The sequence below is a fragment of the Sarcophilus harrisii genome, chromosome 4, assembly GCF_902635505.1.
Source record: "Sarcophilus harrisii chromosome 4, mSarHar1.11, whole genome shotgun sequence".
Lineage (NCBI taxonomy): Eukaryota > Metazoa > Chordata > Mammalia > Dasyuromorphia > Dasyuridae > Sarcophilus > Sarcophilus harrisii.
In genome coordinates this window covers 230,233,919-230,306,007 of record NC_045429.1, presented here as the reverse complement: position 1 = coordinate 230,306,007, position 72,089 = coordinate 230,233,919, and positions in this window count along the sequence as shown.

The window sequence follows — 72,089 nt, the reverse complement described above, 5'->3', positions numbered from 1 at the left end:
GGAAAGTAGGAATGTTAGTCAGCAATTTCTGATTTTCTCTCAATCACTATTCAAGAGGGCAATGGATAATATCAAGGTTCTAGTTTATCCCTCCCATTTTTTGCATCTTTTTTTTTCTTTAAATACCTGGAAAATCAGTTTTTTGGTGCCCTCAACTTATGATTTTTTTTATTTAATAGCCTTTTATTTACAGGTTATAAGCATGGGTAACTTTACAGCATTAACAATTGCCAAATCTCTTGTTCCAATTTTTCACCTCTTACCCCCCACCCCCTCCCCCAGATGGCAGGATGACCAGTAGATGTTTAAATATATTAAAATATAAATTAGATACACAATAAGTATACATTACCAAACCGTTTTTTTGCTTTACAAAAAGAATCAGACTCTGAAATATTGTACAATTAGCTTGTGAAGGAAATCAAAAATGCAGGTGGGCATAAATATAGGGATTGGGAATTCAATGTAATGGTTTTTAGTCATCACCCAGAGTTCTTTCTCTGGGCGTAGCTGGTTCAGTTCATTACTGCTCCATTGGAAATGATTTGGTTGATCTCATTGCTGAGGATGGCCAGGTCCATCAGAACTGGTCATCATATAGTATTGTTATTGAAGTATATAATGATCTCCTGGTCCTGCTTGTTTCGCTCAGCATCAATTCGTATAAGTCTCTCCAGGTCTTTCTGAAATCATCCTCCTGGTCATTTCTTATAGACCAATAATATTCCATAAAATTCATATACCATAAATTATTCTGCCGTTCTCCAAGTGAAGGGCATTCACTCAGTTTCCAGTTTCTGGACATTACAAAGAGGGCTGCCACAAACATTCGTGCACATACAGGTCCCTTTCCCTTCTTTATAATCTCTTTGGGATATAAGCCCAGTAGTAACACTGCTGGATCAAAGGGTATGCACAGTTTGATAACTTTTTGAGCATAGTTCCAAACTACTCTCCAGAATGGATGGATTCATTCACAACTCCACCAAGAATGCATCAATGTCCCATCAACTTATGATTTCTAATGCATGAAGCTCCTCTATGTGTATTGATCATGTCTAGCTGATTATCAAGTCTTTCATCTGCTGATTGTGCACTTTTTAGTTCTATTATTTTCTTTAAAGTATTTTTCCCCTTTTGACTTTCTCTCAGTTTTATGTGGCAATACTGCATATAACAATCCACTATCTTTCTCTGTAAAATTTTACAAGGAAGTTTATATACTGAATTGGTGTTGGCTTTCGTATACTTATCTTATTGCTTAGCAGATAAAGTAAACTTTGCTGACTTTTTAGGTTCTTTTGGTCTTTTCATTATGAAAGTGGATTTACATTAATTAAGCTTCAGTATGAACACCCTTCTTACAAATGGATGGGTTGGTAGGGCCCAATAATTCATTACCATTTGGAAAGTTATGATAAGCTTCTCTTATTCTAAATAATTAAAATTAAAATAATACACATAAATGCATATTTCATATGGTCCTTTTAAACATATAAATCATCAATGCTTTATAATACAGTATTTTAGTTTGCTATTAAGCATTTACACATGTGTATATATAGCCATGTATCTAAAATATATTATATTGTTTTGTTCTTCAATTGTTTCAGTCATGCCTAAATTTTCATGATCTCATTTAGGGTTTTGTTAGCAAAAATGCTAGAATGCTTTCCAATTTCCTTTCTAGATCATTTTACATATGAGAAAACTGAGAGAAATGGAGTTAAGTGTCTTGACCAGAGTCATACAAGTAATAAATGTCTGAAACTAGATTTTTCCTCAGGAAGATGAGTCATCCCAACTATAGATCTAGAACTCTATCCTCTAGGCCACCCAACTGCATAAACACATACACACATATGTATATATGTGTGTGCATATGTACATATTTATAATCATATTTTTTTAGAACCAGGTAGTATCTTAAAATCTTCCTGAAATTTACAATATTAAAGTAAAATGAATAAGTTTGTTCTTTTAACCTGAGTACAAATCCTAATTAAGATTTTGTAATTCTGTTACACCAGTAATCATCTTTAAAAAATCTAGATATCGATTTCATCTTGATAATGAATCCCTACATTGGAACTTTTGTTTGAAAAATACTGCTAGTCTAAGGTAAAATGCCTTCTACATTTCTGAAATGTATTTTTCAACAATAACAACAACAACAAAAGAAATTGGTACATTGAAAAATAATTTTGATTTATTATTTCGTCCTTAGAAAGCAATCTTTCTAATAACACATGGCACTTTGAACATGATTATTACTCTTATTACTACAACAACTTGACTTTAGAGATTGTTTTTCATAATGAGTGAGCTACAAACTAAATCAAAAGCATATTCTTGTTCAAGCTAATGACAAGAAATTAACTTCTTTTATGGTCTAATGACTTCTTCAGTGACCACCTGCTTTCAGTTCATAAATACTAAAATCTACTTTTATTCAGGGATTATAAGTCTAATTAATTTTCCAGAGAATAATAGAATTTTGTAATCTTTTGAAAAAAGAAATTTACTCAGTTTGGAAAATGAGCCCTAACTTAATCTTTTTGGTTTTGCAAAAGAGTAGCAAGATTAGCTTTAAATTCAATTGTAGCCAAGTACATTACAATAATAATATGATATCTGTGAGAGGTGACTATTTGATGAATTAATATACTAATTATTATTCATAACATGATTTTTATATTCAGCTTCTATTAAAAACGTCTTTATGCACACTGAGAAAAATATAAAAAAGAGGATTAATTTTTAAGATTCATTATTTCCATGAAGAGCAGTACTTGAGCAAACCAAACTAATGATTGGCTAAAATTAATCCACTAGACATTTATCTAGCTAATAAATGGAATTTACCAGTTTCTTGTGTCAAATATTTCCCAAATGATTTGCCTTAGATGTTGTAGTTCATGCATAATCAACCTCTATGACTCTAGATCGAAAACTTGTTAACAGGTTCTGTACATTAAAAAAGAAAAACAAATGGGTGCAAGAGTTTATAGGGACTCTCCTTCCTTTTTGATGTTGACATGAATTGTCACTTGAATTTATTTCAACCACTATCTAATAGATATAATGATAATGATGATAAAGACTTCTCTGGTTAAAAATAGTTACATGATTTTTGAAGATTCTTTATATTCCTGTCATAATCTGCTTTCCTACTATCCTTTCATAAGATTTGTGAAATTGCTTTTGTCTTCTTACTTTGAAATTTTCACATTGGACCCATTCCAGCAAGTTATCATTGGGATTCATGTTAGCTTTCACAAAAAGCCCAGATTATTATGTCATAAATTTATGTTAATAGTTTTTTTTCTTTATATAATTAAAGTCATAATACCTGACTGACCTACCTCACATAATGGTTATGAAGAAAACGTTTTGTTCCTTAAAGTGCTATATTAAGGAAGCTATAGAAAGCTAGCATAGCATAATGGATAAATTACTAGGCCTGGCATGAGCAAGGCTAGGATTCTAATCTTGCCTTTTTGATTATAATTAGCTGTATGACCAAAGGATAAATCATTGATTCTGAGCCTCAGTTTCCTAGTCTGTAAAGTGAGATGAAATGTTGATCATGGGAAGAGAACCTGATCTGGAGTTTGAGACCTTGGTTTGAATGTAATCTTTTTTTTTGGGTAAGCCTGAGCAAAACATATTAACTCTCTAAAACCTAGAGTCTTCATTTCTACAATAAATTTGTACTAGTATAATTTAAACATGCTTTCTGTCTGTAAATCTATAATACTACAATGATGTATATTTTTAGCTGTAGTGCATTTCTCACCAGCTTGATGTTAACTTGATATAATTCTCTTCTATTATTATACTCTGTTCATTCAGGGGCCTGAAAGTTACCCTGAGATCCTCTGCTTTTCTGAATTTTCTGAAGTTCATATAAATAGGGCACATTCTATAATTTAGATTTCCCTGCTGCTTTGTAAACTGAAAGTTAAATCTAAAAGAGCAATTGCCAACAAACTTCAAAGAAGGCAAACAGCTACTCACTGGGGTCTTTGACCCAATAATCTTCTCTACTTTTAATAGCCAAAAAGCATTAACAATGCCCTAAGTCACTAGGTATTCTCTAAGACTTTCAGTTATTATTTTACCTAACTTTAGTGAATAGATAAGCAATATCTGCTGAATTTTAGATTTTTTTAAAATAATTTCTATCCCTTTTATCAGGGAAACACTATTTGTATATTCATTTTTTTATGAAAACACCATTAAAAACAGCATATACAATGTCATGAACAATTGGTAGAAATTTCACATTCTATAAATCTACTTGTAATATGTCTTAGAAACAGTATTCTGAGCTTATCATGCTCTGTTGAGTCACATTATTATGGATATGTGGCAGAAAAAAGGTTTAGAATTGATGATGTTGAAGGTAGCTTTTTTAAGCCAAACACACATGGTTAAAATAACTTTTTTCATTTTAGTTGCTTCTGTATTTTTACATTCTACACATGACTTTGTATTAGGGTCTCTGCTAAAACAAGCTTTCCAAACCAATCTCAGAAATTCAGTTGTACTTGTCATTACCTCATAGCCCAGATAACATAACTTGAAGAACCTGTTCTCTCTGGGAAAAGAATTTTTTGTTTGTTTGTTTGTTTTCTGCAGTTAAAGTCCCAAGCCTTACATTATTTATAAGGTGAGTTAAAATAAAGTTCACTGTAAAAACTTGGTATATATTGAATGTGTCAAAGCCTGGAAAGTATGTTCTCTTTGCACTGAATAATTTGTGAAAGTCACCAAACAGGACAAGATAGGGAATGAATGAGCAAGGAAAAGTAGGCTGACAACTAGAGCACGCATGCAAATTATATGAAAAAAAAAAAAAAAAAAAAAAAAGATGATGGCTTAAGAAAAAAATCCTGATCCAAGTTTTGTAAGATCTGGAAGGAAATCAATACTCCTAGCTGCCATAGTGAAAGGGAGAATTCAAATCTATAGAATTGAACATAAACTAAGGAAAATAAAAATAGAAGGGGATGATTCATATACATTGAATAATCATTTATTAATCTTTTTCTGTGTGCAGAGCAGTCCGTTGGACCCTGGAGGAAATATAAATTCAGATATACACATAAATTTTATAGTCTGATAGGAAGTTATTACATATACACAGTACAAGATAATTATAATACTAATTAATACATTTTAAGCAAATTAGATTTAAAACAAAGTCCTTTGTGAGATCTGAGACAAGATTCAAAGGTTTTTTAGGGTTTTTTTCCCCAGTTATTCCAAATTATCATGAAAAATTTTCACAAGAATGAATTGCTAGGATTTGGAAATGTTTATTACATTATTACATCCTGTGTAGGATGGGTAATTTTGCCCCTGAGGGGAAGCAAGCTTTACTTTCTAAGGAGTCTTTCTGACTGTCTTAATTCATAAGACTACTTAATGACTCTCACTTTCTACTGAAATTGCTTCCAGTCAAAAAACCACAGAAGCGGAATTCTAGTGACCATCTAGTTTAAACTGTCTGAATCAGAAGTCCAGCTTTATATATCTGACTAGACATCATCTAATTTTTATTTATACTTCCGTTTATTTTGTTTTTGGAAATATATTTTACATATGTGTTTGTCTTTCTCTCCTCCCTCCTTCATTAGAATTCAATTTCCTTGACAATAAGAATTGTTTTACTCTTTGTAATCACTGTGTTAAGGTAATCCTTTTATATATCTCCCTAATTGGCTCACTACCTCACCTACCACATTAGATTTTCTAACACTTTTCATGCATTCAAAAACTCCTATGACATCCTGATCCACAACCAATAACTGGAAAAAGACTCTTTCCATTTTCACACTTAAGTAGATCTATCCCCTACATGCCTTATGTCACTGTCTTCATGAGTTGCTGTAACAAAAGTGAATTCTTCACTTGGTCCCTAACCTACTGGAAATGAATCCATAAAAAAACTGGTCAGTCTGGTCTTCTAATTAAAGATAAACTATTAGGTGTGGGTCAATGCATAGTTTCTGCCATACTATTTTCCAATTTTCCTAGCAATTTTTGTCAAAAAGTGAGTTCTTATCTCAGAATTTGGGGTTTTTGACCTCAAATTTTTCACTGAAGAATTTGGTGAGATTCTCTTCTAAAAGAGAAAAGTTGCTATGGATAGTTTGAGGGAAAAAAGAGGTTTTGGAATAAATGTTAGAGAAATGGAAAAGGCCCAATTTAGATAAAAGAAGAAATGTAATTGACCTGGTAGTAAAATTGTTTAACTTCTTTATCTCTGTTCAGGATCATAGATAGAGTATTAGAAAATGCATATAGTGGCTGTAATCTATATTTAAACATTTGAAAGAGATCATAGCCTGTCAAACAAAAAAACATAGAAAACAAAGGCTTAGGATAGGGTAAATTTGAACTATTTAATTATCTGGTTAAGATTTTGAAGGGAAAAAAGTGAGACCAGAGTAGGAATGATGAAAAAGTCTTGGAAGGAAAGAAAGTGGAAAGACTGGAGGTTCTAATTATGATCAATTAATAGAGTTAAGAGGCATAACATACAGAGAAAGAAAGAAATACAGGAAATCAGCCTGAGACTGAAGAATATCAGAATTATACATAATAGAAATAGATGGTTTATAGGTGTTAAATTCTATAGATTGTAGTTTTTAAAGCATTGTACTGGCATTCAGGAGATATGAATTCCATTTTGCCTTCTACTTACTAGCTATATGATCTTGGTTAAGTCATGTCTCTATTTGAAATCTAATCATTTTAATCTCTAAAACGTAGAAAATATTTGAACTACTGGCTTCATAAGCATATCGTGTGATTTGAAAAATAGAATGTATGTGGAAATACTTGGTGAAATACAAAATAATGCATAGATTTAACTGATTATAATGATTACAAAGATGATGGTTACAAATAGGAAGCATCAGGTTTTCTACTATCATTAATTTTCTAGGTTTTTTGGTAGATATCTCAATCAAAGAAGTAAAATCTACTGGTAAAAATCTAGTATGTATCTGTCATAATTATCACTATTATCATCATTTATATGACACTTTATGATTTGTAAACGCTTTAACAGATATAATACTAAATTGATTTAGTATTGACTTTTTTTCCCCTGGGGCAATTGGGGTTAAGTGAGTTGCTCAGGATCACACAGCCAGGAAGTATTAAGTGTCAAAGACCAGATTTAAACTCAGGTCCTCCTGACTTCAGGGCTGGTGATCTAACCATTGCACAACCTAGATGCTATTTAGTTTTGTTTTTTAACATTTTTTTTCTCTTTGTGTGGACCAATGTCTATTACAAAGTTTGGCAAACAGTGAACACTTTAAAATGCTTATTGAATTGAATTGAACTTAATCTCAAAACAATCTTTAGAAATAGGTACAGTAAGTATAATTTTAAATATTTTACAGATAAGAAAATAGAGAGGTGTGAAGTGATATATACATGGTCAATCGGCCTAGTAAGTGTCAGAGGCAGTATTCAAATCTAGATTTTTTTGAAAAAAATACTGTTCTTTCCATTATATGAACTTAGTTATTAATAAATACAAATGACAAAATTTTTCAAATATTTAAATGTTGTATTAATACATATATCCCTATGTAATAAGCACAAAAGGGAATTAGATCAGAAAATCAATGGATTTTACAGACAACAAGGAAACATAAGAAAGGAGACAATCAGAAGACAGCTGTGATATAAAATGTTTCCCCTTTGATTGTGTATTACTGCTAGGCTATGTTTGCTAACAGTGCAGACAAATAAGATATACTTTTTTTTTGTTCTTACAAGCCAGATGGTAAATTAATGTGGAGTAATGGAAATGCCAGCAATATTCCATAAAACTAAAATAATGAGAGGAACAATGTTTCCATGTTTGAAAGTTACCATTGTCACACATTTTGTAATACTAATGAGATATTTTCAAATTCACTATTCATATTCAGAATACAGCATGGTACTACTGGGGAAAAAAACAAAAACAAAAGCAATGGATTTGGTGTTAAAGAATCTAAATTTAAGTCTTGGCTTATTTACTTACTGCTTGGCTTCCAGTTAAAATCCTGTCTGTTCTGATCCTTCTTAATTCTAATAATTTTCCTCATTTGGTTATTTCAAACTTATCATATTTGTACATATTTGAAAATATGCTATTTCCCCATTAGACTCTGAGTTTCTTAAGAGTAAGGATTGGTTTTATCTTTCTTTGATTCTTCAGTGTTTAGTACTATCTCTGGCACATAGTAAGTGCTTAACAGAATGAATATTAACTGCATGACCTTGGGAAAATCACATTATTACAGTAAAGTTCTTTTATCAAAAATATAGAAAGTTAAATGGCACAATACAAAAACATTGGAATTTGAGTCAAGAATTCCTAAGTCCATATTCCATCTCAGACACAAAATTACTTACTTAATCTCCCTCAGCCCCCAGTTTTCTCATCTATTAAATGAGTATAATTCCAATCCAAACTCCAAACTGACAAAATGATATTGCAGACAGATCAGTTTTTCTAAGATCTAAATTAACTCCCCAACCTCACTTCCCACAACACACACTGGAAACTTCTTAGCAATTTATTATTTAAAGTATGGTATTTAGGATTCTTCACAAAATGGATTCTGCATACCTTTGCAGATTTTCTGCTTTCACATTACTCTTACTCACATACTGTGCATTTTAGTTAAACTGTCCTTGTCATTTCTCAAAAAAGACATTCCACTTTTCATCTCAGTTACTGGGCACAGGGTATCCCAAACATTTAGAATGTAAATTCTTTTTTTTTTTTATTTAATAACTTTTTATTGGCAGAACCCATGCCAGGGTAATTTTTTACAAAATTATCCCTTGCACTCACTTCTGTTTCGATTTTTCCCCTCCCTCCCTCCACCCCCTCCCCCAGATGGCAAGCAGTCCAATACATGTTAAATAGGTTACAGTATATCCTAGATACAATATATGTATGCAGAACTGAACAGTTCTCTTGTTGCACAGGGAGAATTGGGTTCAGAAGGTATAAATAATCTGGGAAGAAAAACAAAAATGCAAGCAGTTTACATTCATTTCCCAGTGTTCTTTCTTTGGGTGTAGCTGCTTCTGTACATCCTTGATCAATTGAAACTGAGTTAGATCTTCTTTTTGTCGAAGAAATCCACTTCCATCAGAATACATCCTCATACAGTATCATTGTTGAGATATATAATGATCTCCTGGCCCTGCTTATTTCACTCAGCATCAGTTCGTGTAAGTCTCTCCAGACCTTTCTGAAATCATCCTGTTGGTCATTTCTTACAGAACAATAATATTCCATAATATTCATATACCACAATTTATTCAGCCATTCTCCACTTGATGGGCATCCACTCAGTTTCCAGTTTCTGGCCACTACAAAGAGGGCTGCCACAAACATTCTTGCACATACAGGTCCCTTTCCCTTCTTTAGTATCTCTTTAGGATATAAGCCCAGTAGTAGCACTGTTGGATCAAAAGGTATGCAGAGTTTGATAACTTTTTGAGCATAGTTCCAAATTGCTCTCCAGAATGGCTGGATGTGTTCACAATTCCACCAACAATGTATCAGTGTCCCTTTTTTCCCACATCCCCTCCAACATTCCACATTATCTTTCCCTGTCATTCTAGCCAATCTGATAGGTGTGTAGTGGTATCTCAGAGCTGTCTTAATTTGCATTTCTCTGATCAATAATGACTTGGAGCGTCTTTTCATGTGGCTAGATATAGTTTTAATTTCTTTGTCTGAGAATTGTCTGTTCATATCCTTTGACCATTTATCAACTGGAGAATGGCTTGATTTCTTATAAATTAGAGTCAGTTCTCTATATATTTTAGAAATGAGGCCTTTATCAGAACCTTTGACTGTAAAAATGTTTTCCCAGTTTATTGTTTCCCTTCTAATCTTGCCTGCATTAGTTTTGTTTGTAAAAAAAAAACTTTTCAATTTGATATAATCAAAATTTTCTATTTTGTAATCAATAGTGATCTCTAGTTCTTCTTTGGTCATAAACTCCTTCCTTTTCCACAGGTCTGAGAGGTAAACTATCCTATGATCTTCCAATTTATTTATAATCTCATTCTTTATACCTAGGTCATGAACCCATTTTGACCTTATCTTGGTGTATGGTGTTAAGTGTGGGTCAATGCCTAGTTTCTACCATACTAATTTCCAATTTTCCCAGAAATTTTTGTCAAGTAATACCTTCTTATCCCAAAAACTAGGGTCTTTGGGTTTGTCAAACACTAGATTATTAAAGTTGGGCTGTTTTGTCCTTTGAATCTAGCCTATTCCATTGATCAACTAGTCTATTTCTTAGCCAATACCAGATGGTTTTAGTAACTACTGCTTTATAATATAATTTTAGATCTGGTACAGCTAGGCCACCTTCATTTGATTTTTTTTTTTCATTAATTCCCTTGAAATTCTTGACCTTTTGTTTTTCCATATGAACTTTGTTGTTATTTTTTCTAGGTCATCAAAATAGTTTTTTTGGGAATCTGATTGGTATAGCGCTAAATAAATAGATTAGTTTAGGTAGTATTATCATCTTTATTATATTTTCTCGCCCAACCCAAGAGCATTTAATATTTTTCCATTTGGTTAGATCAGACTTAATTTGTGTGGAAAATGTTTTGTAGTTTTGCTCATAAAGTTAGAATGTAAATTCTTTATTGTTATGGGCCAGAACTTTGAACTTGAAAGAAGGATTCTTACAAGGTTAACACCTTAACACCTTCCACTTCCAGTCAGTGGAATTGATGAGACAATGGTTGTCTAGTTTAGCATGGTTCTTAATATTTCTCTAGTTCAGTCTGATTGATTTAATCTTACAACAAATAATGGTTTCCTAATGATAGGATCAGTTTATGCTCAGTGTAGAGCATATAAACTGAGACAAACCCAGCCAAGAGAGAGAAAGACAGAGTCATTCCATCATCCACCTTTGTAGTGGCTGGAGGCTGAAGCACAAACCTTTGGATTCAGACTCACTTCATCTCACACCGCCCATGGTGGCCTATCCTCTTGCACTTTCTCCATTGAAACCAAGTCCCCATCTGAAGGTCACGTGAAAGTTAGCTGAGCACTAGGCAAAGGAAACCATAAAGACTTTTGGACTTTAACACCTGGCTATTCTTGTGGTGATTACTCTACTGAAAAGAAGGCTTCCCCAAAGTCCAGAAAACCAAACAGGGACCATTACCCTTTACCTTCATTTCTACTTTAGATATTAGCTTAAAAGCCACTTTACTCTGCAACTTTCTGATAATCTTCATTTTCCCACAGTCACCCTACTTCTGCTTCCCCAACGTGTTATCAAGATAGCAGTACAAGATATCAAGTACAAGTACTTATTTTGTTTATTTTTTCTAGCAACTTATATATGTGCCTAAAACACATATATAACAACACATAGGATTATTCTTTTATTACAAGTTTAGGAGCATATTTAGATCACCCTTTTTGCTCTACTTCATTTTACGCATTTTTCTAGGGATGGTTAGTCCTATTTTACCATTGGATTTAGAGTGAACTGTTTATTTTCACATAGACAAAATGAAAATGAACTTTTAGGAAAGACACAGTACAAGTTCAGTTAATAGAAAGATGTATTTTTTGAAGTAAATTCTAAGCTAAGGGAAAAGGATATAATATAAAAGGATAAACATGTGATATAAAGGATTTAGGTCAAGGGCTGACAGAATACCATGAGGAAAATATTCCAGTAAAATAATATTAAACTTGCTTCTCTTTCCCAAAGACTGGTTTATTCTGTATAGGTTTCAGGGGCCTTTTCTCCCTACCCCGTTATGATTTCTGACATGGAAGATAAGAGAGAGGAAACAAGAATAGTCCTGAGGCTAAATAGGAGGACTGAATATATGATTATTTAAGTATAGTACAGTGTTCTGGAAGTTTCATGTTTCTTTTTGTTTGTAATTTTTCCTTTGCACTTATTTTTTTCAAATGACTTTTTCCCCTACAGATTAATCAATGAAAAAATAAATGTTAAAATTTCTAGAATGAAAACTTTGCCCTTCCAAGAACAAAAATAAATTATCTTTCTTATATGCAAAGTCTCTTATATCATCAGAAATGATTTAAGAAATGTCAGTTATAAGGATAATTAATACTTTTTTGAACCACTGTTCTCCAGGAGTGATATGGATTTTTAAAAAATGGCTTGATAAAGAAGAATATAAATCTGCTCAAACTTAAATAAAGGAATAAAAACTGAGAAAAATGGGAAATAAGGCACTTTTAGAGGTAAAGAAGGAAAGGAAATTAGAGATCATCTAATCCATCATCTATATTCTTCATATAATTTTTTTTAAAAAACAGAATTTCATTTTTCCTCAATTACATGTTAAAACAATTTGCAATTTTCTTAAAAAAAATTTGAACTCCAAGTTCTATTCCTCCTTTCATTTGTCCTCCCTCCCCTCCCTGAGGTAATAAAAACTTTCCAGGATAACAAGTGGTAATCAGAATTTTAATACTTGTCCTCTTATTCAAATCCAGTAACTTTTGAAAGGTCCAAATTGGCAAAATATATATTTTTAAATTGTATATAATACAATTAGACTTAGTATCCACTTTTACAGCTCCTGAACCTATATAATCTAGAATTGAATGAAACAGTTATGTGTTAAAAATGTCATCACTAAGGCCTATAATTCCATCTGAGAAACTCAATAATTTTCAACCTTCAATGAAACCTGATTTATGGAGAGAAGAAAGGTGAAAGAGGGCAATAATAAATACCATTACAATATCCCAAACTTAGAAGTCAAAATTTACAGCTTCTCTCCAATAGTGTCTGGAAAGAGGAAGAATTAAGGGCATATGTTTTGTCCTACATTTCATGATTCCTAAACTTCTTGAGTTTTGATATGTCAGTCGTTCCATGAATTGCCAAAGTGACTCAGTGCTATTATGAAACATAGACTAATGCTTTCCTTCGAAAGGTAAAACAATCTAAAAATTGAACCTGAAGTGTATTTTGATGTCCTTTAGAAAAAGGCTCAATTTAATCAGTCAACTCTGTTTAAATTTACAATGGATAAGACTATCAGTCAATCAATCAATCAAAAAACATTTATTAATAGCCAACAGGCAGTCAAAGCAAAAAGTATTTATTAAAGCTGAAATGGAGATTTCATTTTTAGTTGTTCAGTGATTTAAGGTTAGTTTAAATCGATTTTGATTAAATGATTTCAAGATACTCAGACAAGACCTTTTTTTGTTCCCTTTAGTGAAAAGATTTTCCTATATGCAAACTTAATCTACTATTGCAAATCAGTAACTTGGCTACAATTTATGACTTTGGAAAGTCATTCTGGGTCCTGAAAAGCTAAGCAATTAGTCAGTGGTAAAATGCATATCAGAGGTAAGACAAGTCCAAGTTCATATGATTACAATGCTGGCTCTATACCTTTTATTTCATGGTGTTTAAAATAACTTGCACAAATTGATGTCACTGAAATACTAGTAAACAACATTGAAATAATGTTTCAGTGCATTCACTACCCACTCACAATCCATATAGACAATCCATACTTCTCCAGGGCAGCAGTTGAAGCATCCAGAAAAAGCATCATCCTTGATTAAATAGGAAGAAGGAAAATAAAAAGGAAATAAAAACTGTCATGTCTAGACAAAATTCTAAGAACAGAGTAGCTATAATTCTCATTTATCTTCCTAGTGCCAATTTAGTAAATAGGAAAATAGCAAGCAAATGTAGTTCATCAAAATGTGAAATTTCTTATTTGGCAATATTTAGAATGATTCACTAATAAGCTTTGCTTAGCAATAAAGTATATGGTTTATAGAAAATGACATTCCCCATTTCTATATATAAATAATTTCCTTAATTAATTAAATGAGATATCAAATACACTGACAATTCATCTATGTTCAACATAAAGTTAAAGCTAATGAATTGTCAATGACGTTCAGGAAAACTAAACTTACAAGAACAAAGAAAAATCACTAAATAAAAAAATTTGAATTTATTTTAGTGAAACTACCTAAAGTCATTAGAGAAAGATACATTTTACTAAATAAATGGAGATAAAATAGAGCCCATTGATTATTAGAATTCTGTCACTATGAGAAAAAATGTGAATTATTAAAGGAAATAACATGCAGGTATGTCATATTCTACTTGAAACTGTTAGCAGTGATTCTGTCAGAAATGTACCCATTAAACATCTTTGATGTTTTTCCAGATTTTTAAAAAAAATCTTTAGAGAAAATGTACTCTGATTCTCTCCATCTGCAAAATATTATCACTGTGAATGCAAGAACCTCAGCAACTGATCACAGTCACTACATCATCTCTTACTATGTCAATGTCAAGTTTGATGTTAAGACAAGATTAATAGTGACCTGAAAAGAGAAGTTGTAAGAAGAAAGGATTCCTGATTCAAGAATTACTTTTTGGAGTTATCATAATATGACAACTAACAGGTAGCTTTGACAAGCTTTTTTAAATAACTACAAATTTGACTACAAATGACAATATTAAAAACAAGTGTTTATTGTTATTATTATTGATTTTCAATATATTTCTGAGGAAAAGTACTTTCTGTCCCTAAATATAAAACTTTATTTCCTTTAAATCTGTTATTGAAAGTATCATTGAAGGGAAGTCAATTATATTTATTTATTTTTCTTGGTACATTGATGATCTTTGTGATCCTTGGGGAATTGCTTAACTTTTTTTGCCTCAGTTTCCTTATCTGTAAAATGAGCTGGAGAAAGAACTGACAAAATACTTCATTATCTTTGCTAAGAAAAACCCAAAAAAGGAGCATGAAGGGTCATATACAACTGAAAAGAGTGACTAAACAACAAAATATTATAAATCAATTATTTAAGAAGATACTTCAATTATGTGTTGAGAAATTTAGGGAAATCACTTGTGAGTTGTTAAATTATAGCTTAAAGATGCTAAAATAACTGCATTGGGTCTTAGGTCTAGCGAAGCACTGGACCTTTAATAATAAAAGAGAAATATGGTATCCCTTATCATCTTCACTTATCAATCACCACTCCTCTAGATGCTCAAATATCCTTCTCATAAATAACTCATCTCCACTTTTTAGGTAGGAACTCTAAGAAAAATTGGTCCCATAGAATGACAGCAAGGACTTTTATAATATTATATTGATTTATACTTGGGTATAGATTTGGGTAAGCAAAAGCAACTAAGTATTTAATTTAATTAGCAGAAGGATGATTTAAAAAAAAAAACTTTCTTCTATTCTCCAATTGATAAATGGTCAAAGGATATGAACAGACAATTCTCAGATGAAGAAATTGAAACTATTTCTAGCCATATGAAAAGATGCTCCAAGTCATTATTAATCAGAGAAATGCAAATTAAGACAACTCTGAGATACCACTACATATCTGTCAGATTGGCTAGAATGACAGGGAAAGATAATGCTGAATGTTGGAGGGGATGTGGGAAAACAGGGACACTGATAGATTGTTGGTGGAATTATGAACACATCCAGCCATTCTGGAGAGCAATTTGGAACTATGCTCAAATAGTTATCAAACTGTGCATACCTTTTGATCCAGCAGTGCTACTACTGGGCTTATATCCCAAAGAGATACTAAAGAAGGGAGAAGGACTTGTGTGTGCCAAAATGTTTGTGGCAGCCCTGTTTGTAGTGGCTAGAAGCTGGAAAATGAATGGATGCCCATCAATTGGAGATCGCTGAGTAAATTGTGGTATATGAATATTACGGAATATTATTGTTCTGTAGGAAATGACCAACAAGATGATTTCAGAAAGGCCTGGAAAGACTTACACGAACTGATGCTGAGTGAAACGAGCAGGCCCAAGAGATCATTATATACTTCAACAACAATACTATATGATGACCAATTCTGATGGACCCGGCCATCCTTAGCAATGAGATCAACCAAATCATTTCCAATGGATCAGTAATGAACTGAACCAGCTATGCCCAGTGAAAGAACTCTGGGAGATGACTAAAAACCATTACATTGAATTCCCAATCCCTATATTTTTGCCCACCTGCATTTTGGATTTCCTTCACAGGCTAATTTTACAATATTTCAGAGTCCAATTCTTTTTGTACAGCAAAATAATGGTTTGGTCATGTAAAAAAAATAAAATAAATTTTAAAAACTTTCTTTTATTTTCACTTTTTAAGGGAATGGCTTTCTATGAAAATCAGCAAGGGTCACTCACACAGATATAAACACATAGTCAATAAGGAGTTGATAATATAAACATTTTAAAAAAGTTATGTCACATAAACCAAGAATGTTGGGAGATATATTCCTCACTACTCTCTTGATTAAAAGTAATAAAATATTTTAATTTTTTTTCTATTCCCCACATCACCTTTTCTTTTGAGGTAATATCATAAGAGCCTGGAGATTATCAAGAATTTTAACTTCATAAATGGGTTGCTGGTAAATGATAAATGCTGATAAATGGTTAAATTACAAAAGAAGTTAGAATCATACACGGTAAATAAAAAAGCATAAAGCTAAAGGGAAAATGAGCTCAGGTTCTTGGCATCATGGTCATTTTTTATTCCTTCCTGTTTAATATTTCTAATGAACACTTTTTGTTCTTATTAACAGTTCTTTTTTCTCTCTTCCTTTTTTCCTGGTTTCTTAAAGTTTCAAAAATTTTATCTCGATACCATCTCAGGTATGAAACCTTAGACAATTCATTTTTATGATCAAAGGCACTTGAGCCATTCAAATAGTCATATTTGTAATGGGCTGAGGTTTGAGTTGATGCACTGAGGTCCCAAGTACGTGAGGCTAAATAGTAATTGGGCTATACTCTATTAATATACATGATTGGATAAAGAATGGTCCCTCACTCTCTGTGCAAGTCCTGATGTGTTGTATAGGAAATGACGATTTGGGTGGGTGGAGGCAGAGAGAGGCAGGAAGAGAAGCTGGGAGAGACTGGGCCTGGGTTCAGTACTCCTAGCTGCTGGTCGTGTGGCTGCTGGTCTAGCTAGCTTCTTGACTCAGCTGTACACATTTCTATCACCGATTCCCTTCCACCTCTGATCTTTCTTCACTAAGAATAAAGACTGACAATTTTCCCCTAACCTGAATTCCTGACTCTGGCTGATTTTAAAATATGCGATCTTCACAATATTGGTAAGGCTAAATGTAACTAATTGGTCAGCACCAAGGGTGCAGGACATTCAGTCATTTCATTGAATAAATATTTATTAAGTAACTATTAAGAGACAGTCACTGTGATTAGTACCATCTATATATACATACATTCAGAAAAAAGAAAGAAAAAAAGAAAGAAGTGACAGACCCTTAAAGAGTTCATAATCTAAGGGGGAAGCAATGAGCAAATAACTATGTGCTGATAAACTATATACAATATAAATAGAAAACAGAGGAAAAATACTACAATTAAGAGGAATTGTGAAACATTTTTTGTAGAAGATGGAATTTTAGTTGAGATATGATGGAAGTCATGAGACTTAAAAAAAATTCAGGGAAACCAGGCAACAAAGATGAGAAGGAATAGTATTCAAAATATGTGGGACAGCTAATGGAAATGCCCAGCATGAAAAGATGAAATGTCTTATTAAAAAAACAATAAGGAGGCCAGTGTCACTAGATGAAATGGTGGGGTAAAATATAAGAAGATTGGATAAGGGAAGGAGTAGGAGGTTATGAATGTCAATGAGATGATTTTTATTAGATCCGCAAGGTAATAGGAGACCAGTGGAGTTTATTGATTGAAGGGTGGCATAGCTGAATATGCAATTTATAAAGATCTATTTGGCAGCAGAATGAAGAATTGACTGGGGAGGGATTTGATGCAGATAGACCAAATAGAAGGCTACTGCAATAGTCTGAGCAAGAGATCAGGGTCTGTATCAAAGTAGTTGGTGTCAATGGGAAAGGAGAAAAAAGAGAAATATTTGAGAAATTTTACAAAAGATGGGACTTGACAACTAGATACTCAAGGTAAGGATCAAAATGACATAACTATGTTGGAGTCAAGATACAGCGTTTCTGATTGTGGCTGATTGAATTAATGTGATCTCAACGTAGGTTGGACACAAAAATATATGTTAATATTTGAAGTGGAAATGTTTCTAAATGTGTTCATTTCACATTTCCTTTGTAGTACTAAAATTCTTTGGAATCCCTCTCCTCCACTCTTCATTTACTTTCACCCAAATCTCTTCTGATACTTTCTCCTTCTTCAATCCTGTTTTATATGATAAAGTGGACATATTTATTTATTTATTTATTTATTACCAAGAATAACTTCTCCACTTATTCAAGCAATCCCATTACATCCTGTCTCCCCCAATAAACTGATCCCTCTGGTATCTACACCTTTTTATTTATTTTCTCATTTATTTATTTTAACATTCTTTTCTTATTGAATTTTTAGTTCCATATTCTCTCCCTCCAATTTCTTTCCCATCCACTGAGAAGGCAAACAATATGATATCAATTATACAAGCAAAATCATGTAAAACATATTTCTATAACAGCAATATCAGAAAAAAGAAATCAAGAAAATGATACTTTAATTTCCATTCAGAGTTCAATAATTTCTTCTCTGGAAGTAGATAGCATATTTTTTCATCATAAATCCTTTGAAATGTCTTAAAACAAGCAAGTCTTTCAGAGTGTATCAACATTATTACATCAGTGTTACTATATACAATTAACTCTGACTTTTTCTCACTTTGCATCAGTTCATACAGATCTAGCATTTTTTCTGAAACCATATTTCTCATCAGTTCTTATAGAATAATAGGACCGTAATATCATAATAATGTGACACAACCTGTTTAGTCATTCCTCGATCAATGAGCATCTCCTCAATTTTCCATTCTTTGCCACCAAAAAGAGCTGCTATAAATATTTTGTACAATAAGATCTCTTTCCCTTTTATGTGACATCCTTATGGTACAGACTTAATTGTATTATTAATGGATCAAAGGGTATGCACATTTTTAGTCTTTTGGCCATAGTTCCAGATTATTCACTATTTCACCAATAATTTATTAATGTATTGATTTCCTCTTAGCCTCTTCAGCATTTGTTATTTCTGATACATGTGAGGTGGTACCTAAGAGATATGCTAATTTATCCAATGATTTAGAGAATTTTTTCATGACTATAGATAGCATTGTTTTTTTTTTTTCTGAACAATGCCTGCTCATATTTCTTGACCATTTATCAATTGAAGAATGGCTCTTTATGTTTTATAAATTTGATTGAGTTTCCTATATATTTGAAAGATGAGGCTTTTTACCAGAGAAACTTGCTATTATTTTTATATTACTTCAGTTTCTATGGTACCATTTAGCAAAATTTATTTTCCTGATTATCTCTTTCAGCTAAGTCTAATTTTGTTTTCACTTTTTCTGTAATCATGAGTGCCAACCTGTCCTCTTTCTTTCAGCTGAAATATAGAAACTGCCCCAGCATTTCATTTCAAATCTCTATGGGTTTTCCTGTCCCAAGTATGTCTCATATGTATAATATATTTTGGAATTTTGTTTCTAATCCATTCTATCAGTTAGGTAATCTAATTCACATTCACAATTATGATCATTAACTGCATTTCCCCTCTAGCCACTTTTCTGTTTTATTCTTCTCCCTCTTTTTTATCCTGTTCCTCCGCAAATGTTTGTTTTGCTTCTGACACTACCTTCCTAATCTGTCATATTTATTATTTATGCTATTAGAGTCTTCTGTTTGAACATCAATTTTTTGAGGCCATTCTGTTTCTTAAGGTGTATTTTTTCACTTTAATTGTACTTTGACCAAGCTGTTAATTCTCTTTTTTTCCCATTCAACTTCCATTATCCTCCTTTTAAATCTCTTCTAGGAATTTTTGCTGGCCTTATGTTAAATTTATCTTTTTCTTTGTGACTTTGCTTGTAGGTGCTTCCATGTTGTTTAAGTTTAGCAATTGATCTTTGTCACTACTGTAGTATCTTTTTATTGTAAAGTTCTTCTTTATTTTGTTATTTTCTCATTTTCCCAGCCTATGTCTTTACTTTCAACTTTATATTGAAGTTTGGCTCTATTTACCTCAAGCATGGCAAATGTGTGCTACTGTTTTCAGAGTTAGTTCCAGTATTCTGCATCTTTTCTGTTCTAAGATAGTGTTATTCTGTGACAAGTACGGTCACTGCTTTCCTGGTCTTCATTGTGTATCAAGGAAGAGACCATGTTCCTCTGAAATTGCTAGTACTCCTCTTGGCCTTGGAATTGAAAACAGGATCCATGATCCCTTTGGGACTTATCAAAGAAGCTCTTAGAGTTGTGTAGAATTGCCTGTCAATGTCAGCTGGCATGTAGTACCAGCAAGGGTTCCTTGGCATCTCTCTCTAATCATTTCTTCGTTCCTTTAACATTGTGGGCTGAGAGCTACCAAACTTGCTGATCTGTTGCTGTCATGAACTCTTCCAAGTACTTCTGCTGATCCTCCTGCCATATCCTGGGACTGTGCCTTCTCTTACATTACAGATTTCTTTGGACCTCCTAAATTGTATATTGGAAAAAATGTCTCCCTGTAGTTTTATTTCTTTTTTTTACATATATCTATTATGCAAATTTATATATATATATATATATATATATATATATATATATATATATATTATGTGTATGTGTATGTGTCACACTGCTTACTATCTTAAGGAGGAGAAAAGAGAGGAAGGAAGATAAAATATTTTTAACTCAAAATTTTATAAAAATGAATGTTATAAATAAAGGTCTTTATGTCTTCTGGCCAAAAAAAGTGGGCTATCATACTGATTTACAAATGGAAACTTTTTTAAATTGAAAAAGTAAAAGTGAATTCTTCTGAACCTTTAGGAAGACTTGGATATGCTAAATCAGCTTTAGTTGAGTTCATAAAACTCTTATTTGTATGAGATTTTCCAAAAAGTGGCAGTCAGGAAAAAAGGTCACTTCCCAAACAAAGATAATGTTACTACCATTCTTTACTATGTCTCTAGCTGGGTTCTATTGGATCTTCTTGTGAAAAGAAATCAAATTACATACCTCACTAATTAGATATAAACAATCAGAATATGTGTTCATGAAATACTGGAGTCATGGAGGTATCTAGATTCCCTCTAATATCTAGCAAACAGCAGTGAATCCAAAGAAAGATCAAGAAGATCAATAAACAATGAGTCTGAATAGGAGTTATGGCAAGATATTATATGGACAAACTATAGTGTGATTTTAGGCTCACAGTAGTATAGACACAGATGAATGAGGAAGGGGACAGGCTAACAAAATAAAAAGAGACCTTCTTGTGTAGTAATCTTAAACAAAACAAAATCATTTATTTATTAAGTTGTTACTATATACTAGGCACAGTACTAAGAAATGAGTCTCCACAAAAGAAAAATAAAGATGCCCCATACCTTCAAGAAGTTTATACTCCAATAACAGAAGACAATAGACAAAAGACTAGAGAGTAGGGACAGCTAGGTGGTGCAGTGGATAGAGCACCAGCCCTGAAGTTAGGAAGACCTGAGCAGAAATCTGTCCTCAGACACTTAACACTTCCTAGTTGTGTGACCCTGGGCAAGTCACTTAACCCCAGTTGCCTCAACCAAAAAAAAAAAAAAAAAAAGACTAGAGAGGAAAGGATACCTGATATAGTGACAGGATCATGTTGGAGTTAAAACCAAGCAGTGAACTTCATGGAAAATGAAGATATAGCTGGGAATTTTAATCCCTCTATAAAGAAAGACTTTAGGAGGAGTATTTTACTGCACTTTCCACTTCTCTTATGTTTAGCTGTCATCATAGAGAAATTATCTTTCTTTTTCCCTTCAATTTTCTTCTGTAACTTTATTTCATGGAGAACTATCTCCATGAGTGTAAATCACAAAGGGACAAATTTGGCTGGAAACAAATTTTTTATTAAACTTTTCATTTTCAAAGCTTATGCATAGTTAATTTTCAACATTCATCCTTGAAAAACTTTTATGTTCCAAACATTTTCCTTGTGTTTACCTTGCTCCCCACCTAGACAGCAAGTAATCCATATATGATAAACATGTTCAATTCTCCTATGCATATTTCCATAATTATCTTGCTGCACACAAAAAAAAATCAGATCAAAAAGAAAAAAAATTAAAAAGAAAACACAAGGCAAGCAAATAACAAAAAGTGAAAACAGTATGTTGTGATCTACACTCAGGCTCCACAGTCCAATCTCTGGGTGCAAAAGGATTTCTTCATTACAAGACCATTGGAAATGGCCTGAATTATCTCATTGTTAAAGATAACCACATCCATCAGAATTGATCATCTTATCATCATGCTCTTGCTGTGTACAATGATCTACTTCTGCTCACTTCACTTAGGATCAGTTCATATTAATCTTTCTAGGCCCCTCTGAAATCATCTTTCTGATTGTTTTTTGGTAGAACAATAATATTACATAATATTCTTAATACCAAAATTTATTCATCCATTCTCCAACTGATGGGCAGCCTCTCAGTTTCCAGTTTCTTTCACTACATAAAGGACTGCCACAAACATTTTTGCATATGTTTTCCTCCTTTAATGTCTCTTTGGGATATAAGCCCAGTAGAAACATGGCTGAATCAAATGATATGCACATTTAATAACCATTTGGGCATAGTTCCAAATTTCTCTCCAGTACGGTTGGGTCAGTTCACAACTCCAACAACAATGTATTAGTGTATGAGTTTTCCCACATCTCCTCCAACATTTATCATTATCTTTTTCCTGTCATCTTAGCTAATCTCAGAAGTGTGAGGTAATACCTCAGAGTTGTTTTAATTTTCATTTCTCTAATCAATAGTGATTTACAGCATTTTTTCATATAACTAGATTTTAATTTCATCATCTGAAGATTATTCATATCCTTTGACCATTTATCAATTGTGGAATGACTTGTATTCTTATAAATTTAAAACAATTCTTCATATATGTTAGAATTGAAACCTTTATCAGAAATATTGGCTTTAAAGATTTTTTCCAAGTCTTATAATTCTCTTTTAATTTTGTTTCTGTTGGTTTTCTTTGTGCATTTTTTAAGTTTAATGTAAACACAGTTCATTTAACTTTTCATAAAGTTCTCTAATTCTCTTTGCTCATAAATTCCTTCCTTCTCCAAAATCTGACAAGCAAATTATCTCTTTTTATCCAATTTTTGTCTATGGTATTATCTTTTATGTCCAAATCATGTATCTATTTTAACCTTATTTTGGTATGAAGTGTGAGATGTAGGTCTATACCGAGTTTCTGATATATTATTTTACTGTTTTTTCAGCATTTTTTTTTCAAATAGTGAATTCTTATTCCAGAAGTTGGAGTTTGGTTGTTTATCAAATACTAGATTACTATAGGCCTTAATTATTGTATCATGTATATCTAATTTATTACCCTCATCCATTGCTCTATTTTTTTGTAAGTACCAAATGGTTTTGATGATTGCTGCTTTATAATATAGTTTTAGGTTTGGTATAGCAAAGCCACCATCCTTTACAATTTTTTTCATTAATTCTCTTGATATTTTTGATCTTTTATTCTTCCAGATGAATTTTATTATTATTTTTCTAGTTCTATAAAATGACTTGGTAGATTGTTATGATACCAAAAGATCAATTTAGGCTGAATTGTCATTTTTATTATATTACTAAACCCAGCTGTGAGAGAGAGAGAGACTCAAGAGTTTTGGGATTATAGTCTTTACCCCTTGTGTTTATAGCTTCTTTGCTGATCTTGGCTTGCTGCCAAGACAGAGTATTGGACACTGATAAAGTTTTCCCTGCAGGTTTTCTGCCAGCAGAGACCACCTCCCACTCCCCTCTGGTCTGCTCAGTATTAACTGTTCTCTGTGCTCTCACTGCCTGTCTGAGGTCTGTGCCTGGTCTAACTTGGTTTGTCCCCAAACACAAGCATAACAGATCTTTTCTAGAGAATATCAAGATTATCTTTGGTTGGACATAATGTGTTGTACTCCCGATATCTGTGGGTTCTGACAGTCAACCACTAATTCAGAGGCTAAATTTCGCTAAAATAGAGGGGAAAAGAGAGTTTAGGAAGTTGTGCGTGTCCTCTCCGCCATCTTGGTTCCGCCCCCCTCAATATTGAATTATTTTAAAGAGGAAAGGAACAAGCACTGCTATAGTACTATTTTTGTCAAGTGCTTCAAAATAATAATTTATTTGATTCCTATAACAATCTTATAAGGTTCTTTCCCACATTTTACAGTTGAGAAAGCTGAAGCAAAACAGTTTTTAAGCATTATGTCCAGGGTTACACAACTAGCAAATAAATATCTGAGATTAAATTTAAACTTGGGTCTTTCTGACTCCAGGCCTAGTGTTTTATTCATGTTGCTAGTGGCTGTCTCTAGGTCCTTTAAAGTTTAAAATCAATCAAATTTTTACAATCAATCAAATATTTTTAAAGTATCTTCTAAATATCAGAAACTGTCCTCTGAGTGGGGATAAAAAGATCAAAAATGAAAATAGTTTTTATCCTTGGGGACTTACATTTTATCAGGAGAGGTTGAATGTATATTTATATAAATATGAAATATATACAAAGTCAAAGCAAGGTAAATATTTTTTTCTGTGTGGTTAGAGATTAAGATATTGGATTAAGACATTTCTTTCTGTTAAAATGTAAATTGCCAAAGCAAAATAAAGTCTTGATAATAATGCAGTACTATGGATATATTCGTTGAACTAACAAGCTAATTTATTCTTGAACTACAAATTTTTGTTCGATTGATTCATTGACAAATACAGATATATTTTTATGTGAGTAAACTAATGATGCTTCAATGTTTCTAACTTTATTAGATGGTTAAACATTCAAAATTATAACATATTTAAGCATTTTTTTCTGTTCTGCTCATAGCTACTTTGAGGTTTATAGAAAGCATACATGTAAGGGATGATGAAGATAAAGGGGATATTTTTTGAGAGAAGATATCACAAGTTAATTCTTAAGTGGGCTACTTCTACAACCATATGTGTATACCATAATTTAATAATTAAACTCTTCGTTTTTTTCAAATTTTATACTAATTAAACATGATTTTTCCCCTGGTAAATATCATGTTATTTCCTGTAATTCAGGTTGAGTCAGAAATCATTTCTATATTACACATGCTTTGTAAGAAATTGTGCTTCATTCTTAAATGCAGTCATCTCCCTCACCAAACATGCAACCCAATATTCTTATGATCTGTATCCATCAGTAACCATCTACCCTTCTTGCAATGTACTCTGTGGAAGCAATAGTTATGCTTGTTTTCCAAAGATATAACTTCCTTTGATGCTTTGTAGATATTTGCAAATGATTCCTTTCTTGATGTTTATTACATAGATACTCATAATCACACTCATTTATATATTTTATATTCTAATGTGTTGATAACCAAATTTAAACTCATTGACTCTCTTTAATTGGTGTTTTGTTAATACCAGGTCTTTCATTTATCCTGGTTTATTATGAAAAATAATTTAATGTTTCAATCATAAAATACATGATGTACTCTAATTGTAATTTGTAAATGCCCATTTCATTAAAATTTTATGTTCCACTCAAGACTCACAAGTCCTTTTGCCACAGAGAATCGTCTTACTGCTTTCTGTAATGTTTGTTCTGGTTTCAAATTAAATCTTGTCCTTTGTAACTCAGCTAATAATCATGCATGTTTATATATATATATATATATATATATATATTTTTAGGTTTATAAGGCACTTTTCTCACACCAATTCTGAGACATTGATAAAGTGCAATAATTGTCATTTTATGGTAAGGAGACAAAAGTTCATGAAGTTTAAGGGATTTTTTTCCAATGCCATACATAATAAGTTTCCCATGGTATTTTCTAGTACATCTTGGTTAATGTCTGTTAGTAAAGCATTGAAGAGAAGAGCTTTTTTATGTGATGTTGGGCTTTTCTTGAGCAGATAAATGGCATTTCCACTCTGACTTTCATTCCTGACATTTTAAAAGGCCAGAGTCTCAACCTAGAAAAGCCTGTAAAAAATTTTGGCTGGTTTCCTAATCTTAATATAAGTGTTACTATTGTTGATGTTCAACTACCCTCTTATCTAACTGATCATGCCAGAAAGTTCATTTCTGACTGATTTTTCATATTTGGAGGGATGCTGGTATGAGATTAAGTCTTTGCCTCTGTGTGTGTCTGTGTGTGCAAGAGATGGAGAGAGAGAGAGAGAGAGAGAGAGAGAGAGAGAGAGAGAGACAGAGAGAGAGACACAGAGAGAGAGAGAAGGAGAGAGAGAAGGAGAGAGTAACAGAGACAGAGCGAGACACAAAAAGAGATGGAATGAAAGAGTCAAAGAGAGAGAGAGAGAGAGAGAGAGAGAATTTATCAGATGTTTTGATTGTGTGATTCTGTTGTGTAGTTCCCATTTGCTCTCTGAATCTCAATGGAAATACTAAGTTTTCTATGAATCCTTCCCTGGAGAAATGAATTTACTTTTTGGAAAAGTATTTTGATCTGCACTTCTGTTATGTGCTTTTATCAATATTATGCTCTTAGATATGTGCATATAAATCCACAAGACTTTGTATGGGGTTGAAGGAAACTGTAACTGTAGGAGGTAGCAGTTACAAGAGAGTTCCAAGAAGCAATATTGATAAAGAAGTGCAGTCTAGCTATGACAAGCAGTCTATGTAAAGGCACAGTGATAAGAAATGGAATATGTTGTATGGGAATGAGAGAGTAGGCAAATTTGACTGGAAGATAGAATGCATGAAAGAAAGTAATGAGAAGTAACATGAAATCAATTGGGATGATATGTAAGCTTTTATATACAAATCATTTTTCTGAGTTTGTCTTATCTTGCTATTATAAATATCATGAGGCAGTAGCAATGCTATACCTTAATTTTTTATCTCATTTCAGGTTTCCCTGGAATTCTGCATATTTCTTGAATGGAGGAATCCTTATATTTTTCATTTAATTCCATAACCTTAAAGAGGGTTTTTCCCAACCCTCCTTTCATTCTCCTTTCCAAAAGTGAAGATATATTTATGAAATACCCCAACTCTATTAAATGAGGTAGAAGTCCAGTGAGGATATATAAAGCAAAAAGAGAGATTCAGAGGTAAAAAAAAAAAAAAAAAAAAAAAAAAAAAAAGAGAGAGAGAGAAACATACAGGCAAAGACAAAGACAAAAGAGAAAGACAGAGGAGAGACAAAGTATTTATTTAATATTTATTTTGTAGCAGACATTGTGCTGTCCTGTAGTATAGGAGAAAGACTACTGGATTTCAGGAAAGAGGGCATGTGTTTGAATCGCATGTTGCCACTCATTATGTAATTTGGAGGAAGCTATTTAGTCACAGTTCTGTAAATGAGGATGTTAGACCAGATGACTTCAGTGACTGCTTCTAGTTCTAACTTAGTATTAGGACAACTTATATCTTCTAGACCTAGTACTGCAGAAGAGCTGGTCCACATTAATTTGAGTCTGTAACCAACAGTTAGGCTCAGCATTTTAGAAAACAAACAACAAAATCCTAAAAATGATAGTAAGCAAAACATGACAACCAGTATGTTTCCCATTTGGAAACATTATATAGACATCACCATTCCTACTGAAGTACCCTCATTTAGTTGATATATCTGATTTGGCATCAAATTCTTGCCCTTTTATTCCTCCATTCATTGCTTTTAGCCATTGTTTCTTTTTTTGATTTCTAGTTACCTTACTAACCCTACTGTAACAAACTGTTAGACCTTTTGTTTATACTAATGCTAAACAATTAGCTAAGTGCAAACTATGTATCTTTTATTTAATTCCACATACGAAACATGTAGCTTGATTAAGGGAAGCCTTTCTATGACTTCTTTGGAGGAAAAAGCATGGATCCAAAGATATTTGGTATCAATCTAAAATAGATTAAGTTTAATATAGTTGTATATGTATTTACTGACAAGAACCCATTTATCCTGATTTTAAATTCAATGCTTTTCCCCCAGTGTTATGGTACCCTTAATATAGTGATAAAGTTATTGATTTCATGTCAAAGTTTTAATAGAGAGCTTTTTATAGCAACTAGAGGAGAAGATCTAGGTCAATTCATTAGGAAAGATAATACACAGTCTACTAAAGACATTCTATATGGTTTTTAACATGAAGGACAGACTCTAAAGAGAGAGTAACAATGTCATAATAAGAATATTTGATCCAAAGTCTATAGTCAATAGCAGGGAAGTAGCAAAGAAGGGTGGAAGACCTTTTAGATCTCACCTAGTTCAACTAATACAGGATTGAAAATCATTTCTACAGCATATTTCCAAAATGGCTATAACATATTCATTTGAAGAATTTTTTTATTAAAGCTTTTTAATTTACAAAAGATGCACATGGGTAATTTTTCAAAATTGACCCTGTCATGCAAAGCCTTCTGTTATAAATTATCCTATCCTATCCTTCACCTCCCCTTGATGGTAGATACTCCAATGCCTGTTAAATATGTTAAATCCAATATATGTATACATATTTATACAGTTGTTTTGATGCACAAGAAAATCACATCAAGAAGAAAAAAACAGAGAAAGAAAACAAAATGTTGTGGTCCACACTCAGTTCCCATGGTTTGCTCTCTGTGTGCAGATGACTCTCTTCATCACTGAACAATTGGAATTGATTTGAATCATCTCAATGTTGAAAAGAGCCATGTCCTTAAAAGTGACCATCATATAGTCTTCTTTTGGCATGTGTTTTCCTGGTTCTGCTCATTTCACTTTGCCTTAGTTCATGTAAGTTTCTCCAGGCCTCTGTGAAATCATCCTTTTATTTATTTCTTACAGAACAATAATAGTTCATAACATTCATATACCGTAATTTATTCACCCATTCTCCAATTGATGGGCATCCATTCAGTTTCCACTTTCTTGCAATTACAAAAAGGGCTGCCACAAATATTTTTACATAAAGGTCCCTTTCCCTCCTTTAAGATCACTTTGGGATATAAGCCCAGTAGAAACCTCTGCTGGGGTCAAAGGGTATGCACACAGTTTGATAACTTTTTGAGCATAGATCCAAATTGCTCTCCAGAATAGTTGGATCCCTTCACAGTTTCAACAATAATGTATCAGTGTGCCAGTTTTCCCACATCCTCTCTAACATTCATTCTTTTCTTTTTCTGTCATCTTAGCTAATCTGAGAGGTGTGTAATGATATCTCAGAGTTGTCTTAATTTGCATTTTTCTGATCAATAGCTATTTAGAGAACCTTTTCATATGTCTACAAATAGTTTCAATTCCTTCATCTGAAAATTGTTCATAACCTTTGGCCATTTATCAATTGGAGAATGGCTCGAAGTTTTATAAATTTAAGTCAATTCTCTATATATTTTAGAAATGAGGCCTTTATCAGAATCCTTAAATGTAAAAATGTTTTTGCAGTTTATTGCTTCCCTTATAATTTTGTCTGTATTAGTTTTGTTTGTACAAAACTCAACTTAATATCATTAAAACTATCTATTTTGTGCTTAACAATGATCTCTAGTTCTTCTTTGGTCACAAATTCTTTCCTCCTCCACAGAGCTAAGAGGTAAACTATCTTATGTTCTTCAGATTTGTTTATCATATCAATCTTTATGCCTAGATCATGAACCCATTTCAACCTTATCTTGGTATATGATGTTATGTGTAGGCCAATGAATACTTTCTGCATGCCAGTTTCCAATTTTCCCAGCAGTTTTTGTCAAATAGTAAATTCTTATCCCAAAAGTTGGGGTCTTTGGGTTTCTCAAACAATAGATTGCTGTAGTCATTGACTATTTTGTTCTGTGAACCTAACCTATTCCACTGATCAAATGCTCTGTTTCTTAGCCAGTATCAAATGATTTTGATGACCACTTCTTTATAATATAGTCTGAAATCTGGTACAGCTAGACCACCTTCATTTGATTTTTTTCATTAATTCCTTTGAAATTCTTGACCTTTTGTTCTTCTTGAGGAATTTTGTTGTTATTTTTCTATGTCAGTAAAACAGCTTCATGGGAGTTTGATTGGTATATCACTAAATAAATAGATTAGTTTAGATAGTATTGCCATCTTTATTATATTCACTGGACCTATCCAAGAGCACTCAATTTTCCAGTTGTTTAGATCTGACTTTATTTGTGTGGAAAGTGTTTTGTAGTTTTGCTTATATAGTTCCTGACTTTCCCTTGGCAAATAGGTTGCAAAATATTTTATACTTAGCCAGGTCCTATGTTATTTTGGGGTTCAGAGGCTATTTGGCCTTTTGTATTTATGCTGGATATCTTACAATCTGCTGATCTACTGGCTTACAACTAGGACAGAATAATCAGCCCTGCTGTAGATTCCTCTGTTATATTCTTGGGGACATGGGACACCACACCACCCTAGGTCTGCACTGGACCTGTGTTTATTCCCTCCCTCCATACCCAACTGGAACAGATCTTTTTTTGATGTTCTTCCAAAATATCTTCAGCAGGAAATTTATTTCACTCCAAATATTTGTGGGTTCTGTCACTCCAAAACCAGTTCAGAGGTTTAATTCGGTGTTGATCTTAGTGAGATAGGGGAGAGTTCATATAAAGAAATGTCTCCTCTTTACCACCTTGACTCCTCTAAGCTGTCTTAAGAACAGTGACATTAATGATGACAGAAAAAAATGAAGAGAATATATGCCTGGCAAACCAAAATAGATATTTGTGACAATTACAAAAGTTCAAGAGACATAGTTTCTGGCTAATTTAATAATTATTGAGGCCAGTAGGTTATTAATTAAAGAATGGCCATTTGGCCATATCTCTTGGACCAAAGACCTCTACATGTGATAGGGACAGTTTCTATGGTCTTCAAAGAAGAGGTGTTCTCCAGGGAATGACTATTTAAATCTAATTGGTTTACATGATGGGATCTGAACTATTTTGGGATATGTGATTTAATTCACTTAAATCTTGGCCAAAAAGATACAGGCTTCTATATCATCTGCCTTGATAATAGGGAGAATTATCATTCACCCATTTGCCTAAGCAAATACAATACACAGGAATTCAATCATTAATCTATACTTAATTTTTTAAACTGCATGATTAGCTCTTAGCCTGGGTAAGTCTTTGAGAAAAATTTCTCACATTTGTTGGTTTCTGGAAGAGGAAGGAGAAAAGATGAAAAATCTTTGTCTTTATATACTATTTTGTTATTAAATATAAAATAGAAATATTTTATAGATTTAAATAAAAGTGCTGAACAAAGACTAGATAGTCTGAGGTGAACACCCCAAGTTGAACTAAAAAAATTTATATGAAGCAAAATGGGATTGGTATAAGATAAGATGTTATTGACCTAAAACCCAGATTTTAAAATCAGCTAAACAAAAAACCCTAATAATCATAATAAACTAATTTCATAAATAATCAAAATAAGACACCTATGTACAACCTAATAGGCTAAAATTCAGACCTCATATTAAACCAGTGGCCTAACAAGCTCAACCACATATCTATGTGGTCTAGAACTATAAGGGAGAAAAGGTCATAAGGGACTACATCTGAGCCAAATTAAAAGAATGTCAATTGGATTGACATCTTAGCTCCATCAAAATGATTGGGAAAAGGATGGTGAGAGGTCTTGAAACTATTTTATGCAAATATTGAAAGTGGGGACTTTATTCTGAAAAAGAAATAATTTATAGGAGACATGAATCTGATAAACATCTTTAAATTTTTGAAGGACCTTCATTTGAAAGAGAGAGTAAATTTGCTTTTCTTAGTACTAGAAGAGATAAATAAGGAATCTAACATTAGAAGGAATTTAAAAGGAAAGAACTTCTAAGAATTAAAATTATTCAACAATAGATTATTATCTCATAAATCAAAGTAATAGAATGCTCTCATTAGATTGTGAGGTTTTGCTTTTGAATAAGAACTCTAATAATTACTATTCATGAAACATTGAATAAAGACCATTTGGTATTTCACTCCTCAAGTACTTAATTTTCTCATCATAAAATTAGGGCTTTGGCCTAGATAACTTCTAGGTTCCATTATAATTCTAAATTCAGAAATCTGTAAAGACATTTTAGCAAATATTAGCTAACAACTCCTGGTAATTGAAAGCAAATATAAGGTGCAAGGTAGAGCCACACTTTCTATTAAGATCTGGGTGCAAGTCCTGTTTCAGATATATGGTGATGGTCTGACCTTGCTCAAGCATTTTTTTGGGGGGGATGCTCTAGTACTTTTTAAAAGATTAGGCGATGGGGGGCGGAGCCAAGATGGCGGAGAAGACACACGCGACTTTCTAAGCTCTTCTCTTACCCTCTTTATCAATATTATATCGAGCCTCAAAAATAGTCTTGACTGCTACAATTCATAAAGATAAGGGAACAACCACCGGCAAGAAAATCTGGTCTCGCCAAAAAGGTTTTGGGGCCAGGGGGAGATGGCAGATGGGGAGAGAAATTAGCCGAGGGAGTCTCAAACGGAGGGGAAAGACAGATTCAGCACGGCCCAGCCCCAAACCTCTAAGGCCTTCCTTGGGGAGTTGTGATCCTGCACGGAGGAGGACGCAGCCCAGGTTAGCCTAATCCTGCACAGTGGGGGCCTCGGCTTGGGGCCATAGAGTTTTCCAGGGCTGAGCTGGGCAGAGACACTGGGGCAGAGTTCCGGGCTTCTGGGTCTGAGTCTGTGGTCTGTGGTCAGCTCTAACCACAGTCCCACAAGAGGCCGGCCTGGGGCAGTGACATTTCACCACTTAGTCTCAGCCGAAGGCAATAATCCCTAGCCTACTTAAGCGTTTGATAGCTCAGCCAGTGGAATCCACTTCCTGTTGGGGAAGGGAAAATCCTCACCAGAGCACTCCCATACCCTCAGAGCCGGAAATCAGTTTAAGACTTTCCCTGCCTGCAGAGGAAGCTGAACCCCCTTCCTAGGGAGACCCAACCAAAGGCTTTAAAACATGAATAAAAGATGAAAAGAACGATCCACAGCTTCTTATGCAGAAAAGGGCAGGCGCAAACCCTGAAGAGACTCAACAGCAAAATGCATCAGATGTCCTCCACATAATGCTCCTCATAGAACAGACCATTAAAAGTCTCAAAAGATTGAAGATAAATTTGGGAAAGGAAAGAGAAGCTCTTACAAGAGAGCAACAACTTCCCTGAAATAAGAATTGAAAAGTTAAAATTCCTAGGAAGTGCAAATTGGTGAATTGAAAAAATAAAAATCACAGGAAAGTAAGAATTGAATTGAAAAATAAAGAATTCACTAGAAAGTAGGATCCGTGAATTGAAAAGACAAGAACACGCAAAAAAGTAGGATCTGTGAATTGAAAAAGAAAATAATTCACTAAAAAAATTAGTGAAATGGAAAAAAATCACAGACCAAAACAATACTTTCAAAACTCAATTGGACATATAAGAAAGAAGTAAAAAAGCTAATAAGAAAATAATTTTAAAATTAGAACTGAACAAATTGAAATAATGATGCATTGGAGACAGCAAGAATCAGTCAACAAAACAAAAATGACAAACTGGAAAACCATGAATTATCTACTTGTAAAACGACAGATTGGAAAATAGATCTAGGAGAAATAATCTGAGATTATTGGACTTTCCGAAACTAGATGAAAAAATAGAGCCTAGATACTATTTTACAAGAAATCATCAAAGAGAACTGCCCAGATGTAATAGAATCAGAAGGAAAAAGGCATTGAAAGAACCATCGAACACCTTCTAAAGAAAACCCAAAAAACCAAGGAATATTGGCAAATTTCAAACTATCGATAAGAAAAATTCTTACAGACCAAAACCATTTAAAGATCAAATGGATCACCCAGACGGCTGCCCTACATTAAAGGAAAGGGGCCCAATTGAATGAAAGGCAACAAGAATTGGGATGCAGCAAGAATAAACTACAGCTAGCTGAGCATTTTCTTCAGGGAAGAAGATGAACATTTAATGAAACAAATGAATTCCATTTTTTGAAGAAAACCAGAATTAAAACAAAAATTTGATCTCAAGAATAGAACCAAGAGATGCAGAAAAGGTAAAAATAACTCTTGAGAATTGTATTCTGTTGTGATATACAAAAAAATACATGTAAAATTGATTGTACTGATATAACATAAAAAGGGAAGTAGATATGGAAAAGGGATGATGGCAGAATAAGGTGGAAGGAGGGATAAAAAGAGGGAAACCACATCCCACAAAGAGGCTAAGGAAACTTATCATATCTGGGGAATTTAGAGAGGGGAGGAACATTGTGTAATCTTACTCTCATCAGAGTTGGCCAAAGACAAAATAATTGACATTTGTTTTAGAGAAAATTCTTCTGCTCATTAAAAAACGGGGAGAGGAAAGGGAAAAGAAAAAGAGTAATAAGGGAAGGAAGGGGAAAGACCTCAAAGGGGGAGGGAGGGATTATAAAGAGGATAAGTATCGTGATACAAGAGGGGTACATAAGTTTAAAGGGGAAAGAGGGTTGGGGGAGGCAAGAAAAGTAAAGCAAACTGGGTTATTAGGATGGCAGGAAATACAGATTTAGTAATCTAACTGTAAATGTGAATGGGATGAACTCCCCATAAAGAGGGGCAGATAGCAGACTGGATCAAAGTCAGAACCCTACAATAGTTGTTTACAAGAAACACATTTAAAGCAGGGGATACATATAGAGTAAAGGTAAAAGGCTGGAGCAAAATCTATTATGCTTCAGGTGAAGTCAAAAGTTAGGGTAGCCATCCTTATCTCAGATCAAGCAAAGTAAAATTGATCTAATTAAAAGAGATAAGGAAGGAAATACATCCTGCTAAAGGTAGCATAAACAACGAAGCAATGTCAATATTAAACATATATGCACCAAGTGGTATGGCACTCAGCTTCCTAAAGGAGAAGTTAAGAGAGTTGCAAGAAGAATAGACAACAAAACTGTAATAGTAGGGAGATCTCAACTTGCACTCTCAGAATTAGACAAATCAAACCACAAAACAAATAAGAAAGAAATAAAAGAAGTAAATAGAATATTAGAAAAATTAGGTATGTTGGATCTTTGGAGAAAATTGAATGGAGATAGAAGGGAATATACTTTCTTTTCAGCAGTTCATGGAACCTATTCAAAAATTGACCATATATTAGGACATAAAGACCTCAAAATTAAATGCAAGAAAGCAGAAATAGTAAATGCTTTCTTTTCAGATCATGATGCAATAAAAACTACATTCAACAAAAAGTTAGGGGGAAATAGACCAAAAAGTAATTGGAAACTAAACAATCTCATCTTAAAGAATGATTGGGTGAAGCAGCAAATTATAGATACAATTAATAATTTCACTCAAGATAATGACAATGATGAGACATCATACCAAAATTTGTGGGATGCAGCCAAAGCGGTAATAAGAGGGAATTTTATATCCTTAGAGGCTTACTTGAATAAAACAGAGAAAGAAAAGATTAATGAATTGGGCTTTAATTAAAAAAAACTAAAAAGACAAATTAAAAACCCCAATCAAATACTAAATTGAAATTTAAATTAAAAGGAGAAATTAAAAATATTGAAAGTAAAAAATCTATTGAACTAATTAATAAAACTAAGAGTTGGTTCTATGAAAAAGCCAATAAAATAGATAAGCCTTTGTAAATCTGATTAGAAAGGAGGGAGGAAATGAAATTAGTAGTCTTAAAATGAAAAGGAGAACTTTCCACCAATGAACAGTTAATTAGAGAAATAATAAGGAGTTATTTTGCTCAACTTTATGCCAATAAATTTGATAATCTAAGTGAAACGGATGACTACCTCCAAAAATATAGACTTCCCAGACTAACAGAGGAGGAAGTAAATTGCTTGAATAGTCCCATTTCAGAAAAAGAAATAGAACAGGCAATTAAACAACTCCCTAAGAAAAAATCCCCAGGACCAGATGGATTTACATGTGAATTTTACCAAACATTTAAAGAACAATTGGCCCCAATGCTATATAAATTATTTGATAAAATAGGGAATGAAGGAGTCCTACCAAATTCCTTCTATGACACAGACATGGTACTGATACCTAAACCAGGTAGGCTGAAAACAGAGAAAGAAAATTATAGACCAATCTCCCTAATGAATATTGATGCTAAAATCTTAAATAAGATATTAGCAAAAAGACTACAGAAAATCATCTCCAAGATAATACACTATGATCAAGTAGGATTTATACCAGGAATGCAGGGCTGGTTCAATATTAGGAAAACTATCAATATAATTGGCCATGTTAATAACCAAATTAACAAAAACCATATGATCATCTCAATAGATGCAGAAAAAGCATTTGATAAAATCCAACATCCATTCCTATTAAAAACACTTGAGAGTATAGGAATAAATGGACTTTTCCTTAAAATAATCAGCAGCATCTATTTAAAACCATCAGTAAGCATCATATGTAATGGAGACAAACTGCAACCATTCCCAATAAGATCTGGAGTGAAACAAGGTTGCCCACTATCACCGTTACTATTTAATATTGTATTAGAAACGCTAGCTATAGCAATAAGAGCTGAGAAAGAGATTAAAGGAATAAGAATAGGCAATGAGGAAGCCAAATTATCACTCTTTGCCGATGACATGATGGTATACTTAGAGAACCCCAGAGATTCTGCTAAAAAGTTATTAGAAATAATCCACAACTTTAGCAAAGTTGCTGGTTATAAAATAAACCCACATAAGTCATCAGCATTCTTATATATCACTAACAAAATCCAACAGTCAGAGTTACAAAGAGAAATTCCATTTAAAGTAACTACTGATAATATAAAATATTTAGGAATCTATCTGCCAAGGGAAAATCAGAAACTTTATGAGCAAAATTACAGACCACTTTTCACACAAATTAAGTCTGATCTAACCAATTGGAAAAATATTAAATGCTCTTGGATAGGGCGAGCAAATATAATAAAGATGACAATATTACCTAAACTAATCTATTTATTTAGCGCTATACCAATCAGACTCCCAAAAAACTATTTTAATGACCTAGAAAAAATAACAACAAAGTTCATATGGAAAAACAAAAGGTCAAGAATTTCAAGGGAATTAATGAAAAAAAAATCAAATGAAGGTGGCTTAGCTGTACCAGATCTAAAATTATATTATAGAGCAGCAGTTACCAAAACTATTTGGTATTGGCTAAGGAATAGATTAGTTGATCAGTGGAATAGATTAGGTTCAAGGGATAAAACAGTCAACAAATATAGCAACCTAGTCTTTGACAAACCCAAAGATCCCAGCTTTTGGGATAAGAACTTACTGTTTGATAAAAATTGCTGGGAAAATTGGAAACTAATATGGCAGAAACTAGGCATTGATCCATACTTAACGCCGTACACCAAGATAAGGTCAAAATGGGTTCATGACCTAGGCATAAAGAATGAAATTATTAATAAATTAGAGGAACATAGGATAGTTTACCTCTCAGACCTGTGGAAGGGGAAGGTCTTTATGACCAAAGCAGAACTAGAGATCATTACTGATCACAAAATAGAAAATTTCGATTATACCAAACTGAAAAGTTTTTGTACAAACAAAACTAATGCAGACAAGATTAGAAGGGAAGCAATAAACTGGGAAAATATTTTTACAGTCAAAGGTTCTGATAAAGGCCTCATTTCCAAAATATATAGAGAATTAACTCTAATTTATAAAAAATCAAGCCATTCTCCAATTGAAAAATGGTCAAAGGATATGAACAGACAATTCTCAGATGAAGAAATTGAAACTATTTCTAGTCATATGAAAAGATGCTCCAAGTCATTATTAATCAGAGAAATGCAAATTAAGACAACTCTAAGATACCACTACACACCTGTCAGATTGGCTAAGATGACAGGAAAAAATAATGATGATTGTTGGAGGGGATGCGGGAAAACTGGGACATTGATGCATTGTTGGTGGAGTTGTGAACGAATCCAACCATTTTGGAGAGTAGTTTGGAACTATGCTCAAAAAGTTATCAAACTGTGCATACCCTTTGATCCAGCAGTGTTACTACTGGGATTATATCCCAAAGAGATTATAAAGAAGGGAAAGGGACCTGTATGTGCACGAATGTTTGTGGCAGCCCTTTTTGTAGTGGCTAGAAACTGGAAACTGAATGGATGTCCATCAGTTGGAGAATGGCTGAATAAATTGTGGTATATGAAAATTATGGAATATTACTGTTCTGTAAGAAATGACCAACAGGATGATTTCAGAAAGGCCTGGAGAGACTTACACGAACTGATGCTGAGTGAAATGAGCAGGACCAGGAGATCATTATATACTTCAACAACAATACTAGATGATGACCAGTTCTGATGGATCAGGCCATCCTCAGCAACGAGATCAACCAAATCATTTCTAATGGAGCAGTAATGAACTGAACTAGCTATACCCAGAAAAAGAACTCTGGGAGATGACTAAAAACCATTACATTGAATTCCCAATCCCTATATTTATGCACACCTGCATTTTTGATTTCCTTCACAAGCTAATTGTACAATAATTCAGAGTCTGATTCTTTTTGTACAGCAAAATAATGTTTTGGTCATGTATACTTATTGTGTATCTAAGTTATATTTTAATATATTTAACATCTACTTGTCATCCTGCCATTTAGGGGAGGGGATGGGGGGGTAAGAGGTGAAAAATTGGAACAAGAGGTTTGGCAATTGTTAATGCTGTAAAGTTACCCATGTATATATCCTGTAAATAAAAGGCTATTAAATAAAAATAAATAAATAAATAAAAAAATAAAAGATTAGTTGATGCCAGACTGCATTGGTAGAGAACATTTTCTTGACTGAAAGTTACCTGTGTTAGTGAAATCTGAATTCAAATCCCTGTACCCCCTAGGGTTTTCTTTAAAATATTTCTGCATCTGAAGAAAGACACTAGCTACATTCAGACAAAAAACTGATAAATAGATATATAGAATAATTGTGTGCGTGCACACGTGCATATCTGTTTGTCTAATTATAGCCATTTCTAGAAGATGGAGAAGAAAAAATAGGGGGGAAAATGAATTTAAATTATTTTGTATTTTTGAAAGAAATAGAAAGTTGTGCATATTGAATGTGTAGTTTTGTGTACAATTATCTTTTTCTTATATTGTTATAAAAATAACTTTTATTTCATGATTAAAAATAAAATAAAAAAAAAAAAACAGAAGTTGGATGGCCACTAGTTAGAAATATTGAGGGAAGGTTTATAAAGTTTCTTTGCACATTCTGTAGTCAATCTTCAATAGTATATGAAGAGTTTAAAATGAAAATTCCTTCATGGTCTGATCTGTAAAGACGAAAGCCATTGCTATCACTTAGGTGCAACTAGATTTATGAGAATGGCTTTGGTCTTTACAGATCAGACTTTCTTGTCTTATATATAAACTCTGCATAAATAAGTAAAGTGTCTGAACTTGATTCTAAATTTAAGATATGATAATAAAACAGAAAAAGTTACAATTTTAAAAATTTACTCAATTAATTCTTCTGATTGTGTTTTGATGCTCCTAACCCTAATATTTAGAAATAGTCACATACCAATATAGAATATTTAAACATTCTTTTCACTTCTATGGAATTATATTTAGCAAGAGATGCATCAACACATAATAGAATAGCAACACAAATAACTGAATTTTCCACATTTCACTTGTACATTTTTATGTACTGTAGATTAGGGTACAAAATGTGCTTTTGAATGCACAGGTTTTCTATGCCTAAAGCTACCTGTTACATTAAATTCATAGGAATTCATGTTAGGAAAAAAATAATATCTCAAGCAAATCTGTATCTCATTTTATACTTAACATTTCTCTTTATTTCCAAAATATTTTGCATTATTTATATTCAACAACATGAATATGATTTTTAAAGAATAGGGTAGTGAGTATAATCTGCTTAGATTTTTAAAAAGGCACTATTCATACCAGTGAGTTGATGAGTCCCTTAAATGAGTGAAAAATTTTTGTGTCTAGATATTAAAATATTGCAGAATCCTTGGTATTTGAACATCCTTTGATACACCACATTGAAGTTAAAACTTGAAGACATATAATATTTAATTGGCTGCAAAAATGTCTGTCCCCTCATTTATTGACCTTATATTTTAATGTGTTTGGAATAACATCATCTAAGAATCTCAGGAAAATGAGTCCAGAAATAGCATAAATGTGAGAACAAATGCATCAACATACATTACTTTAAATCAAGAATCTGGAGATAGGGAATGACAATCATGGGGCAAGTTGTTTACCCCCAAATGAAGTAGAGACAGTATGTCATCAGCAATCAAAAAATTCTGTCAAAAATAATTTTCTTCCATTATTTTCTTTACTATTCATAACAAACAGCATTTCTATAGTACTCCCTCAACCAATGTTAAATGAAATAATGTGTGTAAAATATTGTGATTACTATAGAATCTTCTATAAATCTGAGCAATTTTTCAAGCTGAGCAAATATTATCCTTGACCTATAGAAACTGAGGTGCACAGTAGTTAAGTGACTGGTGAAAGCTCACAGGAGTACAAAAGGTTAGTAAGTGTCCCACTTAGGATTTGAAGCCATGTCTCTTACCTTAAAGTTGAATTACTGCCCTATTAATAATGTCATCTCTATAAACATTCTAAAATTATTAAAAACTGACAAGGCCACAAAACAAAACAAAATGAAATGAAACAAAAAAGGGATATCTAGAATGTATATATACACATATGAACAAAGCATATTGTAAATACAAAATGGATTGATGAATTGATCTAATTGACTAATTCACATCCAAGATACTAATAAGTGAAATATTCCCATATGAGAGACACAAAATGAGTTTAATAATCAATGTGAATTTTCTACTTCACTTTGTGTATTGATTCAAGTTTATCTCAGATACTCTCATACAAGAGCATTGAAAAAGAGGTTTAAAATAATGTATTATATACATTAAAATTCCTAGCTTGGATATTATGCATGTTAGTGTATAAGTTATGTTAGTGTAGAAGTTATGGCACAAATTATGGAGAGTAAAGAAAAAGAGATGTTGGCATCAAAAAGCAAAAAAAAAAAAATTCTTCATGCAAACAAAAGTTAATTGCTCACTATCCCTTATTAGTATGTATTCTAGACACTGCTTGCCAGTATTTTTCAAGTCAGTTAAAAAGACAGTTTTATGAGTTTCTTTTCAGTAAATTAACCAGTAATTTATACCTTTTTATGCTAACTCTAAACAACTTCTTGTGAAAGAGTATCCAACAGAAACTGATGTAGAGTATAATTATAAAATGAGGTCTTAACGACTGAAAACCACTTAAAAAAACCCTACTAATCTATTTTACTTGATTGTTATTGTAGTAAGTGATAACCATGGTAGTAACAATTGACTAAATCTCATTGGTTTTAGGAATAAAATTAAGCAGGAATGTCTTTAGAGACTAAACTGCCACCTAATAGCTAATTTAAAAAAAATAAAAAATTCATGTCCATGAATGGATGAGTTGACATTCAGTCCCATATTCAAAAAGTTCATTCCCTATCTCTTTATCTTTGTCTATCTGTCTCTATCTCTTTCTCTCTGTCTCTCTATCTTTCTCTCATCTCCCTGTCTGTCACTCTCTTTTTTCTTTCTCCTGTCTATCTCTTTCTATAGCTATGCGTGTGAATGAGTGTATGTGTGTGTGTGTGTGTGTGTGTGTGTGTGTGTGAGGATGAGTGTGTGTATATGTGCATATCCCTAAAATCCTAGCTGGAGAAAAGGAAAATGAAGCATCAGTAAACACAGGGGAATAAAACTTATTCACCCATTCAGAAATGTGTATTTCATTACACAACTTCAATTCATCAACTTTGTGTCAGTGGTAGGTAGCATGGATTTTCATTTTCATCTGTCCTCTGGCATAATGGTTAATCCTTTTAATGATCAGAGTTTTTAAGTCTTACAGTACTGTTTATCTTTATGAAAGTGATGTTATTCAATAAATTATTCCACTGATCTTGCTCATTTCATTTTGCAAAAGATAGATTATCTTCCCCAAAATTACACAACTCAAAGCTGAGGGAAAGGGAATACTTGAGCTCACAGCTCAAGTCATCAGCACTACATAAATGAATAAGTTTGAAAAATGGGCATATATCTCTGAACGAAGATGGCAAGAACATTTATAACTTGTATCAGATTGCTTGTTCTCTTGGAAGAGAAGAAGAAAAAGAGGAAAGGAGAAAATTTGGGAACTCAATATCTTACTAAAAATGAATGTTGAAAACTGTCTTTACATGTAATTGTGGGAAAATGCTATTTATAAAAAAAGAGCATAGGAATATCCAATGTTTGAAAACTCCTCAAAAAGAAAAACAAATCTTTCTAAAGCATATGTATCAGCAATGTGGATATTGCAAAACGTTTTTTTTTTTACTCTCAGTAACATCATTTAAAACATATTTCAATATTAGTCTTAGTTGTAAATGAAGAAAGAAGTCAAAAGTGAAAAATGAAAATTAATAAAGTAAGTGAAAATATTGTTTCATCTGTATTCACAGTCCACTCATTTTTTTAACTGGATGTGGATAGTATTTTCCTTTGTACTTGTCATGGACCACTGTATTGCTGAGAAGAGTTGAGTCAATTATGATTGCTCTCACAATGTTCCTGATCCTCTGTGCAGTGCTTTCTTGGCTCTTCTAATTTCAGTATGTATCAGTTTGTACAAATATTTCAAGACTTTCTGAAATATGCCTGTCTATAATTTCTCATTGCATCATAGCATTCCATAGCATACCATATGCCAGAACTTATTCAGCCATTCCCCAATTGATGGTGGTCAATATTTAATTCCCACATACTCCCACAGTGTTTTGCTATCATCAAAGGGACTGCTATAAATACTTTTGCACTCACTCTTTTAGTGCCCTTTGGGCATAGCTGCAAAACATTCTTCAGAATACTTGATCAATTCACAACTCTACCAACACTGTAGTAGCATCCCAATTTTCCCACATCTTTTCCAACATTTAAAAATTCTCTTTTTGTCACATTATCACATTTGTTAGGTGTGAGATAGTTTATCAGAGTTGTTTTAGTTTGCATTGCTGTCATCAAAAGAAAGTGATTTAGAACACTTCTTCATATGTCTATTTGAAAATTTCCTATACATATTCTTTGACTATTTATCAATTGTGAATAGATGATATTTTTACCAATTAGACTTCTCTATATATTTGAGAAATTAAGCCTTTATCAGACACACTTGCTGTAAAGATTATTTCCCAACTTTGTACTTTTCTTCTAAATTCGGTCATTTGTATTGGTTTTGTTTGTACAAAAGCTTTTTCATTTTAAAATAATCAAAATTAGCCCTTTTACATTTTGTAATGCTCACTGTCTTTTATTTGGTCATGAATTCCACCTTCCTCAATCCCCCATCAATCTAATGGTATTCCTTATTCTTATAATTTGCTTATGATTCACCCTTTTTTGTCTAAATCATGCAATCATTTTGACCTTGTCTTAGTATATGGTATGAGATGTTGGTATATATCTCATTTGTGTCCTATTGTTTTCCAGTTTTCCTATCAGTTTTTCTTTTTTTTTTTTTTGCTACCAAATAGTGAGACTGGAATCTTTAGTTTCATCAAACCCTAAGCTATTAATGTCATTGACTATTCTGTTGCAGGGGTCCTCAGACTGTGGCCCGTGGGCCAGATGTGACAGCTGAGGACATTTATCCCCCTCACCCAGGGCTATGAAGTTTCTTTATTTAAAGGTCCACAAAACAAAGTTTTTTGTTTTTACTATAGTCCAGCCCTCCAACAGCCTGAGGGACAGTGAACTGTCTCCTTATTTAAAAAGTTTGAGGACCCCTGATTATTGATCTTATTCCACTGATTCAGCATTTTTTAGCCAGTATGAAATAGTTTTGATGATTATTAATTTATAATATGGTTTGAGATTTGGTATTGCTAAGACCACCTTCCTTTGTATTGTTTTTCATTAATTCCCTTGATATTCTTGACCTTTATTTTTCCAGATGTATTTCATTATTTTTTCTAGCTCTATCATATAATATTTTGGTAGTTTAATTGATATTACATTGAATAATAAATTAGCCTAGGCATTAGTAAGAGAAGGAAAAGGAAAGAAAAAGTACAGGTTAATAGAAAAATATATTTCAAAGGGTACAGGGATTAAAAAGGGGAAGAGCTGAACAAAAGGAGAGCAGACTGAGGGAGGTGATGGTCAGAAGCATCCTCCTGTTGAGGAGGGAAAGAGTGAAAAAAGAGAGAAAAGTATAATGGAAAAAATACAATGGCAGGAAATATAAAGTTTGTAATTTTAACTGTGAATGTGAACTCTCCCATAAAATAGAAGCAGATAGAATGGATTAAAAGTCAGAGTCCTATAATATGTTGCTTACAAGAAATACACTGAAAGCATAGAAATACATACAGAGTAAAAATAAAAGGCTAGAGAAGACCCTATTTTTCTTCAGCTGAAGTAAAAAGCTATCCTGACCTCAGATGAAGCAAAAGCAAACAAACAAACAAAAAAAGATGTAATTAAAAGAGGGAAGCAAGGAAACTACATCTTATTAAAGCGTGGTATAGATAATGAATTATTATCAGTACTAAATATTTACGCACTAAGTGGTGGATCCAAATTCTTAGAGAAATTAAGTCAGTTGCAAGAAGAATTAGAAAGCAAAAGCCAACCATTCTCTATCAGAACTAGATAAATGTAAACACAAAATAAACAAGAAAGAAGGTAAGGAGGTGAACAGAATTTTAGAAAAGTTAGCTATGATAGACTTGGAGAAAACAGAATAGAAAGAAATATACTTTTTTTTCTAAGCAGTAAATTGCATTTACACAAAAACTGACCATATTTTGAGGCACCAATGCCTTGAAATGCAGAAAGGCAGAAATAGTAAATGTATTCTGTTTATGTCATGATGCAATAAAATTTACATCTAATAAAGAGCCAAAGAAAAATAAACCAAAAACGGAAACAAAATAATTAAATCCCAAAGAATGATGGGGTAGAACAATGAATCATAGATACAATTGATGAATTCATTCAAGAAAATAACAATAATGAGACAACATACCAAAACTTATGAGTTGAACCCAATGAAATTCTCAGGAAAATTTTTATATCTGTAGATGCTTACATGAATAAAATAGAGAAAGAGTAGATTAATAAATTGATCATACTACTAAAAAATCTAGAAAGAGAACAAATTAAAAACCCACAATTAAATACAAAATTAAAAATTCTGAAAATAAAAGGAAAGATTAATAAAATTGAAAATAAGATAAAACTATGGAGTTAATAAGCAAAACTTTGAAATGGTTTTATGAAAAAAAGTCAACAAAGTAGAAATATTTTTGGTTAATTTGATTAGAAAAAAATCTTGATAAAGAAAAAAAATGAATTACCAGTATCAAAAATACCAAGGGTGAATTTACCAGCAATAAAGAGGGAAACAGAGCAAAAAGTATTTTTCCCAATGCTATGCCAATAAATCTGATAAACTAAGTTAAATGAATGAATAGTGAATAGGCACTATAGAGTGCCTAGATTAACAGATGAGGAAATAAATTATTTAAATAGTTCAGTTTTAGAAAAAGACATTGAACAAGCCATTGATGGACTCTCTAAAAAATAATCTCCAAGACTAAATAGATTTACAAGTGAATTTTACCAAAAATTTCAAGAATGATTAATTCCAATACTATATAAATTATTTGGGAAAATAGGGGAAGAAGGATTCCTACCAAATTTATTTTATGACATAGATATGGTGCCAATATCTAAACCAAGAAGGTTCAAAATAGAAAAAGAAAGTTATAAACCAATTTTCATAATGAATATTGATGCAAAAATCTTAGGTAAAATATTAGCAAAGAGATCTCAGCAATTTATTACCAAAATAACACATTATGATCAAGTAGGTTTTACACTAGTAAAGGAGGACTGGTTCAATATCAGAAAAAATATCAGCATAATTGATCATACCAATATATGAACTAACAGAAATCACATGATTATATCAATAGATGCAAATAAAGAATTTGAAAAAAATACAACACCGTATTACAAATACAATAATTCCTATTAAACCACTAGAGAACATCGGAATAAGTGTAGTTTTCCTTTAAATTATGACTAGTATCTATTTAAAACTATCAGCAAGCATGTACATTACTTATATTCTAATAAATTTGATGCATTCTCTATATATTTTCAAAATGAAGTCTTTATCAGAAATACTGGCTATAAATTTCCCTTCAGCTTTCTTCTTCCTTTATAATCTTTTTTGTATTGGTTTAGTTTGTGCAAAAACTTCTTAATTTCATGTAATCAGAATTATTCATTTTGCATTTCATAATATTCTCTAGTTCTTATTTAACCATAAATTACTCCCTTCTCCAAAGATCTGATAGGTGAAATATACCTTGTTATATTAATTTGCTAATATATCACCCTTCATATCTAAATCAAGAAACCATTTAGACCTTATCTTGAGATAGCATGTGAGATGTAGATGCTTAGTTTCTGCTATACTATTTTTCATTGTTCCCAATACTTTTTATCAGATATTGAGTTCTTATCCTAGAATCTGGAATCTTTTATTTATGAAATACTAGCTTACTAGATTCATTGAATATTGTGTCTTGTGTAGCTAATCTATTCCACTGATCACTCATTTCTTATCCAGTACCAAATTGTTTTGAAGATGATTTTATTGAAATTTGAAGATTGGAGCTTTATGATATAATTTAAATTCTGGTTTGCCTATATTATCTTCCTTAGAAGCTTTTTGAAAGATTCCCTTGATACTCTTCATTTTTTGTTCTTTCAGATGAAATTTATTATTATTATTTTTTAGCTCTGCAAAGTAGTTTTTTGTTAATTTGGTATGGCACAAAATAGATAAATTTAGGAAGAATTGTAATTTTTATCATATTAGCTTACTCGCCCATGAGCAATTAAAAATTTCCTGTTTGTTTAGATCTGACTTTATTTGTGTGAAAAGTATTTAATAACTGTGTTCTTATGGTTTCTGAATTTGTCTTGGCAAGTAGATTCTCAAATTCACAGTCATTTTAAATGAAATTTCTCTATCTTTTGCTCTTGGCCTTTGTGGGTAATCTATAGAAATGATGATTTGTGGGATTTGTTTTATATCCTGCAGATTTGCTAAAGTTGTTAATTGTTTCAATAATTTTTTTTGAGTTAGTGCTCTAGAATACTTTAATATAACATCTTTTAAGATGATAATCTGCTGAGAGTGATAGTTTTGTTTGCTTAATGCCTACTCTAATTCCTTTAATTTTCTTTTCTTCTCTTATTGCTGAATCTAACATTTCTAGTACAATATGGCTTTTAGTTTATCTCTATTATATATAATGCTTGCTGAAGATTTTAGATAGACTACTTATCATTTAAAAGAAAATACCCATTTATTCTTGTGCTCTCCAGTGTTTTTTTAATAAGAATGGGTTGTATTTTGTCCAAAGCTTTTTTTCCCATATGTATTGAGATAATAATCATGCAATTTTTGTTAATTTTGTTATTTATATGATCAATTATGACAGTAGTTTTCCTGATTCCGAATCACCCTTGTATTCCTAGTATAAATCCAACTTAGTGATATGGAATTATCCTAGTGATAAATTACTTTAATCTTTTTGCTTATATTTTATTTAAAACTTTTGCATTAATATTTATTAGAAAAATTGTTCTGTAATTTACTTTCTCTGTTTTGACTATTCCAGTTTTATATATCAGCACCTTATCCATAACAAAACAGGAATTTAGTAGGATTTCATCCCCTATTTTTTCCAAATAATTTATATAATATTTGAATTAATTGTTTTTAAAATGTTTGTTAGATTTCATTTGTAAATCCATCTGGCTCTTGTGATTATTTTCTTTGGGAGTTCATTGATGACTTGTTAAATTTACTTTTTTTCTAAAATTGGAGTGACAAATATTTCATTTTCTCTGTTTATCTGGGGAATTTAAATTTTTGGAAATAGTCCTTTCAACTAGGTTGTCAGATTTATTAACACACATTTAGGCAAAATAGCTCCTAATTTTTACTTTAGTTATATATGCATTGGAAATGAATTTACCTTTTTCATTTTTCTTCTTTCCTTTTTCTTATCAAATTAATCAAAGATTTATCTATTTTGTTATTTTTCAATAAAGCCAATTCTTAGATTTATTATTAGCTCAATAATTTTGTTACTTTTCATTTTATTAATTTGACCTTTGGGTTTAAGAATTTCAAATTTGGCATTTAACTGTAGGTTTTTCATTTGTTCTTTTTGTAATATTATTAGTTTCATGCCCAAGTCATTTTTCTCCCCTTTCCATTTTTTATTCATGAAAATTTTAGAGTCATAAATTTTCCCCTAAAACCTGCTTTAGCTAACTTCCAAAAGTTTGGTATATTGTTTCATCATTGTCATAGAATTGAATGGAATTATTACTTCTATGATTTGTTGTTAAATCTTTAAGACTGGATTATTTTATTTCCAATAATATTTTGTTCTTTTTCCATGGTCATTTATTATATGTAATTTTTATTATATCATGAACTGAAAAGGATGCATTCAATATTTCAGCCTTTCTGCATTTGATTGTGAGGCTTTTATCCCCTAATATATAGTCAATTTATCTGTAGGTGGGTGGACTGCTGAGAAGATACGTTTCTTTTTATCTCCATTCCAAATATCTATCACATATATATATTTTTTCCTAAAATTCTATTCATCTCATTAACCTCGTGTTTATTTTATTTTTATTTTTATCTAGTTCTGAGAGAGAAAGAGGATGAGATCTCCCACTATTATTGTTTTACTTTCCATTCTTCCTGTAATTCTCTTAACTTTTCCTCTAAGAATTTGGATGCTACACCATTTGTTTATATATACATGTACATATATATATATGTTTAATATTGATGCTACTTAATTATCTATGGTATCCTTTAATAAAATGTACTTTTCTTCCTTCTCTCTTTTAATTAGATTTATTTTTGTTTTTCCTTTATTTGAGAACAGAATCACTATCCATGCTTTTTTTTATTAAAACTTCAGCTAATGCATGAGATTCTGCTCCAGTTTTTTATCTTTTCTCTGTATTCCCCACATCTTTCAAACTGTCCTCCCTTATAGCAAGCCCCAATTTCTTTCCCCTTCCTTCTCCTACTTCCATATAGAATAAGATAAAGTTCCAAGCCCAAATGAATATGTATGCTATTTTGTTTTTGATAAGATAATCTGATAACATTAATGTTTAAACAATATTCACCCTTCCCCTCTTCTGTTTGAATAAGTTTTTTTCTGTCTCTTCATGTGATCTATTATACCTTATTTTATCTTCCCTTTTCTCTTCTTCCTGTACAATCCTTTTTCTACACCCCTTAATTCCTTTTTTATAGTATTACTTAAAAACCAACTTGTCTGTACACCCTCTCTCTCTCTCTCTCTCTCTCTCTCTATATATATATATATATATATATATATAGAGAGAGAGAGAGAGAGAGAGAGAGAGAGAGAGAGAGAGCTAGAGATATCCCTTCTAATTGCCCTAAGAACAATTCTCAAGAGTTACTAGCATCATCTCCATGAGTTAGTATGTAAATAGTATAATTTTAAATACTATTTTTTCTTCTTTACTTTTTTATACTTCTCTTGAGTTTTGTATCTGATGATCGATTTTTCTCTTTAGTTCTGGTCTTTTCATCAGAAATGATTGAAAGCCCCTGATTTCATTGAATGTCTATCTTTTCCCCTGAGAAATTATGTTCAGGTTTACTGGTTAGTTGACTTTTTTATTGTAATACAAGTTTCTTTGCCTTCCAGAATATCATATTCCAGGTCCTCTGATCCTTTAATTGGAAAACTGTTGGGTCCCTAATTAATCTTGATTGTGGCTTCTTGATAATTCATTTTTTTTTCTTTCTGACTGTTTGTAGTATTTTGTCCTTGATCTGATAATTCTGGAATTTAATTTATCTTCCTTGGAGTATTCATTTTGGGGTTTCTTTCAGGGGGTGATTGGTGAATTCTTTCTGTTGCAATTTCACCTTCTGGTTCTAGAATATCAAGAAAATTTTCCTTGATTATGTCTTGAAAGATATTGCTCAAGGCTCTCTATTTGAGTATGGTTTTCAGGTAGTCAAATAAAGTTATCTCTCCTGGATATATTTTCCATGTTAACTCATTTTTCTCATGATGTATTGTACATTTTCTTCTATTTTTTTCATTTTAAAAATTTTATTGGAATGATTCCTGATGTCTCATTGCTTTCACTTGTCCAATTCTAATTTTTAATGAATTATTTTCTTCAGCTAGCTTTTCCCCTCCTTTTCCATCTGATCAATTTTAATTTTAAAGGAGCTTTCTTTATTCAATTTTTATATTTCCTTTTTCAGGCTGTTAAGTTTTTTGGTTTTTTTTTTTTGTTTTGGTTTGTATAATTCTCTTGCATTGCTCTTCTTTTCCCAATTTTTATTCTATCTCTCTTACTTGATTTTAAAAATCTTTTTTTTTGCTCTTCAAAGAGTTCATTTAAGCATATTTTCTTTGGGGCTTTAATGTAAGGTTTTTGCTGTTGGGGTCCTCATCTGACTTTGTGTTCTGATCTTCTCTGTCACCATATAATTAGGGCTCTTTCTGATTGCTTATTTTAAAAAGTTGAATTCTGCTTTTATAGCACAGGGGAGACAGCCCCAATCTTCTTTTGTATTGGCATAGGAGCCTCATCACTGACCTTCCATGCTGGAGTTAGAAGTGCTAGCAGCTCTCCAAATAGACTGGTTTGTCCTAAGCTAGTTACATCTGTTTTTATAGATTTCTGAAGCTTGCAATGTGACTTCTGTGATGGGGATGGAGACCTCACAGATGGTCTGCTAAATCACTGGTACTGATTCATTAAATCAGGTCTGAGGAGTCTCTGCTACTAATATATGTTATAACTAAGAGACTCACATTAGATTTTCCTGCATTGCATCTTCACTTGGCTGAGTTCCATTTTTACACAAGTGAGATAGACCTTTCCTAAAGTCCTTAGAAGTTATCTTAAGGTGAATATTTTTTTCATTCTGTCTTTTTGTGGATTCTGTCACTCTCTGTTTAGAAACTTGATTTGTTGTTGTTTCCAAGGGAAACTAAGGAAGTTAGAGCAACATCCTGACTTCTCTCTGCCATTTTGTATTCCAACTTTTTTGGGTTGTATGCAATTTGTTACTTTTTGAATTTATTTTTACTTTCATTTAAAAAAGCAACTATTTGGTTTACAAAACCAATTGCATATATTTTGCTGCCAATGAGATATGTGGTGTGATAGGCATAAAATTTTTCTTCTAAGTATGTGAAAGAAAAAAAAATGCAATAACATTCCAACATACAAGATTAAAAGAAGTGCTCTGCCTCATTTCTACAAATATTTTCAAAGTAATGTGTAAAAGAATATAGTGCTATTTGAAATGGGAGGCAGAAAAGGATCAATAGTTTAACAGAATAGGTACAAAACTTAACCTTAGTAACAAATTGGGTAAAAATCAGAATTAATATAAAAAAAATAATGACTCGGTAAAAATAAGGATCCCTAAAAAATGATGGAGAAACAGAAAAAGAAATGGGGGGGGGAAGAAGAAAAAATACTAAATCAAATTTAAAAAGAAACTGACTTCCTCCACAATTTTAACTCTATATCAAAATGTTAACATTAATTTTTAGCATATAATGCTTTTTCTGATTTCATCTGTTAGCATTTTTCAAGGAAAATGAGTTATCTTATATTAATGTATTGTGAGAACCAAATTCATTCCATTTTGTGAACACTGACTCCATTTTGTGAATAAGATATTTTATTGTTTTTATGTAAATCATCTAATTTGAGGAAATCCTTCTATCTCATTCTATCAACTTGGAAAGTCCCTATTTTTTTCCTTCATTAAGAAATCAGATTAAGTAATTCTCTATACTGTTTTGCAACTTATTTTTTAAACATATAAAACCTGAGCAAAGTTTGTATTAAGAATCTTTGTGCTTGAAATACTGCTTTTGCAGGAAACGACCCAATTTGTTATATGGGATTCACTAATAAATCATATAACTTATGTTTTGCTTCCTCATTTATTGTAAATTTCTCATGACAGTGCTTATTATTAATTGATTTTGAATATAATAATTATAAGTAAAATAACTAGCATTTATTTACTACTTTAAAATTTGTGAAATTGTATATCTGTAGCACTATTTTATAGGAGATGGCTAGTTCCATATATAATAAAATTTCAATTGCTTCTCACATTATCCTTGGGACATAGGTGCTATTATTACCCCCCATTTTATAGAAAAGGAGATATGGGCTAAGTGATATGAAGTGTTTAAACAAGGTCTCACATATAATTTGTGTCTGAAGTAAGATTCAAACTCAAGTCTTGCTGACTCCAAGTCTAGTGCTTTTTTTTTTTTTACTAAGCCATTTGGAGACAATGTGTGCATGCTGCTTTCCTTAAGAAAATTAGCACCCTCAATGGATAGAGTATAAGTCTTGGAAGCAGGAAGGTCAGAGTTCAAAATTTTCTTCATATACTTAGCTATGTAGCCCACTTAAGTTCTTTCAGTTTCATTTTTCCCCTTTGTCTTTAAAATAGGGATGCTAATAGTACTTAACTTCCAGAAGTTTTCCTGAGAATTAAATTAAAAAAAAAATGTTTAGCAAACTTGAAAGCACAATGTCAATGTTAGTTGCTATGACTACTACTAGTAGTAGACAACTAGATGATCCAATGAATATAGGTCTCAGCCTAAAGCCAGGAAGACTCATTTTTGTAAGTTTCATTTTGGCCTCAGACACTTACTAGCTTTTTTACCCTGAGCATGACATTTAACCTTGCTTGCTTCAATTCCTTATCTGCAAAATGAGATGGAGAAGGAAATGGCAAAGCACTCCTATATCATTACCAAGAAAATCCCAAATGGGGACATGAAGAATTGAAGATGACTAAAAATACTCAACAATTAAAAAAAAAAAAAAAAACACCTACTACCACTAGTACTGCAATCAACACTACCACTACTACTATTGCTATCATTATCATTTTTATAGCAATAATAATGAAAGTCCTTAAGGGTAAAAACTTCCCACCTATTTTTGTCTTTAAATTCTCAGAGATTAGCCTAGTCTATATGGAGCAGTTTTGTATAATGTATTTGGTTGATTAATTGATACCTTTATGCATATTATTATGAATTGGATTTTTGATGGAGGTAGGTAACAGTAAAGGTTTGAAATATATAACCTTTCCTCTATAAACAGATCTTCGTGGTTTAGTTCAAGTGAGGATTTAAAAAAAATGAGGTTTATGAATATGATTAGATGAATTGGTGAAAAGAGATGCTTAGTCAAAAGATACTTTGCCTTAGTCATATTTCCCATAGACAACTCCAAATACACCTTCTTTTCAGGGTAGAAAGTATTCACTTTCTGAATACTTACTTCTTTCATTTATTTATTTATTTATTTTTTTTATTTAATAGCCTTTTATTTACAGGATATATACATGGGTAACTTTACAGCATTAACAATTGCCAAACCTCTTGTTCCAATTTTTCACCTCTTACCCCCCCACACCCCTTCCCCTAGATGGCAGGATGACCAGTAGATGTTAAATATATTAAAATATAAATTAGATACACAATAAGTATACCTGACCAAAATGTTATTTTGCTGTAGAAAAAGAATCAGACTCTGAAATATTGTACAATTAGCTTGTGAAGGAAATCAAAAATGCAGGTGTGCATAAATATAGGGATTGGGAATTCAATGTAATGGTTTTTAGTCATCTCCCAGAGTTCTTTTTCTGGGCATAGCTATTTCAGTTCATTACTGCTCCATTAGAAATGATTTGGTTGATCTCGGATAGGGTGAGCAAATATAATAAAGATGACAATATTACCTAAACTAATCTATTTATTTAGCGCTATACCAATCAGACTCCCAAAAAACTATTTTAATGACCTAGAAAAAATAACAACAAAGTTCATATGGAAAAACAAAAGGTAAAGAATTTCAAGGGAATTAATGAAAAAAAAATCAAATGATGGTGGCTTAGCTGTACCAGATCTAAAATTATATTCTAGAGCAGCATTTATTTTTAAAGAATGAAAACTAAGCAAAAGAAAGGAAAATGAATCATGAATTTTCCCTCTTGCTCAGGATTTTTGACTAAATTAAATGAGCCTTCCAGATGAAATTTATATGCCTGAGAGAAGAGAAAAATGTATCCATCCTTTTCATTTTCTCCTGTCCTCCAACATATCTAACAGAAAGATTTATCACATAAAAGAGCAGAAAATTTTCTCTACATATCATTTGGCTTATGAACAGTGAACTTTCTTTGAAATATTTGGAGGTTTGATGAACAAAGGAATTTGCCTTGGAAGGGAAAATATTCCAAAGGCTGCATCAGTAAAATTGAAGAGCTTCTTGAGATGGGAGGAATATTTGAAACACAAGGAAATATTCATGCATGAGAGATATCTTGAAAGTACTCAAGTATCACCATGACCATGCTGAAATTCTAGTTATGCAACTCTCACTCCACATAGCACATTTTAAAATTATTAACAGGCCAAGGTTGTGCCATGCTGAACCATATCCCTAATTATTTCATTCTATTTTATTGCTGCCTTTGGGGAAATTGTTCTTTAGCTGATCCAAAAGCATTCAGCTCTTTTCCTCATATTTATTTGAAATTTATCACTTTGCTAAGGGACCAATAGTATCTCTCTGACACTCATCTTATACCTTAAATAGTTAATGCTTTGGCTGCCAGCCTTGTTCTGGTTCATGAACCAAATGACTGTCACTTGGGTGATATTTGCTGAGGGTGGAGGTGGCTGTCAAATTCTTCATTTTAAGAGTTCTCTTGATTATGAGTGTACTTTAATTCAAGTTGGAGACTGCTGATATGTTATAGGCATAAACTGCTGTCTGAGTTGGCTCCTTAGTCCCTATATTATCTGTCCCTCTGGAAACAGATAGGCTCAGATAAGGAGAGGAATTGAGTGGAATGTTCTGGAAGTTATGTTCTCAGAGGAGCTAAAATTTCTCTGACCATTGAGAAGTGATAGCAGTGCTTTGGATACATAAGGGAAAGAAATTGTAAAATGAAGGCAAAACCACTGATGATAATATACATCAATGGAAAAACATTAGACTCACAATGCATTTGGTCTTAATGCAAAAAGGAGAAAAATATTTAAAAAATCCTACTTATTCATAAATAACATTTATTATTCTTACTTATATACACATGTTTGGCAGCAAGGTAGAGAAATGGTCTTGAAGTCAGGAAGATCTAAGTTAAATTCCCCCTTCTGATGCATATTGGCTGGATAGATCATTTAAAATCTCAGTGTCCTAGAGTACTCACTAAGTTTATAAATTGCAAAACAGGTATAGACTTATATTGGTACAGAGAGTTCTGTCATCTTGGAGTTCCCTGTACTATATCATCATCATCAAAATAATATTTACATAGTACTTTAAAACTTGAAAAATGCTTTACCTAAGATATCTCAACTGCTCTGTGAGAAAGGGTATTATTATCTTATTATACTGAGAGAGATCAATTGACTTTTCCAAGGTTCACATAATATTAAATGTCTGAAATAGGATTTGAATTTATCTTCCTGGTTGTAAGTCCAGTACTCCACTACATCAATCAGATAGCTACACACTGAAATAAAAGATCTAATCCTTACCTCTTTTTCTACTGATATATGTGCGCATACACACACACACACACACACACACACACATCTACACACACACTTAATACACACATCCACATCCACACACAAGCACCCAAACAGAGATAACCATAAATATGCATATAAAATTGACAACTCCCAAAAGACATTGAAACCTGGGTATTCTTCAAAGCACTGCTAACCCCTTTCCTTGAAGGCATATTGGTTCAAGTTGAATAATCAGCATAAATTTTGTTTTCCATTGTCACTCTCAATGATTTTCAGTAACTTTTCTCTTCCATTCCTTCTATCAATATTATTTAGTAATCACTCTTTGAGATTCAATCTACATAGTTGTATTACTGAATCAAGATCCTGTTGACAATTGGATAACAATATTTAGATTGTTCTCCCTTCTTTCTCAAGGAGTTGAGAACCTGTTCTGGAGTCTTTTTCTACCCCATTTTCTGTCCTTGTACTGGAAAAAGAACTTCAATATTCATCTTTATGTTCCTTCAAATACCCTGCTCTCCCATTTCCTCAGTATCTTCAGTTTTGTGATCTACTCTTCTAGTCCATCTCAGCTGCATATAAGAATGGCACATTGTAATATTCTTCTCTAAAATTTAATGTTCTCTTGTTGGGGTTTCCTTGGGGTCTCTGGAGGCAGCCTTAGTTTCAATTCAGTAATCACCCCAAATGCAGCCAGGTATTACAGTCCAAATCCTTTATTGTCTCTTTCAAAGTCTTGTCTCCTTCACTTGGGGCTCGTCTAGTTTTTCTCAAGGCCTATCTCTCTCCTTGGTTCCAAGAGCTTCTACTCCCACCTGCCTTCTCTGGTTTCTGAATCTCCTGGACTGAATCCTGGTTGAGGTTCCTAGCTTATATATTCTCTCTTAAAAATGTGAATCTTGTAGAACTCTATTAAGTACTAAGTACATGTACTGAACTAGAGAACTGTTAAATATCTTGCTAAATAATCATTGTCTCTATCAATTCCACTGACTTAGAGAACTGTTAAATACCATGCTAAATAATCATTGTCTCTATCAACTCCACTGACTTAGCACCTTGCTTCAAGTTCTGGTACATAAAAGCCAATCTTTTGATCTCTTTGTCTATACATGTGTGTTTTTATTATTGTAAACCCTGAAATTACTTTTTCTGATGACAATCTCTCTTCATTTTCTCTTTTTCTATGCCTTATTTCTTTTGAATCAGGGCACTAAACCTTTTTTATGTCTTTCATAGACCCTTGTGACAGTCTGCTGAAGCTTATCAACTTCTTAGAATAATTTTAAATTGAATAACATAAAATACAGAGGAGTACAAAATAAACCAATTACAATCAAATAAAAACATAAGAATATTAAAATGTATATTCATAAACTATACATTTCTTAGAAACATATGTTTACAGACTCCAGATTAAGAATTATAAAATATGGGTTTTTTTTTTATTCTTATATCTCTAGCACCTTTATTCACTCTGGGTATGAATGTAACACTCACCTAACTTCATTATACATATTAAGTCTCTCTGCCCACTCTTTCCACAAAAGACTTTATTTATTACTTGAAGGAGAAAATAGACTTTCCCAGTGAGTTCTCCCCTCTCCTACCCCATTCTACATCTCACACACTCATAATTCCCTTCTGTTTTCTCTTCTTTTAGTTGAATTTTATAGAATGCCATTTATGCCTAAAAGAGATGACTCGTACCCACTCAAATCAATTCTTTCACTTGGATTTTTCATACTGTCCTCTTTTATCACCTCTTATGAATTGCCCCTAAACATATCTAATAGTTGAGCCTTTCAGCTACCTACTGACATTTTCTACTCACGGACTTATTTTCTACCTACTGACTTATTTTCATATATATATGTGTGTGTGTTTGTGTGTGTGTGTATGTGTCTGTGTGTGTGCACATATAGAATATATACAAACATATAGAACACATTTTGTCACCTGAGTTCCAATTCTGCAACCCTAACTGCTTATTGGACATTTTAAATTAGACATCATATATACATAAATTAATATATTTATATAATTATGAGTTCAATAATTTTCTTACTTTCAATTTTATTAATCTTCCCTTTTATTTGCAGAATTTCTAATTTGACTTTTAATTGTGGATTTTTGCTTTATTCTTTTCCTAGATTTTTTAGCTGTATACCCAATTCATTGATCTCCAATTTTTCTATTTTATTTATTTGAATAGTTTGAGATGTGAAAATTTCCCTAAAAATTGTTTTGGATGCATCCCTTGAATTTTGGTATTTTTCTTATTATTGTCATTCCCTTTAATAAAATTATTGATTGGTTATATGACCCAAATTAGTTTTTAATCTACCTTTTCATGGCCGTTTAATACATGTAATTTTTTTTTACATCATGATCTGAAAAGGATACATTTAATATTTCTGCCCTTGTGCATTCTATTGTGCAGTTTTTATGCCCTAATACATGGTCAGTTTCGTATAGGTACCTTATACTTATGAGAATTAGTATAATTTCTATTTCCATTCAATTTTCTCCAGAGGTCTATCATATCTAACTTCTAAAATTGCATTTACTTCCTTAACTTCTATCTTGTTTGTAGTGACATTTATGTAGTTCTAAGAAAGAAAGGTTGAGATACCCCACTAGCATACTTTTGCTGTCTATTTCTTCATGTAAATCATTTTACAACTCCTTTAAGAATTTGAATGCTGTACGCCTTAGTGTGTGTGTGTGTGTGTGTGTATCTAGATAGAAAGATATTTAGTATAGGTATTATTTCATTGTCTATGGCATTTTTAGCAAGATGCAGTTTCCTTCCTTACCTCTTCTAATTATATATATTTGCTTTTGCTTTGTCTGAGTTCAGGATCACAACCACTGCTTTTTTTTATTTTTACTTTAGCTGAAAAAATATATTCCACTCCAAACTTTTACCTTTACCATGTAGGTATCTCTCTGCTGCAAATAAGTTATGTCTTCACATTTACATATTCCTCAGTGCCATGAAGACTGCTTTGTAAAATGAGGCATTTAATAAATGTGCTGATTTGAAAACAATGAAGGTTATTATGCCTCATATCTCCAAGACTGGACTTCAGTATTTTTTGCAAGAGGATACAAAGTAGCATAAGGTAGGAAGGAAATGCATTTTACTATAATATTAACTTTTTCACAGCTGCTCCATTTGTTGGTAAAGAAAAAGAGACTTCTCTATGGCATTCACTATCCCTCCCAGAGACTGCTTCAAGCTTTATTGCAGGGACAAATGGTTGAGCTTAATCATTATTTTAACTTCACTTTTCCACTGAACACATTGATCAAATGGTTTTGACATAGTTCTGATGAAATACAGTGAGTGAAGAAATACGGAGCTGGATTTTGAATCTGAAGACTGGGTCAGGCAGCTTCCTGAGTAACATCTGTCAGTTTCTCTCATATTATGTCAGTTCTAATTTGAGATCACATGTTTTCTATTCAGAATACAGATGTACAGTCACTTTAACAATATGAGTTCTTAAGCTATAGTGGATCTGGTCAGTAAAATGCCTTATCACTAAACAGTGATTTCATGTTTATGAACAGGAAGTCAAAGAATTTTCACAAGATTCTGTTGAGAGTACAGCAGTATAGGGGAATCTTCTTCAATGTTTTGCTTCCTGAAAGTAAAAGTTAATATAATTCCGTATTATTTTTTTTAAAAATTAACACTTCTGAGAAGTTTTGTATTTGCAAGATAAAAGTGGGAAGAAAAGTTTAGCATTCCATACAGTCAAGGTATAAGAGGAAGTCTAGAGGCATGAAAATATAGGGCATTTTCAGAGACTGGAAAGTAGTTCAGTTTGGCTAGACTTGATTTTATATTGTGGAAGAAATGGGAAGTTACACTGGAAAAGTAATACAGAGACAGATGATGGATGCTTCAAGCACTATTATAAGTACTCAGTGTGAAATAATGCATAGACTATTGGATGTGGAGTTAGGAAGATCTGTATACAAATCTTAATATGTATACATATATAATATATCATTACATATATATTACATATAATATATAAATCTTAAGATAATTATTATGACAACTTGGGCAAATAATGTAACCACTTGGAGTCTCTTTTTGCTCATCTGTATAATTAAAGACTGCACTTGATTCTTTCAAATCCCTTCTATTTAGAAATTTATGATTTTATTTACTTTATTCAATATTAACAAGAAAGAGAGTGACTTGAACAGAGTAGTACTATTAGAATATGATTGTCATGGTAGTGTATGGGATGAATTGAAAAGGGGAAAAAAATCAAAGTGGGAAAAGTAATTGAGATAAACTCTATGTCTAGGTGATATGTTAACAAGGGCAAAAACAAGGGTAGCAGCACAAAGTATAGAAAATAAGCACATTCTGCATAGACAGATTCACATCAGCCATTTAAGGCTTCTTGGAAATTGGCAGGAAATCAGTGGAGTTGGATAAGCATAAGGATGTGGAGTACAAGTAGATTTTTGTAGGTGTGAAGTTATTTGAAGATCAGGAACTATGCCTATTCCTTATTTGAACATTGAACAATTTGATTCATCATGTTTTTATATTACAGCAGCATAAAATTACCTCATTTTCACTTTTTATTTGATATTTGGTGGCTTGCCCCTCTTTCCTTTAACTATGAGAAAAATAGGGTAAGTGGCTATATAACCAAATCACAGAATTATTTGTTTAAGGTGGAAATGCCTCAAAACCAGCAGTAGATCACAGATTATGTGGATTATTAAGGACTCAGCAGAATCTCTGACTGACCACTTATATATATATAAAATTCAGTACAAGGAAAATCAATGCTCAGATTTAACTTTATAACATTTGTGACCTTTAATTATCAGTAATTTATAGCATTGGGGGATCAAGCATTTATTAAGTACTTATTTTGTGCAGAATATTGTTCCAAATTCTTGGAAGAATATTGACTATTTAGTTAAGATGTTATTATAAAGGATTTATGAAAGGCAAGATAGCAGAGTAAAGAATAAATCATCATATCTCTTTCACAGTCACTTCCAAACAATTATGAAATAGTGCAACTAATTAATTCTGGTACAGTAGAACCAGCAAAAAGATGGGATAAAACAATCTTTTAGCCTAAGAAACCTAGAAATGTGTTTCTAACTTGGATAAAAGAGGCGCATAGCCCAAGACTGGGAAGCAAAACAATAATCCTGAAGTAGAGTCTGAGCACCCATGTGATGGAGCAGGAAAACTCTGTGATGACTGCATTTACCACCCAGACTATATTAAAATCAGCCAAAGTCAGAATAAGGGAAAATGCTTGATCTTTATTCTTTGTGAAGGTGAACGCGAATGGTGATAAAAAGTGAGAGCAATCACGACACATAACTGGCCAGCAGTGCCTCTACCTCTTTCATTCCACCCGCCAAATTGTGTCTACGTCATCTCCTATACAACACATCAAAACTTGCACAGAGAGTGGACGGGGCCATTCTTTCTCCAACCATATATTAATAGAGTATTGTCCAATTGCTATTTAGCCTCACGTGCCTGGGACCTCAGTGCAATGACTCAAAAGCTTCAGCCCATTACAAAACTCCAATACCAGGACTCAAAACAAGCCACAGAATAATCAGAAGAATGAACAACTCCCTGCTCTGAGAACCATCATGAGCTTCAGTGTATCCATTGGTAAACAGGCAAACTTCAGTGGTTAGATTGCCTCTTGCTGTAATGTATCCCCAGAGAAAATGCAGAACAGTGCACAGTCCTCAACACAGACAGGCAATACCATTAGGGTGTCAGCTCAGCACCAAGTAAGCTTCCAAACACCTATAGTCTTCAACAGTACCAGCAACATCCCACCCCACCCTCTCAATGCAACAACAGACATGGGAGTTCACCATTTGCTTCAAGCCAACATCAGTGAAGCACTAGTTAAATAGCCAAGGACTCTAGTCTCAGGCATAAGAAGCCTGAGACAGTGCCCCTGCCACCCCAGGAGAAGAGCATAAATTTCAAAGAAAGAAAACAAGCTAAAAAAAGATGAGCAAAACTATTTCTAACTATAGAAAATTATTGTGGTGACAGAGAACATCAAGATACAAACTCAGAAAAGGATAATAATGCCTTGAGAGAAAAGAATGCGAAGTGGTTTCAACCGAAGAAAAAACTCATGGAAGAGCTCAAGAGAAAGATTAAAATCATATAAGAGACTAGGAAAGAAACAAAAGTAATGCAAGGGAATTATGATAAAAGAGTCAATGGCCTGGGAAAAGAAAAAGATGCTTTAAAAAGTAGGTAACCAAGTGGAAAAGGAGACACAAAAATCCACTATGGAAAACAACTCCATAAAAAAATACAATTGGCCAAATTGAGGAAAACAACAACTTAAAAAGTTAGTATTGGGCAAGTTAAAGTTAATAATCCCATGACACATCAAGAATCAATCACACAAATTCAATTGAATGGGGGAAAAATAGAACAAGAAAATGTATTAGAATTCACAGGGAAAAAAAACAATTAATCAGGCATGGGATAAACAACTAACCAGGAAAATAGAACCAGGCAAGAAACTGTCAGAATCATTGGACTACCTAAAAATCACAACCAAAAGGAGAACCTGTGCATCAATCGAGAAATTATCCAGGAAAATTGCACTGATATACTGGAACCAGAGGGCAAACTAGCAATCAAAAGATTCTAGCGATAACTTCAGGAAAATTCAAATGAACATTATAGCCAAATTTCAGAACTACTAGGTCAAAGGAAAAATACAGCAAATGACCAGAAATAAACAATCTAAATACTGGGGAGATACTCACTCAGGATTATGCACCATTAATGACTTCAACATTAAAAGATTGGGGGTCATGAAACATAATATTCTAGAAGGCAAAGGAGCTAGGACTTCAACCAAGAATCATTTACCCATTGAAATTAGCATAATCCAATAAGGGAAAAATGGTCACTCAATTAAATAGAAGGATTTGAAGTTTCATAAGGAAAAGTCTAGATTTAGATCAAAAATTTGATCTTTAATATCAAAACCCAAAAGAGACATAAACAGGTAAAAAGGGAAAAGACAACATAAAGGATTCAATACAACTAGAAAGCCTATATAGAGATAGAGGATACAATTATAAGGTCAATTTAAAGGAATATATAAAAATAATGAAAGCATGACAAGAAGTACACTGGATGTGGAAGGAAGGGAATAAAATTATGTAGATTATTTCACATGAAGTGAAAGTAGAGGAAGATGGGAAAATGCATGATGAGCATTAATTGAACCTTACTCTCCTTTGCATTGGCTCAAAAAAGGAATAATATACATAGTCAGTTGTGTAGAAAGGGGAAGCCAGGAAGGAGGGGAGGATATTAAGTAAAAGTGAAAGTCAATAAGGATAATGATAAAAGGGAGGACTGATAAGGGGAGGTGGTAGGCAGAAGCAAAGCACTAATGAGGAAAGAGTAAAAGGTGAAAGAGAACAAACTGGAGGAAAAATATGGTAAAGGGAAATACTTATGTAGTGATTATAACTGTGAATGTGAATGGGATGGATTTTCCCATGAAATCAAAAACCAGAATCTCACAATATGCTGTTTATAAGAAAAAAACTTGAAATAGAGTGGCACATATAAAGGTAAGGGAGTGGAGAAAAATATATTATGCTTCAGTTGAGATGAAAGAATTAAGGGTAGCAATCCTGATCTCAGACAAAATAGAAGTAAAAGGTAGATGTAATTAAAAGATATAATGAAGGAAACTATACCTTGCTTAAAGGTACTATATATATTGAAGCAATAACAATATTAAAAATACATGTACTGAGTTATAGCATCCAAATTCTTAGAAAAGAAGTTAAGTGAGTTACAAGGAAGAAATAGACAATAAAACAATACTAGTGGGAGACCTCAAGTGTCCCCTCTATGAATTTGATAAGTGCAACTAAAAATAATCAAAAAAAAGAAACAAAGCCAATAGATAGAATATTAGAAACTTAGCTATAACAGACCTTTGGAAGGAAATGAATGGGAACTGAAGGAAATCTATCTTTTTCTCAGCAGCAACACCTACAAAAAGTTTATAATATAATAGAAAACAAAATCTTCAAAATCAAAGGTAGAAAGATCAAAATATTAAATGTATTCATTTCTCTCATAATGCAATAAAAAGTATATCCCACAAACGCAGTTGGAAAGATAGGATTAAAATTAATGGTTACCTAAGCAATCTAATCTTAAAGAACAATTAGTTCAAAGAACAAATTATAGAAATAATCAACAATTTCATGAAAGATATGGTCAACAATGAGACATACCAAAATTTATGGGATGCAGCCATGTGGAATAATATTTAGGGAAACAAGTTATTTCTCTCAATTCTTACATCAATGATGTAAAAAAAAAGAACAGATTAATGACAAAAAACTAGAAAAAAATAAATTCTAAAAATTGAATATCAAGGTGGGATTATTAAAGTTGAAAGCTATTAAAAAAAACAAGAAACTATTGAGCTAAAAATAAATCTATGGTCTGGGTTAAGAAAAAAGACAGTATCAGAGATGTCATTGATTAGTTTCATTTAAAAGGAACTGAAATATCCAGTATTAAACTGGAAAAGGTTGAAATCAACACCAATGAAGAATAAATTAAAACAGTAATTAAAAATATTTGGCCTACATATACACCAATAAATTTGACAATCTGAGAAAAGACAATTAATATTTTGTGAAAATATAAATTATCTAGATCAATAACTCAGGAAAATGCACTGCCTAAATAATTCCATCTTTGAAGAAACACCTCAGAAAAAACCCCAGGGCCAAATAGATGATAAGTGAATTATGCCAAGCATTTAAAGAATTAATGCCAATACTATGTTGAAAAATAGATGAAAAAGTAGTTCTACCAAATTTGTTTTATGATACAAATGTTACTGACACCAAAAGCAAGAAGAGCTAAAATAGAGAAAGAAAATCATAAACCAATTTTCCTTATGAATATTCATGAACCATTTTGAACAAAATATTAGCAAAGCAATTACAACAATATATCACAAGAATTACACACAATGACCAGATGGGAATTATACCATGCATTCAGGATAGGTCCAACATTATTAGGAAAATTATCAACACAATGAAGTATGTTGATAAGAAAATCAATAGAACTCATATGATAATCTCAATAAATGCTGAAAATGTTTTTGAAAATGTATAGTACCCAATCCTATTAAAAACACTACAGAATATAGGAATAAAGAATAAAATGATATGCAGTATCTATTTAAAATAATCAGAAAGCATTATCTGCAGTGAAGGCCTACCAATAAGATCATCACTATTATTAAATATAGTAGTCAAGATATTAGCAATAAAAATAAAATCAGAAAACAAAATTGAAGTATAATAGGCAATAAGAAAACAAAACTATCACTATTTGTAGATGATATGATAGTGTACTTAGAGAAAACTGGAAAATCAACTGAAAACAACTTGAAAAAATGAACAACTTTAGAAAGTTGTAGGATATAAAATAAACCTACATTTATCATCAGTATTTCTATATAACAAAGCCCAGCAACAAGAGACAGAAAGAAAATTCTATTTAAAATTGTTATACATAATATAAAATACTTGGGAGTCTACCTGCTAAGATAAACCCAGGAACTTTATGGAAATATTTTAAAAACATTTTTCACGCAAATAAAGACATTTTAAAAACTAGAAAAAATATCAATCGTTCATAGGTAGGCTGAGCCAATATGATAAAAATGATAATTCTAATGAACCTAATTTACTTATTCAATGACATAGCATTCAAACCATCAAAATATTATTTGACAGAGTTAGAAAAAAATATAATAAAATTTATCTGGAAGAACAAAAGTTCAAGATTATCCAGGAAATTAATGAAAAACAAAACAGAGGAAGGTGACTAAGCAAACCAAATCTCAAATTATATTATAAAGCTGCAATCCTCAAAACTATTTGGTAGTGGCTAAGAAATAGATTAGCTACACAAGACACAACAGTCAATCTCCATTGTAATCCTTCTGTTTGATAAACATAAAGTCCTCAGTCTTTGGAATAATAATTTATTATTTGACAAAAACTGCTTGGAAAACTGGAAAACAATAGGACACAATATAGATATAAACCAACATCTCCAAATGAATACCAAGATAAGCTCAAAATTGAAGCATGATTTAAAAGTAACTAACCAATATTAAATGCACCATTACCAAGTCAGAAGAGCAAGGAGTAGTCCACCTGCCAGAGCTATAGGTAAGTGAAGAATTCATGACCAAATAAGAGATATACAACATTATAAAATATAAAACAGATAATTTGATAATATGAAAAATATTTTTAAAAGTTTGAAAATGCAAACAAAATCAATGCAACCAAAATTAAAAGAAAAACAAAAAGCTGGGAAATATTCTTTATAGCAAATTTCTCATTTCAAAAATATATATGAAATTGAGTTGAATTTATAAGAATACTAGCCATTCCCCAATTTATAAATGATGAAAAGATATAAAATGGCAGTTTTCAGATGACAAAATCAAAGCTACCCATAGGAATATCTTTTAATTAATGAAATGCAAGTTAAAGCAAATCTGTGGCACCACTTCATACCTATCAAATTCACAAATGTGAAAATAAAAGAGAATTTATAAATGTTGGAGAGGACACTGGAAAATTGGAACAATAATGGACTGTGGGAATTGTGAACTGATCTAAACATCTTTGAGAACAATTTGGAACTATCCCCCCAAAAAAACCAAACTGTGCATATCCTTAGATCCATCAATAATACTATTAGGTCTGTATCTCAAAGAGGTCATACAAAATAAAAATATTCATGTCAGCCCTTTTATGTACTGGCAAAATTTTGGAAACTGAGGGGATTCCCATCAAATGGAAATTTTGATTGCTGTGCAATAAGAAATTATGAGCAGGCAAATTTCACCAACAAAACAAAACACTTTTTTTAAGATGTGAAAAAAGTGATGCAAAGTAAAATGAACAGGAACAGGAATACATCATACACAGTATTAGCAAAATTGTAAGATGATCAGGCATAAATAACCCGACTCTTTTCAGAACCATAATGATCTAAGACAAAGACAGGGGACTCAAGAAGGAAAATTCAATTCACATCTTGATATATACTTATGTACTCTGAATGCAAACTGAAGTAATTTTTTCATTTAGTTTATTATTTTTCATAATTTTTCTTTTGATCTCTTTCTTCCACAATTGTGACTAATATAGAAGTATATTTTTATAACATGTGTGACCTATATCAAGACCATTTTCAGAAAAGGGAATTGAAGACTAGAAGAGAGAAAAATGTAGAACTTAAAACCTTGTTTTAATTAATGCTAAAAAGTGGATTGACATGCAATTAGGGGAAACTTACTTTTAAAAGTTTAAAAATTTGTTATCATTGACCTTATGAAGCTTACAGTTTAAATAATACATGAAAAAAGTAGCATTCATCTCCATAATTCATAAGAGATAATAATGCTTTAAGAATAAGAAATAATTTTAATTGTTTTTCAATTAACAAGCTTTAATTTTTCTCTCCTTATCCCTCTCTATCATCTTCACAAACAAGAAAAAAATAACAAAACTTTTATTAAAAAATTCCAAAATCAAGAAAAATAAATTTTCCTTTCAAGCAAAAATTGTTTCAATTAGCATACTTCATATCTCAATTTCTTTTAGGAGGTGGGTAGCATTATTCTTCAATGGATCTGTAAAATCAAAAGTGATCATTATACTGTCAAAATTTCTTCAGTTTTTCTAGGAGGATTGGTATGAACTGATATAGTAAGTAGGCAAAACCAGAAGAACCATTTATGTTGTAACAACTTTATTATGAAAATACAAACACATATGGACTAAAATGTAGGCAATTTAAGGACTGTCACTATTTTTTTTTTGTATCCCCAGGTTCCAGTATAGTGCCTGCCATATGGTAGGAATTTGATAAATACTTGTTCAATTGAACTGAATGAAAAAAACATTTGTCAGACCAATCCATTATTCAGACATTTTGCTACATTAAGGCTCATGTTATATTGCATTTACTTATTACGGAAGCAGAGATTTAAGATGTCAACATTTAAATTGCAAAATTATTATATTGGTAGACAGAGAGGGGCTAGCTCTTCAAATATTTCCACCTCCCATTTGTGGGAATTAATACTGATCAGCTTCTAGAATGCAAAATGAAGAATGGCAAGAGGCCTTTGGATACAATAATAAATACTAAATCTTATCTTTCTAACTCCTGTTTTAGGAGTTTATTCATTAAAATGAGTTGCTGAAAACTTTTAATTCTGATTCTTTGTTCTTCCTATTGGATGATGTGAGTGAGTAACTGGCTTATTAAAACAACTATTTTGGATTTTTAATCTTTTTCCTGAGACATAATATCCCAATACCCTTACCAAAAATTTTCTTTCTTTTTTTAAATAAAGTTTTCTCTAAATCAGAAAAAAAAAAAAAAAACACAAGGAAGAAGTGACAATTATCAAGGACTGGCCAATTTAGAGATATTTATCTGTTTCCCCTTTCATTTTCCCCCTCCCTCCACCCTCGACACAGGCTTACTCATGTAACCAAAACTTTACAAATGGGGGAAAGGAATTACAAAGGTGAATTTGAGAGCCCTTATTATTTTTATTTCATATGACCAGGTTGAAGAACTTGATATGTTTTTGATGAGCAGGGGTAGCCATCCTGATCTCAGATCAAGTAAAAGCAAAGACAGATCTAATTAAAGGAGATAAGGAAGGAAGCTATATCTTGCTAAAGGATACCATAGATAATGAAGCAATATCAATACTAAACATATGCACCAAATGCTATAGAATGCAAATTCTTAGAGGAGAAGTTAAGAGAGATACAAGAAGAAATAGACCGCAAGTTATACTAGCAGGGGGATCTCAGGCTTGCTCTCTCAGAACTAGATAAATTGAATCAAAAATAAATAAGAAAGAAGTTAAATAGTTATATAGAACATTAGAAAAGTAAGATATGATAGATCTTTGGAGAAAATTGAATAGAGACAGAAGGGAGATTGCTTTTTTCTTGGCCATACATGGAACCTATTCAAAAATTGATTATGTATTAGGGCATAAAAGCCTCATAATCAAATGCAGAAAGGCAGAAATAGTAAATGCACTTTTCTCAGGTCATGATGCAATAAAAATCACATGCCAAAAACAAACAAAAACAAAAAACAAAAAACAAAAAAAACGACCAGGGGAAAATAGACCAAAAATTAATTGGAAACTAATCCTAACAAATGAATGAGTAAAACAACAAATCATAGACACAATCAATAATTTCATTGAAGAGAATAAGAATACTGAGAAAACATACTAAAATTTGTGGGATGCAGCCAAATTGATTATTAGGGGAATTTGTATAACTCTAAATGCTTATTCGCATAAAATAGAGAACAAGAAGATCAATGAAATGGGCTAAAAACTAAAAAAAGCTAGAAAAATAACAAATTAACAACTCTCAATTAAATAACAAATTTGAAATTCTGAAAATAAAAGGGGAGATTAATAAAATTAAAAATGAGAAAAATATTGAATTAATTAATAAAACTGAGTTAGTTTTATGAAAAAAAAACAATAAAAGAAATAAATCTTTAGTTAATTTGATTAGAAAAAGGAAAGAAAAAAATCAAATTGTTAGCGTCTAAAACAAAAAGGGAGAACTTTCCACCAATGAAGAGGAAATTAGAGCAATAATTAGGAGCTATTTTGCCCAACTATATGACAATAAATTTGATAATCTAAGTGAAATGGGAAAATATCTACAAAAATATAGATTGCCCAGGCTAACAGAAGATGAAATAAATTATTTAAATTGTCCCATTTTAGAAAAAAAAATAGAATAATCTATTAATCAACTCTCTAAGAAAAAATCTCCAGAGCCAGATGGATTTTCATGTGAATTCTACCAAACACTGAAACAACAATTATCTCCAATACCATATAAATATTTGCAAAAAATAGGGAAAGAATGACCTGGTACTGATACCAAAACCAGGTGGGATGAAAACAGAGAAAGAAAATTATAGAACAATTCCCCAGTATTGATGCAAAAATCTTAAGTAAAATATTGGTGAAGAGATTACAGAAAGTCATCCCCAGGATAATATATTATGACCAAGTAGAATTTATACCAGGAATTCAGGGCTGCTTCAATATTAAGAAACTATTAGCATGATTGACTATATCAAGAAGTAAACTAACAAAAACCATATGATTAGCTCAATAGAAGCAGAAAAAGTGTTTGATAAAATCCAACACCCATTCCTATTAAAAACACTAGAGAGTATAGGAATAAATAGACTTTTCCTTAAAATGATCAGTAGCATCTTTTAAAAACCATCAGCAAGCAACATATGTAATGGGGACAAACTAAAACCATTCCCAATAAGATCAGGAGTGAAACAAGTTTGCCCACTATCACCATTAATATTAGAAATGCTAGCTTTGGCAATAAGAGAAGAAAAAGAGATTAAAGAAATTAGAGTAGGTCATGAGGAAATGAAATTATTACTCTTTGCAGATTATATGATAGTATTCTTAGCAAATCTTAGAGAATCAACCAAAAAACTACTGGAAAAAATTGACAACTTTAGCAAAGTTTCAAGATACTAAAATAAATCCATATAAATCATCAATATTTTGTACATTACCAACAAAGTCCAGCAGCAAGACATAAAAAGAGAAATTCCATTCCAAAACTGTCAATAATGCAAAATATTTGGGAATCTATATGCCAAGGGAAAGTCAGGAACTATATGAATGCAACTATACTTTCTACAAAAAGCAAATCATATCTAATAAATTGGAAATATATCAAATGCTGATGGGTAGACTGACCAAAGACAATAAAAATGACAATGCTATCTAAATTAATCTACTTATTTAGTGCCATACCAATCAAACTCCCAAGAAATTATTTTACAGATCTAGAAAAAATAATAACAAAGTTCATCTGAAAGAAAAAAAGGTCAAGAATTTCAAGGTAATTAATGAAAAAAATGCCAATGAAGATGTCCTGGCTGTGCCAGAACTAAAATTATATTATAAAGCAGTGGTCATCAAAATCATTTGGTAGTAGCTAAGATATACAATAGTCAATCAGCAGAATGGGTTAGGTTCACAGGACAAAATAGTCATTACAGCAATCTAGTGTTTAAACCCAAAAGACAACAGCTTTTGGGATAAGAATTTACTATTTGACAAAAACTGCTAGGAAAATTGGAAACCAGTATTGCAGAAATCAGACTTTGACCCACACCTAACACCATGTAACAAAATAAGGTCTAAATGGGTTCATGATTTAGACATTAAGAGTGATATTATAGGGGGTGGAGCCAAGATGGTGGAGAAGGCACACAGGACTTTCTAAGCTCTTCTCTTACCCTCTTTATCAGTATTATATCGAGCCTCAAAAATAGTCTTGACTGCTACAATTCATAAAGATAAGAAGTATAACAACTTACCAGCCAAAGAAAATCTACAGTCTCACCAAAAAAGGTTTGTTCTGGGGCTGGGGGGGAGATCAGCTTAGACTGGGAGAGAAATTAGGTTCCAAGGAGAGCCTCAAACCGAAAGTGAGAGCACAGATCTCAGCACAAGCTTCCAGCCCCAACCCACAGTACGGGGCTTTTCCTTGGGAAAAAGGTTGCGAACCTGCACAGCAGGAGGGCACAGCCCGGGTTAGCCTCTAATCTGCACAGTGTGGGGCTCGGCTTGGGGCCATAGAGCTTTCGCAGGGTCGAGTTGCAATTGGGCAGAGACATTGGAACAGAGACATTGGGGCAGAGTTCCGAGCAGACCTCCAGTAGAATCTGCGATCTGCAGTCAACTGCTAATACATACAGCCCCACAAGAGGCTCTGGCCTGGGGCAGTGACACTTTCACCCCTTAGTCTCTAGCCTAGGGCAGTCGCTAACCCACACAGCCCTACCGAGCACTTTGATAGCTCAGCCAGTGCTGAATCTACCTCCTTTTAGGTCAGAGCACTCCCATACCTCGGAGCCAGAAACCAGTTTACATCTCTCCTGCTCTGCAGAGGAAGCTGGTAACCGCCTGGCCTAGGAGGCATACCCTAAAGGCTTTAAAACATGAATAAAAGGATGAAAAGAATAATCGGTAGCTTCTATGCAGAAAAAGAGCAGG